The sequence below is a fragment of the Emys orbicularis genome, chromosome 14 (assembly GCF_028017835.1).
Source record: "Emys orbicularis isolate rEmyOrb1 chromosome 14, rEmyOrb1.hap1, whole genome shotgun sequence".
Taxonomy (NCBI): Eukaryota; Metazoa; Chordata; order Testudines; family Emydidae; genus Emys; species Emys orbicularis.
The window spans coordinates 37,978,778-38,049,030 of NC_088696.1; the positions used below are offsets into that span (position 1 = coordinate 37,978,778).

At 54.4% G+C, this 70,253-nt stretch overlaps 1 protein-coding gene across 1 annotated transcript; it reads left to right on the forward strand.

Annotated features, from left to right (window-relative positions):
• Nucleotides 1-18,898: 18,898 nt before the first annotated feature.
• Nucleotides 18,899-57,571, forward strand: ADGRG1 (adhesion G protein-coupled receptor G1). Its single transcript, XM_065416368.1, has 14 exons — nt 18,899-18,941; nt 40,908-40,997; nt 41,868-42,299; nt 44,351-44,444; nt 44,714-44,861; nt 46,738-46,866; nt 51,572-51,688; nt 52,121-52,166; nt 52,981-53,081; nt 53,212-53,333; nt 54,070-54,344; nt 54,992-55,100; nt 55,457-55,725; nt 56,261-57,571. Exons 2-14 carry the CDS (start codon nt 40,958-40,960, stop codon nt 56,386-56,388), a joined length of 2,010 nt encoding a protein of 669 aa, XP_065272440.1. The 5' UTR covers nt 18,899-18,941; nt 40,908-40,957; the 3' UTR covers nt 56,389-57,571.
• Nucleotides 57,572-70,253: the final 12,682 nt, after the last annotated feature.

Below are 70,253 nucleotides of genomic sequence, written 5' to 3' on the forward strand. Positions count from 1 at the left end.
TTTAAAAAATAAAAAAAAAGGACATTCCACGGGCCCTGGCCCCGCCCCTTTCCCACCTCAACTCCGCCCCTTCCACGCCCGAACTCCGCCCCTTCCCCACCCCTTCCCCAAAGTCCCCGCCCTAACTGCCCCTCCTCCCTCCCAGCCACGCGAAAAGGGCTGCCCGAGCGCTACCGGCTACACAGTTTGCCGGGCAGCCTCCAGACCCTGCGCCCCCGGCCGGTGCTTCCCCAGCGCAGCTGGAGCCCGGGAGGGGAAGCGCCCCCGGCCGGGCATTTCCCCTCCCAGGCTCCGGCGGCTGTGCTCCTCCCGTGACTCTTCAGCTCTGTTTAAGAGCCGAGCTGCCCGAGCGCTACCGGCTTCAGGCAGCCCCCATGCCTCCGGACCCTGCGCCCCCGGAGCCCGGGAGGGGAAGCGCCCCCGGCCGGGCATTTCCCCTCCCGGGCTCCGGCGGCTGTGCTCCTCCCCTGACTCTTCGGCTCTGTTTAAGAGCCGAGCTGCCCGAGTGCTACCGGCTTCAGGCAGCCCCCTTGCCTCTGGACCCTGCGCCCCCGGAGCCCGGGAGGGGAAGTGCCCGGCCGGCGGCGCAGGGTCCGGAGGCATGGGGGCTGCCCGAAGCCGGTAGCGCTCGGGCAGCTCGGCTCTTAAACAGAGCCGGAGAGTCAGGGGAGGAGCACAGCAGCCGTGGGAGGGGAAGTGCCTGGCTGGTATTTTTCCCAGACATGTTCGGCTTTTTGGCAATTCCCCCCGGATGGGGGTTTGATTACCAAAAAGCCGGACATGTCCGGGAAAAACCGGACGTATGGTAACCCTAGGTTAGATCCCCTGGCAGAGGCTGGTACTTCTGACCAGATCCTCCCCGGCTGTGAGTCAGGGTAGCCCCACTGGCTTTAATAGGGGTATGCAAATTTATACCAGCTGAGCATCCAACCCTCGGAGAAGGCCAGCGAGTGCCTGTGGGCAGACAGGCTGACACCTTTCAGCTGCTTTCCTCCCTGCCAACCACAAGCTGCTTTCAAATGCTGATTAGTCAGACAGGGATTGAACCAAGTATACCCTGTGCCCTTGCACTCCCCTGGGAGTACGGGGGGGCTCAGCCCCTCTCAGGGTTAGGTCCTTATTGCCCCCTATCCTCAGTACTGACCATCATGGGGTTGTTTCTGGCTCTCCCCCAGCAGCGCAGTCTCAGGAGGCCTCTGTCTTGACTGGCTACCCATCCAAAAAGGGAACCACACGATTTTGCAGCGGCCGGTTGTGAGCAGTTGGGAGAGTTCCTCGTCCCTGCAAAAGCAGCCCAACAACCACCATGCTTAGCTCTTATAGGCAATAAGTAACTGAGCCTCCCACCCCCCCACGGGGCAACGTAGACAGGGCTCCGAGCAGATTCTTTTGAAGTGGTACAGCTTCTGTAGATTCTCCCCCCCCCCCCGAGTTCTGCTGCCATCTCATGCAGCAAAGAGACCAAAGCAATTTCAGGTTGCACACACAGTAGTGCCCCATCTCTCGAGACAGCCTAGAGCCATTCCTACACGGAGCCCCTCCTGGACCACCCAAAGCACAGTAGTGTCCACTCGCTCTTCCCTCCGATGTGACTCTGTGTCCCACCTCAGGACTTGGGCTTTGTGCTCAGCTCGCTGCTGCCACATTAGTCTGTGTGCAGTGTCTGTCATGCTGTCTGGAGTGGCTCACCCCCCTGGGTGCCAACCTCAGGGCAGACTGTCAAGAAACACAGCACCAACCCCAAACTGGGTCTGTGTTCTGTACTTAGATTTCACCAACCAAGTAACATGCATGAACTTCTCAGGCACTATAACTGTCTTAATAAGGGACCACAGACAGTTCCTTTGGGTACTCTGATCTATCTTGCCACCCAGGCAAGCCTGCCTCTGTGATAGATGGTCCTTTACAACAACAACAACAAAATCACAACAATATTCAGGTTACACCCAGTCCCAAAGGACCAGTCACTCACCCCGGGTCAATAGACAATGCTAGTAGCCAATACTATAATGAACTAACTAAAGGGTTATTAACTAAGAAAAGAAACTTATCTACAAGGCTAAATCAGGTAAACACACACACACACGACACAGTCTTGGGTTTCAAAAGATGATAGTAGCTGCTATAATATTCAAGCTTTATGTGTCCTTTGGGGTTAACCCACACAGAGCAGCTGGGGATCCGTTGCTTATGCTCAGAAAGCTTTGCCCCTCAGAGTGCAAGCAGCATCGAGATAACAATTTCTCTTAACGGGCATTTTTATTCCCTACTCGCAGCATTCAAGCTGCGATGGGATGAGGGAAAGTGCACCTACCTCTTCAGGGGTGTGGGAGAAGCAATCAACAACAAGTCTTTGATGTCTCTAGACTTTCTTTTGTTGGGGAGGAAATAACACCTCTGCTGGTGAAGTAGCATTTCACACTTAGAATCATAGAATCATAGAATATCAGGGTTGGATCCTAGCAACAACCAAAAGGGCACCATTGATCCCATTGATCCCAGCAGTGGGTATCAGGGAACCAGTGAGATCAAGATTGGACCATCCAGACCAATGATAAGAACATAAAAATGGCCCTACTTGGGCAGGCCAATGGTCCATCAAGCCCAGCATCCTGTCTTCCGACAGCGGCCAGTGCCAGGTGCTTCAGAGAGAACAGATAATCATCAAGTGACCCATCCTGTGTTGCCCATTCCCAGCTTCTGGCAATCACAGGCTAGGGACATCCAGGGCATGGAGTTGCTTCCCTGACCATCTTGGCTAACAGCCTCCATGAACTTATCTAATTCTTTTTTAGCAGATCCTTGGTGAGACATCCTACCTCCCCATTGGCCATAGCTCTCTGGTCATGAGTCCGGCTCATTCTGTCATCCTCATGGTCTTCCATCTCTAAGTTTGCTGTGGCCCCCATTGGTGCCCAGCCTACCAAGTCGGGGTGCTAGCATGGGAGCCAAAGATCCTTTCCTCAAATGTCCAAGGCCTCCCCTTACCACATACCACACTTACCAGCTCTGCCAGGCTCTTCTGCCTCAATTCCCCATTCTCCCTCGGCCTGGCCTGTCTCAGTTTCCAAATCTGAAACTAGTAATTAAACAGGCCATGGTCTGTTGCAGGAAACATCTTGCCCCACGGCCCTCATGGGATTTGGAGTCTTTTGCTTCCAGATAGAAGGGAAGCTGTTCGAAGAGTGCCTGGAACCACATGCCACAGATGCTAGTCATGTCACTTAATACGCTTCGATACCATGGTGATAACACAATACAAGAACCTAAGACACAGTCCAGTCCAACCCCACAGTTATCCAAGCAGCACTTGGGAGAAAAGCTTTCTGTTAAACTTTCAGTATCTCCACCACTTCAGTTAGAGAACAGAAGGCTCCCGCTTGTGTTGGATCTTTAACAATCGAGAGAAACCCCCCAATCAAGTTAACGTAACCCACATGAAATCAGTGTTGGTCATTATCCCCCTCTTTAGGGGAGAGCAGATACAGCGTTTTTTGAGTCAGCTGCTGCCTCCAGTCTTGCAGACACCCAGGAGCGAGGTCATATTTCACAAAGATTTTTCTTCCGACTGTTTGTCAGGTGTTAACACATAGCAAGAAAATGTTTAAACAGGCTGAAAAATAATCTGTTCCCTTCCCAACAAATCTGGTTCCTCTGACAACATAGATGCTACCAGCTTCCTAGTAGCCCATAGAGTCTTCCCAGATAGACAAGAGAAACGAAATAGAAGCATTTCAGGCTCTCTTTAGCCATGATAAAGAAGCAATAAAGGTACAAACATAGTTAGTGTCTCCTGCAGGTCATCTTACAAAGGATAAAGGGGAAAATACCCTAAATTGCAAGGATATCACCCAAAAGCCACTGGGCTTCAAAAATCTTACAGTTCTAAGTCATCAGAGCCCCAGTCCTCTGCTGGTCAGACTTAAGGCTCCCAAGCTGAGCTAAGGCCATTAGTTTCCCTCTAAAAGTTCATGACTGGAAGGCAAAGAACCCTCAGGGAAGTCACCTTCATGGCCCAGAGAAGAGGCAGGGTCCTCAGCTCCATCACATCACCCACTGGCAAGAGAATGCTTTCATCCGGGAGGGGCCAGTTCTAAGAGAAACATTTTTAACAGGTAACGACACAAAGTGAACAGATTTGAGGGGTGGCTCTAGGTCCCTTAAATTTAACACACTCTGAGGTGCAGCCACTCTCATAAGGTCCAGTCACTGTGGACTCACAACCAGATCCGCCAAGTTATTTAGGGGCATAACACTCATTGATTTCAATGGGAGTTGGTTATCTCAGTCAGGGCCGGCCAACAACATTTTGGCACCTGAGGCGGGGAGCTCAAATGATGCCCCCATGCCCAGGGCCGGCTCCAGGCACCAGCTTAACAAGCAGGTGCTTGGGGCGGCCAAGGGAGAGGGGCGGCACCTGCGGCAATTCGGGGGCGGCAGGTCCCTCACTCCCTCTAGGAGCGAAGGACCTGCCGCTGAACTGCCGCCGCCGATCGCGGCTTTTTTTTTTCCCCCCAATTGCCGCCGTCGATCACGATCGCGGCTTTTTTTGTTTGTTTGTTTGTTTGTTTGTTTGGGGCGACAGAAATGCTGGAGCCAGCCCTGCCCATGCCCCCTCGCTTGGGCCAAAACTTTGAAAGGTCTCAATTCTTCACTTCTGCCTTCTTCCTGTTCTACTCTTCTCATGGTACTGCTCTGCTACCTACCCCAATAAAGGAGAACCAACAACGTAAAATGACTTGTTCAAAAATTTTAAGTAACATTTAACTTTCAAATGCCTGAACAGCAAATGTAACTTTTCTTGTCTGCATAGTAAACACTGGCATTTTTATCTGTTTGAAAAATCAAAGTGGTGCTTTCCGTGCCTTCTTGGTTGCAAAGATTTGAACTGCTTCCTGAAGGTCCAGAGTCTGGGCCAGCTCATGCTCTATTGAGATGGTTGCAAGGCCGAACAGCCTCTCCTGTGTCATTGTGGAGCATAGATGTGTTTTTATTGACTTCAGCTTGGGGAAGCTGCATTCTCCACTGGCAACTGTTGCAGGAAGTGCTAGAAGTATGCGCAGAGCAACAAAAGCATTTGGAAAGAGGGTGGTCATCTTATTTGTGCACATATATTCCAGAACAGCCTTTGGAGTTGATCCTGCTGAAATGTATCTTGAAAGGGCTTTCAGTTTCATCACCTAAATCACTCGCATCAATATCGCGTATGTCATCATGTGTCAACACTATCTCTAGTGCCCTGCATTGCTGGTGTAGGTCTTCTTCAGGTATAGTGAGGAGTTTTGGAATATCATACAACATCCCAAATATACTGCTGTGTTCCTTGAGCTGCATAAAACGTTCTTCAACTGACTGTATTGCACAATCTAGCACCTGGTTAAAGAATTCAACTTTGAATTGTTGTTTGGGGTCTCTTATGGGATTATCCCGTGCCTTGTAATCAAAATGTCTTCTTCTTCAGTGACTCTTGTATTCTTGAATGGGTGGAAAAATAGCTTCAGTGTGAAGTTCCTCTGCCAACTTCTGTGCATTCTTCAGAATGTTTTGAAATCCCTCATCTGACCAGTAAGACTGTAGGTATGACTTTGCTTTGGCAGCTGTTCCATTGATCCAGATATATCAAGGTCAACACCTTGGAGTCTCTTGCTTACAACATTTATTTCAGACAGTATGTCATGCCATAACACTAGGCCACACAGAAATTTGAAGTTATGTATGTTTCTTGGTGATTCCATTTCCCTCTGCCACTGTTGTCCCACGAACAGTTCCTGCCATAGCATTATCCTACATAATGGCAACTATGGCGTCATCTATCTTCCCAATTTGGTGTTTGATAGGCTTTATCGCCTCCACTTGACTTTCCCATCGTGTGGCACTCAGTGGTTTCAGTGTCAGAGAGGATGTTCCCAGATGTTGCTTCAAAATTGGCCATTGATGAGTTGATGCAGAGAAAAATACCTAGATGCTTTGAATTACATTAAAAAATTCAGCAGCCTCACTAGAAGCTGATACTGCATCACTGACCACCAAGTTCAATGAATGAGAACTGCATGGGACAAAAAAAGCTCGAGGGTTTAACTCTCAGATCCGTGTCTGCACTCCTCTGTTCTTTCCTCTCAGGTTGGCACCATTATCGTAGCCCTGACCTCTCATGTCAGCTATTGCAATTCCCGTATCTTCCAGCTTTTTAAGAAGCACATTTGTCATACCAGCTCCTGTAATATCATCAATGTCAATAAATTCTAGAAAATGCTCTCGGACAGTCACCATTGCAGGGACATTTTCACTAGGTTCTGTTGTTGTTACAAAATGCACCATTAAAGTCATTTGTTCCGTATGGCTGATGTCATATCTTGCTGACTTCAGATCTGCCACAATCTTCTGTTTGACTTTTGTTGCCAGTAACTGTATGAGCTCATTTTGAATTGTTTTTCCAAGGTAGTGATGTGTGTACATTTCTTGGGTGGTGACTCTTCTTAGATGCTCCTGGAGTACAGCATCAAACTCAGCCATCAGCTCCACAATTTTAAGGAAGTTTCCATTGTTTGGCACATACAGCTGATCTGAAGTGCCACACAGTGCTAGGGTTTGGGTAGCAAGCATTCTTACAATGGTAATGAGCCTTTTCAGAACATTTTGCCAGTAAAGAGACTCTGACGCAATCTTCTCTTGATGCTGATCATCTATGGTGGCCTTTAACCTTAGTCTCATCTCAAGCTCTTTCCACCTATGGAATGCTCTCTGGTGATTTGCTGCCTTCTCATGGCATGCCAGATTTCTAACCAGATTTTTCCAGTCCTTTGTTCCTGTAGAACCCAATGTGGCTGGAACATTAGACTGGAAGAGTTTGCAACAAAAACAGTATGCAGCATTCTGGGTTTTTGAGTACATAAGCCATGGCCTCTCCACTTTGTCACCATTGGGGATTTCACACCAGTAATGTGTTGGATGGAAACTTCTATTTTCATTGTCTTTGGGGAACATAAAGTTTTTCACTTGCTGTGGCCCATGCAGTACAAGGAAGTCGCTCAGGCTACTGCTCAAGTGGGTCCACAGTCCTGGATCATCTAGACTTAAGGAATTAAACTCAGCAGCAGCTGCTTCTTGCGCCTGAACCACACTCTTCTCTGAGCTACACTTTTCTTCAGGAATGTGCATGGTTACATCCATTTGAGATGGAGATATGGATGCTGCAGTAGCTGCCAGGTCACCTGCAGTCTGACTAACTGGAAAATCAGGCATCTTCTCACCACTCACATCCTCACTGGGGCCAGAAGGCTCACCGTGAACATTTGTGTCTATGTATCTCAGGAGAGCTCCTTCCTGCTTAGATAGAAAAGCTTCCTTTGCTTTCTTTCTTTTTCTGAATGCTGCCCCAGAGGGGCGTTTTCTTCTTTCACTCATGACTGCTGTTCTGTGCCAGCTATAGTGGCTCTCAACACACCTTTGAAGAGGACAAATAAGGAGGCTGGTAGCAGGGCCTGAGTGAGGGAAGATATCAGCATCTCAAGGGCCTAACTGGCTCCTACTACTTCAGTTGACTGCCTGTTCTCCTCAAGTGGGTTCAGGGAAGCAGCAGGAAACAGGAAGCTCCCTGAGAAGCTGGTGTGAATCAGTCCAGGCTCCTGGGGGTGCTAGAGAGGTACATAATTAGCTCCTCCTCCTCTCTCTCCCTGCAGCTCCAGCTGCTTTCTGTTATTCCCTCTCACCTTTTCTCCTGCCTGCCTGTTCTGTCTCTTGTGCCCTCCTTCCTCCAGCACAGCACTCCACCATCTCCGGGCATCTAGAGCAGAGAGAATACATATGCACCTGCAGCAGACACAATTTTCTACACTTTGGGTCCTAGTGGCGCCCCTCACAGTCTGGCACCTGAGGCGGCCACCTCAGTTCGCCTCATGGTAAGGCCAGCCCTGGTCTCGGTGCTCCCGAGCATCTGTAATCAGTGGCAGATATACCTTGACTTCAGATGAAGCAGGGTCATCCTCAGTCTATGGTTTCCTTTTGAGACAGCAGCCAACCCTACATGAGTGTTGTAAGACCTGATCGGATCTATTACAAATAACTCACTCAACCTCAAGACGGTAACATCAGATAGGGATCTGAAAGTCATTCTGTTCTTGAAAGTGCCACAGGACACACTTCATCCCCATTCTTTCATACCCCTGAAACCTCTCAGACTCTGTCCATTAAGTGGCAACTCCAGAAATTCATTTATATTCCCCACACCAATACGGTCTCATGCAGCAAGGTATTTACAGTGTCTCTTGCCCTTTCCCACAAGGCCAGTGAAGAACAATGCTCACCTTTCCCACACATACTAGACTCAGTTAGACCAGATCCTCCCTCCTCATTACCTTCCGGTGTCCTCTTTTATACCCCTCAGCTATGGCTAATTGGTTCATTAGCCCTCCTAGCCTGATCAGCTAATCAGTTGCACAGTCCCAATCAGCCTTCTCTAGGGAAACTGATTGGCGCCTAAGAGATCAGAGCCGGTTCCCCTGCTAGTTTCCAGCCCTCTGTCACAAACAGCAACAAAAACAAGTGATTTGAAATGTTCTTTTCTCCTAGGCTGATTCTTACTCATACACACAATGGACGGAGCTGATTGCCTATTACATAGAATACAGGCCTTATCTTTGATCGGGGGACTGTATCCTGTACTAGCAAGGATGGAATCCGTGATTTCATAGGTCCTTTCCAACTCTGAGGACTACGGAGCTATTTGAAGGCAGACAAGGGGAGACAAGGGGTGTTATGATTTGTTTGGTAGATTTTTTCATTGCTGTTGTTTTTGTAAATCTGCAGTGCATTAAAAGAACAACAAGGAGTCCGGTGGCACCGTAAAGACTAACAGATTTATTTGGGCATAAGCTTTCGTGGGTAAAAAACCTCACTTCTTCAGATGCATGGAGTGAAAATTACCGATAATATAATGCCTGCATTTGTAATTTTCACTCCATACATCTGAAGAAGTGAGGTTTTTTACCCACGAAAGCTTATGCCCAAATAAATCTGTTAGTCTTTACGGTGCCACCAGACTCCCTGTTGTTTTTGTGGCTACAGACTAACAGGGCTACCCCCTGATACTTGACACCATGCAGATTTACAGCGTTCCCTAACTAAGGGCAGCAAGGTCAGTCATGGTGACCTGAAGATAAAGACTCAGTTAGAGGCTGTGACATTAAAAGGTAAATGCTGCATGGTGGAGCCCACGCTGCAGGTCTCAGAGCCTTGTATCCATTCACCTTTAAGCACACACCAGTACCTGCTTATATGTGGAATGAAGCTTACAGGAAACAAGCGCTTGGAGCAGGAAGAACCCCCCTGGGGCACCTGCAGAAGGCGAAGCGGAGCTATGACAGTATAAAATCCCTACGGAGTGAATGCCCAGGACCTTTGCTAGCAGCCTCTAGCCACCAGAAAGAACAAAAAGGATTACATTTATGACAATGTACACCAAGACTAACCAATCGGAAGGGAGAGGAGGGGCTTATTGCTTAACAACATTCTTACCAAGAGCCAAGCAGGGGACATTTTAATAAGGGGGAGCAAGTCAGGATGGCTGAATCGCTGGGATGCATTTAGGGGGGCAAGGGTATCTTCTTGCCCTTCGGGCAATCGCTCTCTCTTGCATACACACCAAGCTTTAATGTAGCTACGGTGGAGGCACTTGACCATCTCCATGTCAACAGAGAACAAGAAAAGCTTTTCTGTGATAACTAAAGAACAGGTGATGCTGGTGACTTAACAGGAGCAGGTGCACCAGAGATTATCAACAACTGCAAAGATTACAAACATCTGTTGCTATATAATTTCTCCTGCGAGTGGGTGCTTGGTACCTTGGGGACAGGTTCCCCACAGATAAAGCCAAGCAGGACTCATCCTGACAGCATAACCAGCTTTTGGATTTTACCACTGCCCTACAGTCTCTGATTCCCAAATTCATCCCCTTAGTCCTTCCCCCCACCATCCCAATCCCTTTCCCAGGTCTCCACAGTCTTTCTTTGGCCTCCTGCTCTCTTCAGGATTCTCAGACAGCAGTAGACTCCGTAGCCCCACATGGGATTCAGGGCCATCCCACAAATTCACGAGGTGTTGGGTCTACCCCTCTAGGTTTGTAGTTTTGCACTGCAGAACAGGAGCAAACAAGTCCCCAAACCTTCTCTCTGAGTCAATACGCTTCCCCTCAACCCCATTCTCCTTCCTGTTATCTCCAAGGCTGGCTTCTTGATTCCCTGCACTTTGGTTGCATTGGCTTGTCTTGTGCCAGTGGATCAGGTTTATTTAAAGGTCGAGGATGTCGAGCTGGATGGGCCTGAATCAAGTCCTTGGATCTGAATGCTCCTCAGCTTGGGGCAATCTGGATCCGGAGCCACCCTCTGTGGCTCAGGCTCAAGTCGAGCTAAATGCAGGGCCAGGGCAAGGATATTTTGCGCCCTAGGCAAAACTTCCACCTTGCGCCCCACCTCCTCCTCCCCTCCCCCCAGAGCATCGCTTATTATAAACTTTCAGAAATGAATTCTGCATAATATGGCATTGTTCATTAGAATTAATACAAGGGGATCAGAGGAGATGGTCACAACGTCCCTTCTGGCCCGGGGGAACGTATGAGCAAGGAGGAGGCTGAGAATGCCCCCAGCTCACAGGGTCTCTAAACGTTCCCAGGCTCTGAGTACTTCGCCCTCCAGGGGGGACCCAGGGGCAAGGAGGGCAGAGCCGGGCTCTCCCAGGGAGCAGGTGAGGATCTCCCTGGGGATCAGGGCCGGCTCCCTGCATTGGCACAGTGCCACTGCGGGGGGGAGGGGTTGGTGTTTGGAAGCAGCACCTGCGCCAGCCCTTTCCCCTCCGCCGTGCTGCGGGCTTTAGTTTCACTTTTCCTCACCCCAGGAGGCGGCTGCACCCGGCCCCAGGTGCGGTGCGTTGGAGGGCGAAGCTCACCTGAGCTCAGGACCGCGTCCTTCCTCCCCCAACGACTCCGTCCCTTGGCCGCGCTAGTCGCTGTGCCCGGTCGGCTGTCTCCTCCTTGCTCTATCACAGGCTCCCACTGACTGTCCTGTGCGGCGCCCCTCACTGCAGGGCAGGTTTGTTATGGAGGCCTCGCTCCCCGCCCTGCCCTGTTCAGCTGACTTCCATGACGCCGGACACCGCTTTTTGGTGCCCCCAAATCTTGGCGCTCTAGGCAGCCGCCTAGTTCGCCTAGTGGTTACACCGGCCCTAGCTAAATGCCTGGTCCAGCTGAATCATCCTATTTCCATCCGCCATCCTCCTATCCACCTCCCCCGTCACAGCTGGCTTTGATCTCTGCCCACATGAATTTGCTCCAGGGCCACGTGCTGAGGCACAGAGAGACAACTGTGTGACTGACCGTGATGAAAAACCATCTTGTTGCATCTGCTGCTCCCTCTCTCTGCAAGAATGGCTGCTCTTCAAAGGAGGATGTGTTAGCCATGGTCACGCATGGGCTGTGCGTTACTAGTCACACTGCAGGGACACTGGCAGCCAGTGTGTTCGGAATCCCCTTGGGAGATCTCGGTGGGCACAGTCTGAGGCAAGAAGTTCCTCTTTCCCGTGGGAATGAAAATGTTTGTGTAATTAGAACAACACAAGCAGCTCCGCCATTGAGCAGCTCAGCTGTCTCCTTCCACACAACGATGTAGCAACACCACCAGGGTAATGCACAGCAACACAGGAAAGACCAGTTAGAAGAAGATGTGGTTACTTTTACCTGTATGGCAACTTCTTCAAGATGCATTGTGCACATCTATGTTCCACTGTCGGTGCGTGCATGCCCAGTGCTCTTGACCAGGAGGCTTTTGGGCCAGCAGTACTTGTTGGCATGGTGCATGCATCCTTCCTGAGTGTCCTAATGCTTCCAACTGAGGGCGTGAGGTTCCTTCGCCACTGAAATTGTGATATTAATAGACTGGATGGAGGGTGAGTCATGTAGTATAGATGTGCACAACGCATCTCGATGAACCACAGTCACTGTACAGGTAAGTAACTATTTCTTCTTTTTCGAGTAATCGTGCACATATGTATTCCACTATTAGTGATTTCCAAGCACAGCGTAGAACTACCTTTCCAAAGTTTGCATCAGCTCTGGATGCTTCAATGAGAACATAATGAGTGAACATTTGTACCAAAGACCAGTCTTCTGCTTGCCAAGTGTTTAGGACTGGAACATTGCTGAGAAAAGCCACTGAGGTACTTGAGCCCTGGAAGAATGATGCTGTCCCCTTTGCCAAGTCATTACATGTCCTGATGCAGGCAGATATCCAGTTGGAAATTCTTTGTGCTGATACTACCTGACCTCTCATTCTCTCTGAGTAAGCTACAAAGAGCCTTGCTGATGATCTAAATTGTGTCATCCTGTCTATGTAAAATGAGATTGCCCTGGGGACATCCAGAAAATAAACCTCTCCTCATCCCCAGGAGCATGCAGTTTCAGAATCATAGAATATCAGGGTTGGAAGAGACCTCAGGAGGTATCTAGTCCAATCCCCTGCTCAAAGCAGGACCAATCCCCAACTAAATCATCCCAGCCAAGGCTTTGTCAAGCCGGGTCTTAAAAACCTCTAAGGATGGAGATTCCGCCACCTTCCTAGGTAACCCATTCCAGTACTTCACCACCCTCCTAACGAAAGGATATTGGCATATATATGACCTGATTCAGGTGAAATTCTGAGACCGCTTTCAATAAAAACAATGGGTGAGGCCTTAATGAGACCTGGTCCTTACAAAATACAGCATATAAGGGCCTTGCCATTAAAACTTGAAGCTCTCCTACTCTCCTTGATGATGTTATTGCCATTAGAAAGACTGTCTTAGCTGACAAATGGAAGAAAGAACATGAAAGCCAATGGCTCAAATGGTAGTCGCATAAGTCTTGCCAGTCGGGGAAGGCACTAGTTCCCTTACTGGAGGTTAATCCCTTTAGGCATTTTAGAAGTCTTCTCACCATAGAATGGGAAAAAACAGAACGCCTATAGAACAGAAGGTCATTGGAGAATTGGCTGCAAAGTGGACTTTTATTGAACTCTTAGAGAGACCTGTTTGTTTTAAGTCTAGCAAAATCCCCCTCCCCCCCCCCTTTAACTAGGTGAGTTGCTCTGGTTGAGCTTCTCCTGCTGTTAAACAAGATGTTCTGGACACCATGTAGGCAGAACCTCTGATGATGTTAGCCAGTCAAAATCCACGAGGAGCTGGGTGAGGACTTTGCCGAGATCTTAGGTGATTCAGTCTGGGAGAAGTGGCAGGCTCATGGGAGGCTGTACTGGCGGAGTCTGAAGATCTGAAAAACAAAATTTCCTCAGCCATGCCAGAGCTATTGGAATCATTCTGACCATTCTGATGACTTTGGGAACCCGGGGGATGGAGGGTATGAATGCATAAGATCTGGGCCCCAAGGAAGCCCCACATCTGTTATCAATCCTGGGCTGTGACTGCCCCAGCACAGAAGTGGTGACATTTTCTATTCTCCTTGGTAGGGTATAGTTCAAAAGCAGGGATATCCCCTTTATTGAAAATCATCTTAACTATTTTGTACGTCAGAGTCTGTTCATGGGCATGGATGGACTTCTGGCACAGGTGACCTCCTAGAACACTCTGCACTCTGAGAAGATGAGATGCCGTGAGGGTAATGTCATTCCAGATGCAGAAGTGCCAGAGGATAATGGGCTGGAACTCAGCCCGCCTTGTTTATTGAGGTAAAACATAGCAGTCGTATGGTCTGTCATTACTTGGATTGAGAAGGCCTTTGATAGGTGGTAGGAAAACTTCACAGGCATAAAGAACGGCCCTCAGCTCCAAAATGTTTTTTTGGAGAGCTGATTCTTGGCTGGACCAGAGACCCTGAGTCTGTATGCTATCTAGATGAGCTCCCAAGCCCAGAGTGGATGTGTCCATCACTCACATCTTTGATGGAAGAGAAGGGGAACCGCAGACCCCACTGTGCAGATGTTTTCCAGACTCCTCCACCAATGTAGCAATGATATGATTGGAGCAGGTAAGGAGATCAGCATGTCCAGAAATGCTTGTTTGGCTGATATGCAGACATCACCCAGCTTTGCATGCACCTCAGGTGACATATGACACACTGAGTCACATACATGCCGGATGCCATGGGTAGCAGCAACCTCAGACAAGCGCTCCCTGTGGTTCTCGGTTGAACTTATAGATTGGTGAAATCTTTCCAGTGGCTGCAGTTGTAGAATCGAGAATGGCCCCAATGAACTCAATTCTTCGCACAGGGAATAGTATCCGTTTGTCCTTGTTTATTTTCAGACCCACCCGTGCAAACAGGGGCTGGCTCTGATAGATGCTGTTCGTCACTTGATGCGACCACAAATCAACCAATCGTTGGTTGGGAATACCTGAGTCATTTGACATGTGCTGCTACCTCTACCAGGCACTTTGTAAGGCTTTGTGGGGCTGATGAGAGGCAGTGGTGGTCCCACACATACTTTTCTGTGGCTTGGGTGGATAACCGCATCAAAATAGGAATCCTGTTGGTCAATGTACCAATCGTTGGGATCTAAGGATGGGAAAATGGAGGCAGGGGACACCATCCTGAAGTTTTGCTTATTGGTGAAGATGTTCAATTTCCTTAAGTCTAGGATAGCCTCAACCCCCTCTCATTTGGGGTGAAAATATCAGGAGTAGAACTCACTTCCCTATGGTATAAAGGGACCCCCCCTCCTGTTACTCCAAGAGCTAGAAGAAACTGCAGCTCCTGAAGCAGTACAATTCTGTGAGAAGGTCCCTGAATAGGAACAGGGGAGGATGCTGTGGGTAGGGCAAGAACTGGAATTGAATGGTGTATCCCTGTTCCATAGTCTCTAGAACCCACTGATCAGTGGTTATGGAGTTCCAGGCAGCAGGGAAGTGGTACGACAAGTTCCCAAAGGGAGGGGATGGGTTGGGAAGATCCAGAATAACTGGTGTGGAGCAGTCAAATTGGCTGCCTTGAGACTGATGGGTCGAACATGTTCATGCCAAAGCGGAAGGCTTTCTTCATGGAAATTTGGGCCACTTTCTGGAGGAGTCAGGTTGAATGGAGGGCTAACTATGGTGCTGTTGAGGCTTACCTTGCCTCCTCTTGGGGGCTAGCTACTCTCGTACGTAGCCAGGTCCCGGGCAGGGTTATACAGCCCGTGCTGCTGCCCAACTTGCTGTGGCTTTACTCCTGCTATTCTTCAACTAATTAGATCAATGCTCCATCTGCTGCACTCCCACCTCTGATTGCAGTGGAGACATACCCTTGAGAAGGACTCGCCGATACTGCATTTGTCCCTATCATGCCCTTCACCTAAACAGATGAGTAAGGCTACTCTTTTTATTCACAGAAAATTGTAATACATTTAATGGCAGAGGTGTGAAAAAAGGAGGAAGGGTTGGCTAGTGAGCCCACGCTGCAGCGGCTGCCCCATCCCACGGGGCTGGGCCTGGGTCCCCACTCCAGGTGTTGCAAGCTGGCCCTCGTGGTTGCAGTGCCACTCCACGTTGGCAAATCCACCCCTCCATGGACAGAAATGGGGGTGGAGGGCCAGATTTGTTTGGCATTGAGACCTAGCATGCTGGGTTTGACACATCCACCCCTCCATTTACAGCAGGGCGGATGCACAAAACTTGAGTGGTGCTGTGACCACGTGGGCCAGGTCGCAATGCCCGGAGGGAGAGGCGTCGCCACTGTGGGGGTCATGGGTTCTATTCAAATTCACGATTACCATGAGCACCACACCAAACTCACAGCCTGACAGAGGAGGCATCTCGTCCGCCTGCCTGGCAAGAGGGGCAGTTTTTAAAACCTGGGGACTTATGCTGGTACCAGAGTATCCACAAGGACTTCCTATAGAGGAGAACAAAGGAAACATTATACAACACAGACTAACGACTATGCTAACTACTGTTTACACAAGGAGAAACTGCTGATAAGCAAGGAAAAGCAAGCTTTGCTGCCAGCTCCGACAGAGCGGGTGGGTACAAAGACATTTAGGGTGCATGCACCAGCCCAACAGGTGCTGCTGGTGAAGGGTGTCTGGCCAAGTGCACTAGGCGTGCACACACCAACGGTGGAATGTGCATTTGCACAAGCACTTGCGGAAGAAAGAGCTACTCAGCCAGCAGCCCCATACAGCTATTATAGCAAAACCACCACATTAGATAAGGGTTGGCTGGGGCCATGGTTAACTCAGACAGTTAAATAGCTCATCAGACCTCTCTCTCTATCTCCCTGGCCCAATAAAAGATATGACCTCACCCACCCTGTCTACCCACACACCTGACTTTTTTCTCTTCTCTCTCTTTCCAAGAGAGCAGGTGAACGTACAGTAACCACTAAAGTCGGTGGCTACTGCCGTCTGCTCTGTGACAGGAAATGAAGTTAAGTCTCTTCCCACGGCTCCTCTGCATCACACCTGTATTATGTGGTGCCAGAAGAAAACAGAATCTTGGACAAAAATGGGGCAGATGAAGCCTGAATAGCTCAGTCTGGACAGGAACCCAGCAGAGAACTGGAGCTGGCAGCTGACATACTCCCAGATGGAGTCAAGTGGCCTGGCACTAGTAGAGAAAGCGGGCAATCCTCCATGGTGCTCCATGTGGCAGGCCCAAAGGTGCTGGAGAGCTACAATACAGTCCCTTCCCCAGGATGTACAAGCCCAGGCTACAGCCGGGGGCAGGGGGAAGGGGGAGTGTCTTTTAACTGGGTTATAAGACAGTTTACACAGGACCAAACTCTCGGTTTGAACTCAGGCTCAAGCCTCACCTCCCTTCACTCTACACACAAATCACGCTACCCCAGTGCTTGGACCCAGGAGCTGCAGGCCCCATGCGGGTGGAGGGTCTGAGTCTGAGTGAAGCTGGGACCAAGGGTCAAGCCCTATCGCTTTGCAATGTAGACACATCCCCACTGGACTGGGAGTCTGCCAAAAGTATCCCATGATCCCACAGGCCGACTTTCTTTGCCCTCTGGACAGTTGAAGTTTTCCCTCACTGCACCACGAACAAAGGGCCACGTCTGGGGAGGGCACGAGGAAGCCTGGCATATGGGTGACTGGACTTGGGCCTGCATACGTAGACACTGGAGTCCCAGGTGGTGACCCAAGATTCAACAGTTCCTAACCTGTGGTTACAAATGAGCATAGACGCTCAAGCCCTAGGTTAACAAACCCAGGGTCTATTAATTCAAGTTCTACTAGCCCTGGGCTGACACTGCAGTGCAGACATACACCAAATAGCCTTAAAAATGGATGATCCCCAGCCAGAGCAGCTATGGTTTAACACCAGCAGGACCTTGGTGTGGACAAGGCCAATAAGGATGCTGTGGATTTTCGATTTTGTTCTAGCTGTTGCTTATCTGAGGCAGGTGGGAAGCTAGACAAGAGCCAATCAATCTGTAATAATATCAGTAATTTGCATATTAATTCCCATCCTTTCTATACTTCTCACTGACTTGTTAACAGAGCCGTCCTCTCCTTCCCCTCCTGCCTGGGCCTCACACCAGGGTGCAGTTATCAAGCCATCCATTTCAGTAATGATAAGCAGTGCATTAAACCTCAGGGGATGGTGAATATTGGGGAGGGAGAGATATGAGGTACCATCAGTGTCTCTCTGGCATGTGTGTAGGGGTCTGAGGGTGCCTGTGTGTGTAGGGGGGTGTAAGGTGTGTGCATGTATAGGGGTGCCTCTGTGTGCGTGTAGGGGTCTGAGGATGGCTCTGTGTGTGTGTGTATAGGGATGTAAGGGTGCCAGTTGTGTGTCTGTGTGTAGGGGTGTGATGAAGTGGGGGTGCATGCAGGACCCTCTGGCTTCCCCAGAACCCCACCTGGGCGGACTCGCTATGGGAAGCGCACGGAGGGGCATATGCTGAATGCTCCAAGGTCAGACCCAGGAAGGTGAAGCTGTGTGAGCTTCTTGCCCTGAAGACAGTCGGCTCCAAGGGAGAGCAGGCTCCCCGAAGTCCTGACTGGCTTTGTGGGGAGCAGTTCCAGAGCATCGCCCGGGGACTCTGTGACAAGGGATCACCTGAGGGTGCCTGTGTGTGTGTAGGGTGTTTGGGTATGAGGGTGCCTGTGTGTGTGTGTGTAGGGTGTTTGGGTATGAGGGTGCCTGTGTGTGTGTGTGTAGGGTGTTTGGGTAGGAGAGTGCCCGTGTGTGTGTAGGGTGTTTGGGTAGGAGGGTGCCTGTGTGTGTGTGTCTGTGTGTGTATAGGAGATGTGATAGTGCCTGGGTGTGTGACAGTCTCTCCGTGTGGTGGGAGCTGCTGAGGGCTCAGGGGGGCAGGCAACCAGCCAGCTCCAAGTCCCGCCTGTCCTTCAGACATGCCAACCCCCTGAAGAAAAAAACACAGACATGGGGCTTGTTTTTGGCTGGTGAGCTGCTTGTTGGCTAGGTTTTGGCTTGTCGCTTGTTGCAAGGGGCGGAGAGAGTCGGGTGCGCAGCGCCCCAGCCCGGGATCCGGTCACACACCGTGTTGGGGTTCCCAGGCCCGGCTTGTTTGGCAATGGGGGGAGCGGGATTTCTGATCTCTGGGGACAGTCGGGGCGGTTAGTTCCCCGGTGAGTTGGGCTTTCCAAGCCCCGCCCGGCCGCCCGCGCTGCGGCGGGGGGGGGGGGGGGGGGGGGGAAGGACTCGCACTCCCGGGCGGCTCCCGGGACAGCGCAGGTGAAGCCGAGACGCTCCGAGCTGCCTCAGGGCGGGAAGCGGGAGTGCGCGGCGCAGAGCCGGGCGCGGAGCCCCCAGCCCGCTGCGGAGGCGTCGGTGCAGCCCCAGCGCCCGAAGCCGCCGCCCCGCGCGCCCGACTCCCCGCGGGGGCTGCAGGCTGCTTCCTCCCCCTGCCGGGCGCGGGACCTCAGTGGCAGCCCTCGCTCGCCTCCGCCGGAGACTCCCCGCCGCGCTGCTCCCACCGCCCGCCGGCCGCAGCGCCCCTCGTCCGAGCACAGGTACCGGGCCAGGGGGCGGGGGCGCCAGCGATCGGGGGTTGGGGGGCGGTTAGCGGGGGGTGCAGCGATCAAGACGCTAAATAAGGCGGCGCCAATCCCCCGGGACTCTTCCCTTGTGCCCGTGTGGACGCACTGGGCAGGGCTGGGCTCTCGCATTGCGCCCCCGGAGCCGTGTGGGGGGCTGCACCGCTCACCTGGGCCGAGGCGGGGCTGGTGAATCCCTTAGGGAGAGGCAGGTGTGGGTGTCAGGAGCGTGTTTGCCTGGCAGAGGTGGGCAGCGCTTGGCACGGGGCGAGGGAATTGCCCTTTAAATCCCCAGGTGCCCGCCTGGGGAACCGCTGGCCCGCCCTTGATTGCAGCCAAAGGACGCTGCACCCAGTGGCCAGGGGACTCAGCCGCCTGCAGGACTCTCTCATGAGGGGGCCGGACGGGAAGGGGGCTAAAGTCCCCCTTATTTGAGCTGCGCTGCTGCGAAACTAGGAAAGAGGGGAATTTCCTTCCCCTGTAGGGCTGAGTGCAGGTCACTGGATTTCAACTCTGAACAGAGCCCACTGGACTCAGCTGGTCTCTGTTCTCACCAGAGCAGCTCCTGACACCCCCAGTAACAAATGAACAGCATCAGCTGAGGTTGGGCCAAATCTTGGTACCTTACGCATGGGTACTCATGTAAAACGAACAGGCTGGGGCCAGGTGTGTCTTTGATCCCTCAGGAAGGACGTGAGATTTAAGGCGCACCTGGCTATGTGGTTGTATGGGTATTTTTCAGCCTGGAGTGGGATTTTGGTCAGAAATGTTTTGATGGCTCTGGGACTGGCAGGCTGTTGATGAGCAACTCCAGAGATCACAGAGGAGTCTTCACTGGGTATGTCTACACTGCCCTTGGGAGCGCGCCTGGCTTGGGCTAGCTGCCGGCGTCCAAGCTCCCCCATCTCACTTTGTCTGAGCTAGCCTGAGTTTCTCCTGGAGCTGCAATGTCCACACCCTTATCTTTAGCACACTAGCTAGAGTAAAGACTGCCTGCTCTGCTTTTCCAGTCAGCAGGAGCTAGAGGATAAGGGGTTCAAGCTGGGGGGGGGGGTAACTTCCTTTGGGGGTTTGTATTAAAAAATCCAGAAATTTGCCAGCCCCAGGGTGTATTACAATGTGCTGCGAGTTGCTCAGGTTAGGATGCAAGGACAGTTTGGTGTGAGAGTGATTGAGTGTGTTTTTCCCATTTAAATCTGTTTGTTCCCCATGCCTGCTGGAGCTGTCTGGCCAGCCCCAGGGAGCCCCCCAACTAAGGGTGGGATGAATTCCATTGCCCTTAAACAGCAAATCCTCCAACTGCCCCCCACACCTACAGCTGCTCAACACAGCTGAGCTAAAGGAGCCTCGAAAAACTTCCCGCAGCAGCAGGGTAGGGCTCAGCTGTGTGAGCAACTGTTGGTCTGCCGACAAGGCAGGCAGGTATGGATAAGCCCGGCCTGGGGGCTGTGAAGGAGCATTAGGCAGTAGCTTCATTCCAGCTAGGGCTGAGCAATCACTTTATCCACTGATCCAGCCGTACAAGGTCTGACTACAGAGCCTCGTTCAGTGTTTTTCAGCCTTTTTTCATTTGCAGCCCCCTAAAAAGTTTTGAGCGGAGGTGCGGACTCCTGTGGAAATCTTAAACCACTGGCCTAGTCCCAGCAAGTCAGTCTTTTCCCCTGCCAGGGGCCCTTCCATCGCTTGTCCCTATGACCCTGTAGCCGGTTCACCTCAGCAGACCTAGTCTGGTGGTGTTGGACCCTGTTGAACTGCCTGGCGGTGCCAGCCCTGAAGAGATCTGCACTCTGAGGATTCACTGAACTTCTGGGCTCACCCACCCCTGCATTTTAACAAGGAGAACTGCATCTGCCCCTCCTAGTACCACCTCAAGTGAGGTCTACTCAGCCTTCCCTGGCAGAACCACGGACACCCCAGAGAACCCTTGTTCTCCCAAGGGATGCCTAGTGTGGATTTCAGATCATGTCAGCTGGCTCCTGCTGGTTCCTGCTAGCAGTTAGGATTTGTCCAGAGCAACAAGTGCTTTGATCTGCTGGTTGCTGATCTTCCAGCAGAAGCCACAAGAAACCAGTTAGAATCCTCGGAGAGGTTCCTGCAATGACCGCTCCAAATCTCTGCCTTTAAGGGACATAGCTGGAGTTTGCACTGTTGTATCTGTGCTGATGACAGGATATTAGAGACACAAGGTGGGTGAGGTAATATCTTTTATTGGACCAACTTCTGTTGGTGAGAGAGACCTGAAGAAGAGCTCTGTGTAAGCTCGAAAGCCTGTCTCTTTCACCACCAGAAGATGGTCCAATAAAAGATATCACCTCGCCCACCTTGTCTCTCTAATGTCTGGAATTTGTGTATTTCCTGTCCTGTAAACCACAGTGCCCTGCTAGACACATCTGTAATGCACTCAGAGCCACTTGCGTTTCTGTAGCCCCACAGACCGGGGAGGGGACAGAACACTCTGAGATGGGAGCTGGAACGCCTGAGGCAGCGTGCTGGGTGGGAATTTTGCGCTGACACTTTCTGGCCCTGCACTGTCTATGCGGCTCTGATCTGTAGCACTCGCACAAATCAGGCTGTGATGATAAATGTTACATATTTGATTGCTGTCCAAATCTTAATCCAGCGATTTGGAGAGAGGGGAGTGGGCAAAGGGTGGGGAGGGAGGAAATCGGAAAGTGACAGGTTTGTAAACAGCAGCAGTAGTGGTGGGAAAGGGGATCTCTGCTGGTGCTTTAAAGCCGTAGTGGTGTAAGGGTGAGCGCAGTTCCCAAACCTTGCAGCAGCACGGATGTGTTTTTGATGGAGGTGGTTTTCCTAGCTGTGTGATAGCAGCCGTCCCTCTCAGTGAAACAGCCCAGGGGGCTGCTACAGGACTACTGAGTCCAACCTAAGGGTGGGATGGGAGCTCGGACTCCGTGGCTGTTCTGTTGAGACCACCAAGGGAACTAATTGGTGCCGGTATGGGTGGTGGTTTCATCATATGGACACCTGCTCCCGCGTAACCAGACCGAGACCCACCAACTCATTTCCCAGCAGCTCCAAAGCAGCTGTTACACAGCACAAACGTAGATGAAAGGCTCTGCCATCCCCTTTTTCAGGCTGGCATCTTAAAACCATGGTTTGGTGGAGGGAAAGAGTGCAAAAGGCATAACAATGAGAACGGGAAAGTCATGACACACAGTGCTGGAATGAATGCTAGGTTGTGTGTCATGGGAAATGATGGGGAAAGCCAAATACAAACCCTTTATTTTAGAAAGGCTTACGGCTGTTTATTAACAATTAACGAATAGGTCATGACCATTCACCACCCCCCTGCTGTACTGCCCAGAACCCGGGCTGAGCCCAAGTACAAGACATTTGTAGAGGAGGCTGGTGAAGTGTGCGGGTGACAAAGCACTAACACAGCCCAAGAAGTCATTCCCCTGGCACAAGGCAGCCGTAAAGCCGGCCAGAGGAAGATCACCCCATTGGATGGGGATCCCACAGAGCCAGTATAGCAACTCCTCTGCCACACCCATTCCTGGCTGTTGGTTTAGGGAGTGTGGCTGGGGCGTGGACAGAGCTTCCCAGGACCCTGCCTATCCCCAGCTTCCATAACAGGCCCTTGGAGTCACTGGCAGCCAGTGTAAGCGACAGCAGGCATAAGACTGCTCTGATTGATGCTGGGGACTGGACCGGCACACAGGCAAGGCAGCCCAGGATCAGGGGCTATCTCAAAGCCATCTTTGCCCCCACCCCATCCCAATGTGCACACCAGGGTTGAGATTGTGTGCACAGAAGGTGAAGCCCCATGGAGCTTGGGGATGAAGCTGGCTTTAAGACACTTCGGTGACCTCAGGATTTGGGGCTACTTCAGGGACTTAAATTACCTTCCAGGATAAACTAGAATACCACTGCGGGTGCTCCAATCCACAGCAGCCTCCTGCTGGCGGCTCTGTAGTCCTAAATAGCCCAGAGCCTTCACATGGGATGTGCTAAGGACACGTTCCCTCCTGCCTCCACCACTCCGCCCCAGGTCAGGGTGGGGGTGCACTGGTCTGTGAGGGGGGCACTCTGGGGTGCACTGGGTGCAGGTCACAACGGGGTGCAGTGGTCTGTGTGAGTGGGGCGCTCTAGGGTGGAATAGCAGGGGGTGCAGGTCAGGGTGAATTTTCTCCATGCCCCTTGTAGCATAGTTCCTACCTCTATACATTGCTGGGAATCTGTCCCTGGGTCCCAGGCTGAGGATCAGGGCCCATGACTCATTGGAAAAAATCCCTAAGTGGCCTAGGTTTGGTCACTGAAGCCATAGTGTAGCAGACACCCAGCCTCACCTGTTATGGATCCCAAGGGACAACCAATCCCCCACCCCTCAACAAAATCCCAAGAATGTATGCCAAGCACTGCCTTTCCCTTTCCAGGGGAGAGCACAAAGGCTCTTGTGAGGTCTGATGCATGGCCCCAGGTTGTGTGACTCACTCCATGCTCTGCTGGACTTGGCAGGTTGCCGATTGCACTTGGGTGTCACATGAGTTTATGCCATCCCCTAGGAATTCTGCATTCATTGAAATGCCACAAACATTCAGGCAGCCGTGATCAGACTACAAAGGAGTCTATAAAGCACAGTGAGGCTGCTTTACCCAGCCCAGGAACATTTCCAAGGTCTGTCTTTGCACACAATGCTGCCAGCTTTCTCAAGACTTCCAAAGTCACAGACACAAATCTTTGGGTCTGATTCTGCGTTCCCGTGCCCTGCTTTTACCCCTCTATTGCGCCATGGACTTCCACTGCATTTTTCTTGATTGACATGCATTCAACTGAGAGCAGGATCAGACCCTTTTTATGAGGAGGAGGCAGAGACTCAGATGACATTGCCCTGTGTTTGCCACACCTGTGACTCCTAGGATCAGAATGATGTGTCTTATGCCTCGCAGGAGGGGAGTGAGGAGAGAGGCCCAGCCAGGAGTCAGCAGGGACAAAGAGGACAGTGGGGCTTGTTCCATAATGAGTTTCACACTTCTAAATTGTTGACCTATTCAGGCACTTAGAGGGATTGTCTGCAGGGATCTGTGGGCATGATGCTAATACTTAACATCTCTCCTCCCAAGAGCTCAAAGCCCTTTATGTTATCCCTGTCTTATACAGGACTGTATCTGAGGCACAGAGAGCTTAATGTGTTTTGCTGAACACCACCCAACAAGTCAATGACCAAGCTGGGAATAGATCCCAGATCTCCGGGCTCCCAGCACTAGCCACTGTACCATCCAGAACCTCTGTCTCTTTTGCTTTTTCCCGCCTGTTCACTGGCACCCATAGGTGAATGTCACTCCACAGCTGTCGTAACACTCAGGGACTGGCATTTATCTTGCACCTTGTATCTGGAGATCCCAAAGCAGCCAACAAAGTGATTACAGTCCGTGTGTGTGTGTGTGTGTAGGAAAACATTGTGTGCGTGTCTGGATCACTTTACCCCATCCTGCCGTCCCACCGCATCCCCCTACGGAAATGCGCCACTAGAGAGGAGGGCAGCAGCAGCAGCAGTTTAAAAGCATGCTGTCACGCTGTCTGGAGCGGTTCATGCCGTGAGTGCCAACCTCAGGGCTGACACCACAAACTGGTGGTATGTTTTATAGTTAGATATCACCAAACCAGTAACCAATATGACCACCTGAATCACTGTAACAGTCTGGCCATGGAATCAGACACAGTCCCCTTGGGCACTGCAGTCTGTCTTTGCCACCCAGGCAAGCTGGACTGCATGATAAACGGTCACTTACTCAAAAGTCACAAAATATTCACATTGCTCCCAGTCCCAAGAGACCAGTCATCTTACCCCAGGTCAGTTTGTACCTTACAGCTCACACTAAAGACAATGCTGGTAGCCAAGTCTATAGTACACTAACTAGGAAAAAGAAATGAGTTATTTACAGGTTAGAGCAGGCAGCATATGAGCACAGGTGAGCTACACTCTGTGGTTCCAAAAGATGACAGAGATGTAGTCATCTGTCCACTGAATGCCTTTTAGGGCTAACCCAGGTCGACCCTGGGGATCTCTGCTTTTATTTCCTAGCTTCAGCCCGATAAGAGTACAAACCTCAAAGAGATAAGTTTCTTCTTCTCTATATTTCTTTCCCCCAGAGCTCAAACCAATGGGATGAGAGCTCCTGCACGTAACTTCTTCATGGGTGGATGGGGCAATCAAAGTTTTTGTCCTACAATGGAACCATTTAGTCTTGATGGTCCTTCTTGAGGGGCAGGGGGAACCACTCTTCTTGCCTAGGTTCATGAGTTCAGACCAGGCACTTGTACAATTATAAAGCAAAAACTACATATTACCTTGTAGCACAGGACACACATTACAGGTAAGATTAATGCATGCCACAACTTATCGTGTTTATTGTTTAGACTCATCTTTACAAATCTAACGCCTACCTTGAACAATACTAACATACAGGTGAGCTGGTCTGGTTTCCAGCTATGAATTTGTAAGGGCTCAGCTGAAACCTACAGCCTTGCAAGAGCTGGCACCTGGTTTACCAGCATCATGCATGCATCAGCACTTCACACCTGTCTAGGATAGGTGGAAGAGTACTGTAACCCGTTGACACCACAGGAGAATTTTAGGTAGAGAGAAGACATGAGCTGGAACGTGGACAGTCCACCAAGGCAAAGCATCATGGTATCTTTCACAACCATGAGTGACCCAGATGAAGACAGCATCTGCCCTCAATGCTATATTATGGTCTCATTTCAACTCTGACTGTGAGTGTAAGGTGCCCTCTCAGCACTGCTGCCCACAGCACCTGGGTTTTCCATGGAAGTCTCCTACTGAGGTGGGTAGCTGGACCCTCTTGTCTTTTAGGAGACCTCTTGACAGCAGCACCCAAGTCTCAAAGCACAGTGAGGACTGGTCACCTTCTAGTCCCTTTAATACTACCGTGTTTTATGTCACAGGCATGCCTCTTGGTTCTTTCTCTGCCCTGCTGGTCAGACCATGGACAGTCTAATCCTGTTGTTCAATTCTGAAAAGATAGCAGGAGAGTAGATGTCAGGCTGAGTGCTATGGTACGTTGGAGCAAGCTGTACTCAGCAGGACAGCTCTGCGTTTGGTGTGTAGGAAGCCAAATGCGAGGGACATTGAGGCACTGACGATGCTTGCGCAGCCTCTAACCTCAGTGGATGGTTCTCAGAAATAGGATTGCAAAAGGCAACCAGGACAGTGTGGTGAGCATTGCAAGGCACTGACTGGCCGGCCTTGTGACGTTATTTCCAGCTACCCAACTTCAGAGCCATGGGTAAGGCAGTGTCCAGTGGGGAGATGTACCAGTGGGTCAGCTCCCCAGGCCCAGTAGAAATATGCACCAATTTGATTGATACCTCCTCTTTAGTATCTTAGCAACATCTTGGCCATGGTCACTGCTGAATCCAACATTCAACTCCTGACCCTGCAGTGCTGAAAATGTTTCTATTGCTGCCTGTTAAACTCTTATCTGTTCATGTGGCCACAGCATCACAGACACGCAGCTTGCGTGTGTACTAAGCATATGGGCTGAGGTGCTATTATTGTTTGTTTTGCAACTCTGAGAAGAAGATACAAATGTGCTTCCAAACCACACAGCAAGCCCTGCGTATCTGCAGGGAGCAACTCCCTGCTCTGGCTCAGAGAAAACACACTTCATGAATGAGAAGATGGAAGAGTCAAAGACGGAATAAGTAGGTTGTCCAGGCTTTCCCCAACTACTGTACTGCCTATTGAGTATTTAGTGAGGCAACATCAGCACAGGATGATGTCAAACCCTGACAGTTAATTAGCGATATTATATTATTTATATTGTGGGAGAGTTTAGAGACCAGCACCCCAGGGTGCCAGGTCCTGTACATACACACAGTAGGAGGCAGCTCCAGCCCAAAGTGCATACAATCTGAGACCGACAGAGGGCGGCCGTACGATCATCCCCATTTTACAGATCTTGAAGCTCAGAGAAATCAAGGGACTTGCCCACGGTTACATAGGGAGCTTGTGACAGAGCCAGGAACTAGACCCTAGTCTACTGCCTTAACCTAACCTCCGGCAAGCCACAGGATCACTCATCTGAAATAGCAATCGGTCCGGAAAGCTTGAGGGGTCGTGGCCATGAACCCATCTCCTTTACAGTCCATTTATAGCCCTTGCAGAAGCTACAGCCTTTCCGGTTCATTGAGCAAAATGCTGCAAAGACCTATATGCAAAGCAGGCGCAACCAGTGTCGCATTTTTAGCCAACCCAGCTAGAACATTTTAGGAAATGAGCAGTCTAAACCTTCAGCACCCAGACAATGGCTCTTACCAAATAGTCTTCCTGAAAAGCCACAAATGCCGATAACTGTCTGCGTCTATACTTCCCTCTTCCACTGGCCACAGCTCACAAGGTGAGGTTAGCGATCCGTTATTTCCTCACCCTGCTTTCTCATTCCGAGTCAGCGAATTTAGTGGCCTGAGCCAGCTCCCAGCAAAGTCAGAGGGGGTCTTTGCATTGACTATAATGAGAGTTCAGCCCCCTGTGCAGTCATGTCTATTCTTTTCCTTTTTCAGTAAAAATCAGACTGTAGGACTGATAGGTTCAGTTTGTATACCATTACCCATAATGCATCATGCGTGATGTTTCTTTGAAGCCAGTATTAGCGATATTGGGTATTTAATAAAAGCTAGAGCTGGCTGAAGACTGGAAAAATGTTTGGCAAATCTTAGAGTTTCCATTCAGCTCAGCTGTATTCAAATCCTTTAGTGATGGCAAATATACAATGCTTCGAAACCATTCTGCATGATTCAGACGAATGATTGTGTATTCAGCCCACTTGCAACTCGAATGCCAACATTATGAATAATGCGCGAACTGCCATTTGTTCATCAGGGATGTTTTTGGGTTGTTTGCACATTGGCAAAAACACTTTGCAAAGGCAAAAATTCAGTAAGCAAAATCAGCAAAGAGACTCTGACCAGCTCTACTAGCGTGTTTTATCTCAGACAAGAGGAAGCAATAGCGGTACTTGCCTCTCCCTTATTTACAGGGTAAGCCAGGCTCTCAGAGGGCTTCAAACTCGAGTGAAAGTAGCTGCCCAGCCCCATTATGGGGCAGGTCAACAGATATCTCCATTTTACAGATAGGGAAATTGAGGCAAAGAACATTGACATATTTTTCAAAAGGTTACGGAGCAGGCAAAGCAGGGAACAGAACCTAGGTCTTCTCACTACCAGTCATGTACTTAAGATATAAGACCATCCTTCTCCTCCATAAGGAGAAAAAAAATCAAATAGGAAGTGAAACACACCTTCCAACAGCATCGCTAACCCCACATTTAAACAGCATGAGCTTTTGAAAAATGCTGCGTTCTTTTTATAAGCCTCCTGGTTTTTGAGCCTTTTGCATTCATGTTTCTGAGCTTTTCTCCATCACCACCAGGGCGCAACACTTACATTCTGAGTAGTCTCATGTAGTCAGCCTTACTTCAGGAACTGCGGCTTTAAGAAAATTAGGGTACATCTATACTTACCTCCAGGTCCGGCGGTAAGCAATCGATCTTCTGGGATCGATTTATCGCGTCTTGTCTAGACGCCGGTACTCCTGCTCCGCGAGAGGAGTACGCGGAGTCGACGGGGGAGCCTGCCTGCCGCGTGTGGACCCGCGGTAAGTTCGAACTAAGATACTTCCACTTCAGCTACGTTATTCACGTAGCTGAAGTTGCGTATCTTAATTTGAAGTGGGGGGTTAGTGTGGACCAGCCCTGAGTATCACAGGACTTGCGATAAAAATCACAAGAGCTGGTAACATGGTGCCAACATCCTGCTAACCGTTGTGTGCCCTCTTGGGTGTAAGTCCAATTTCACTGACACCAGTTTTATACCCGTGAGACTCTGTTGACTCCTATTCTTACTCCTGATTTATACTGGTGTTAGTGAGGTCAGAATCAGGCCCACTTTGTTTCTGGTAGCTGGCATCCTGCATTTGCTGCAGCTAGCTCTAGGCTGGAGCTTTACAAAGTACCAGCCATCTAGGACCCTTCCGCATGCTGAGTAGTCCCGTACTCCATACCGATTTCCGGTACCCCTATGCAAAAGGCTGTATATTGAGGGCCAAAGTGGGCTCAGGGTGGTGCAGACCCTGGGCTGGATGTCTCTTGGTGTGAGTTAGGGGGCAGACTCATGAGCTTTGCACAAGTGACATCTGCTGCCGCCTGACCCCAGGATCCCAGCCCGTTACAGGGCTGCTTTTGCAGCGCAGGGCTTCTGCCATCAGGGGCAGGAAGGCAGGGAGGGAGGTGCTCCATCCGAGCCTGCATCCCCTTTGGTTACTTAATGCCCCTGAGACCCATCTGTACTCTGTTTGTGACTAAGCAGGAACTTTTATGCGCTATTGTTCTCAATCCAGCCCATTGAAGTAACTGAATAGCAGGCCTTGAGGTGGGTTCTAAATATACCACAAGGCCCATTCCTAACTGCAGCCTGGGGGAGATAAGGCTGTTTGTGCTGCCAGGGAGGAGGAAGGGGCTGCGGGTTGGCGTCTCAGGATACAAGGATACAGAAAACGACCCAGTTTGGCCTTGCGGATCCTGTGGGGAGGAAGGATCTGCCTGGCCCCAGGAGATAGTGGCAGGCTCATGCGGGTTGTCAGATCTCAGGCTGATTAGACACTGGGCGTCTGCGATGAATTTCTAAGAACAGGAAAGCTCCGAGGAGAGGGGAGTGACAACGGTCTGGTGTTCCCATGCGAGACCGCACAGCCCACCATCTGACTAATCTCTGTCTAGCTAATGCCAGCCTGTGCAGCTGGTGCATCGGGGCCTTGTGACTACACTGATCCAAAGGGAGAGCCCAGCCCAGTCCGAGGGAGAGGCCAGGCTCTGGGGCAGCAGCAGCCAGACAACCTTAAACCTTGTCTCCACTAGCAAAACTCAGGCCTGCGGTAAAGCTCCCCCACGTCTCACCAGGCTCAGATGCCGGAGCCTTGGCCAGACACCTGAGCTCTGTCTCTAGCAGCGCTTTGCACCACTGCCGCTGTGGTGTGTGGGGCGCAATGCTGGGCCTGATTTTTGCTAGCACGGATGCCTCATCCGAGAGCAGCAGTGAGAGGAGAGCAGCAACCACCAGACAACTCTAGGGCACAGCAAGGGGCGAGCAGCGAGCTGGGGCCAGCCCTGTCCTAGGACAGCAGCCAGGCCTATTATTAATTTGTATTCCCATAGCGCCTAGGAGTCATGGACCAGGACCTGTAGCGCAGCGAGGGGAGAGCCCAGCCCTAGAGAGCAGCGGGGGCGGGGGGAGGAGAGCCCAGCGCCAGCCAGCTGTGGACAGCAGCAGCAATATGAGAAGAGCACAGCATCGAGGTAGCAGCTGCCCGACAGCCCGAGAGAGCTGCTGGGGGATGACTCACAAACCACCCCGTGGGGCAGTTTTCAGTTTTAGTTGGTGTCCCCTGGGTTCTGGGCTGAGGGCTGTCACCACCCTGTGATGCTCCGCACCTCTCCTCTGCTGTTCCACATGCCTGCCCTGGTCCCCTATTGCCCTGCACACCATGTCCCCATTTACACCTTTGCAAAGGGGGTGTGAATCGCTTCCATTCTGACCTGGGAGCCTTTTTGCAGCCCTGGTGTGTTGGCATGAGCGACTGCACGAGGTGCAGGGTGATGCCGAAGAGCCTGCTGAGCTGTACGGCTGCACAGTCTGGTCAGAGGGATCCCAGCTGTGTTTCAGAGGCCTACGCTCCAGCCAAGCAAGCAAAATCTTGGCGCCTCTGGGCTCTCCCTGGTGCGGAAGCCCAGAGCCACCCCACCAAAGCCCAGCACTATCTGTTCTTGGGGAGCCCTGCAGGTCAGCATCCAGGTGGCCTGAGAGGTGCTGCTGGGTGAGCAGCACCCTGTGGACCTGATTCGTCATTGTCCCAGGGCCCCTTTGTGCCAAGCGGCTGCTGGGCAGGCCCAAGGACCCCCCTTGCACAGAGCCCCTCAAGGTTCACAGAGTTGTGGGCAGGGAGAGGGATGGCCAGCCAGGTCATTGCCATGCCGAGCATGTCTGCACCCAGCCGAAGCCCCATGGAGCAGGGCCAAACCAGCCCCTGAACAGAGGAGGTGCAAGCGCAGCAATGGCTCTGCCCCAGGTGAGGAACAGCCCCTGCAGAGAAACTGGGCTAGGAGAGAACATATGACACAGAGGGCAAGAGAGCGGAAGCAGAGGAGAGCCAGCCAGTCCATTTCTTTGGTAAGCGGAGCTGGGGTTTGCAAACAGCCATGAGCCAGGCATTCGGGGGGCTGCCAATCCAGAGCTGTTCCCACAACGCCCGAGCCTTTGCTTTGTGTCACAGGGCAGCCTTGGCACCCCTACACGCTGGTGTCAGCAACCATTCGATTTCAGTGATGCCCAGCAGGGTGAATTTAGTCCCTAGAGCCCCAGCACAGCACGCATGGTAGAGAGTGCACTGCCCCTTCCGTGCAGAGATGTCACTCCCCCATCTCCAGTAGGTACGGGGGGAACAAAGTGCAGCCCCCTGCATTGGCTCAATGGGCCAAGACCCCTGCTGGGAGCTGGCACCAAGCAGCTGCTGCCGTGACGAATGGCCCTGTGCAGAAGCAGGGAGTCTCCTTACTCCTTTGACAGTGCGTTACAGGGGCCTGTATCTGCCTCTCCCGGGGGCTTTACATCTCAGCCATTGTTCAGAGCAAGAAACTCCGTTCTGAGTGTTGCGCTCCTTCTGGGCAGGGGGGGCAGCCCTCACAGAGGGAAATACCAGCTACCCCAGGGGGAATTTTGCTTTCAGTCAGATTTTCTGTAATTAACATTTGTAGATAAGAGTCGATAAAACCTAAACCGACGTTTCCTAGGAGGTGGCAGCAGGGCCAGGTGAACCCCCCCGACACCCCCATCCAAAGTTGGGATCCTGCTGCATGGTGTCCTGCTACAACATAACTACATCAATACAGGCCAGTCCTGGACACACACACCGGCAATGCACCATCGGCCTGTCCCAGCGCAACCGTCTGCTGGTCTCCAATCCAAAATGCAGAGTTGGGCTTGACTGACCCACACGCTAGAGCTTGGTTTATCCTGCTGCTAGTCATCTGGCTTTAGTGTGAAGCAGGGGGAAGTCAGGCTCTGCCTGCGTGGGGACTGGAGGTCTCCTTGTGAAGAAAAGGCCCTGAGGAACCAGAGAGAAGCTGCCAATCTAGGGAGTGGAACACAGGGTGAGAGCCCCAGAGGTCTGGCTGCCCCTCCCTGCAGCTCCTCTATTTCAGGATGACCAGTGCTGGCAGGATGTAGGCTGCCTCTGAAAACACCATGGCGTATTCTTCCCCATCTGTCTTGTGACTCTATGGGCCTGTGTGGGAAAAGCTCCCCAGGAGAAGCAAAGCTGCCCAAATCCACCGCTGTCTTGCCAGTGCCCTGGAACAAGATCCATTTCCGACCCATTCCCATGTGGTGGTTTTTCAGTTGTCCGGCAGAGGTGAGCAGAGCCCAGGTGGCAGGAGAGAAGGGTTTGGAGATGGCATGAAGGAGTCAGTCTGTGCGCACAGGGCGAAGAGTGCAAACCTGGAGCACCCCTGTAAGTAGTTGCTTAAATAAGGAGTGAACTTAATTTAAAAAGAAAGGAGCCCACTCCTGATATGACCTAGCATGCAGTACATGAAACAAGGAAAAGCTAAAGGTAAACGCCTGTGTCCCCGGTGAATCAGATTTGATTGGTGCCTCAAAAAAGGAGTGGGGATTGGGGTGGCGAAGGCACACACTCAGGGGAAAATGCACCCCTTCCCGGGGACTAAACGCTACCTGTGCTTCCCACTGAGAATCTCCACTTGAGGCAGCAGCAGCAGAGCTCAGCATGCAAATTCTCAAGGTTTTATGTATTATACAGAGCTGAGGGCAGCCCTTCACTCTTCAACCTGGCACCACCTGTAGGGGTGGCACCACCTGGCAGGGGAGCCCAGCACCGCCCGTTGCTCATCGTTCTGGCAGGGAGTGACGGCAAGGAGCTGCCGTGCATGGGCTAATGTCCTGCCTTCAAGTGGCTTTGTCCTGGAGCCCAGCCTGGCAGTGCCTTGTGTGTACACACACCGCAAACAACCCCATCCTGACCATTCTGGAGTCAGCCCAGTGGGCTTCGGAGGGGTTCACCCGTAGCTCTGCTGAAAGACGGGGCCTCGGAGGGAGGGAGGGGAAGAGAAGCTCTGAGCTGGACGGGTCTCTGAGGCACAGCTCATTTTCTGGGCGTTGCACTGCAGAACATCTCGCCCACCACAGGGTGTGCTTCAACACCAGCCTCCCCACACTTCACACCCAGGCCCCGATGCCAGCAGGGACCAGAAGTCACAGGATCGCTGAGGTCTGGGATGTGGCTACAAACTACAACACTCACAGCCCTGTTGCAGCGCTCGAGCAGCTTGAGTCCAAACCACATTTACATATCAAGCACCAAGGGCCACTTGGTGGTTTCCTCCCCTCAGCTGGGGCCCTGCCCATCCTTATTTACACCTCACAGCCCTCACTAATTAGCATCTGTAGCAAACTGTGTGATCTGCACCCTCAAGAGGAGGAAAGAGAGGCCAATGAGTCCCAAAACCATAACTGCTCTGTGTCGTCACCAACCACCCCTTCACAAAGCCAAGCGCCGGAGCCTGGAAGTCCTGGATCACCCAGGAAACCAAGTCTCCTGGATATCACTGCCAGGGGGTCAGGACTGAGCATATCATGACAGAGCTCCTGTAACATGGCGTGCCCTCACCGCCACGGCACCTCCTGCTGGTTACCTCGGGAATTAGCTCATCCCAGCCTCAGAGCGCCTCCTGCTGGCTGGTGTCTCCCTACCGGTACCTGCTTCCTTTCCTCCTCCACCACTGTAGTTCAGGCCCTGCATCCCTTCCAGCCTGTGGTGCCCCTTCTCTTGGGTACTCCCCCGCAGCAGTGCCCCCACACTCGTGGTCCTCCCCTACCTGGGGAACCCCAGTCCCCTAAAACCACCTCAGTGACCCACTGCCAGTCTTCATCTATCCCCTTTCCCCAGGGGCAAACTGCAGTCTGAAGTGCCCACTCATCATCAGCCAGGGGGTTGGACCTGCTGCCTCTTCCTCCCCTGGCTGCTTCCCCACAGCCCTAGAACCTCTTCCGGCCCTGACAGCAAGGCCTCTGCCTGGGGGCTGGAGCTTCCCCAGCACTGCGCTGTCTAAAGTACCTTTTTCTCTTTCAGGCAGCCCAGATCCATCTCTCTCCGCAACTGGAGAGAGACTACCTGCCTTCTGGCCCTGCAGCCCTTTTATAGAGCCCAGCCTGGCCCTGATTGGCTGCCTCCCAGCCTTTTCTGATTGGCTCTCTGCCCCAGCCATCTCCAAGGGCTGGCTTTTAACCCTTTCAGGGCCGGAGCAGGGTGACCGCCCCGCTACAGCTCCCCACTCCTGGATAACATCATGCATCTCTGGCTATAGCTGATTCCCTTGCAAAGAATCATAGATATGAAGGGCAGGCAGGGACCTTGAGTGGTTCTCAAGTGCAGCTCCCTGCACTGAGGCAGAACCAAGTCATGAGGTCTTGCAACAAACAGCTTTATGGGAAAGCAGTGTCAGCACAGCCCGGGTTCGAGAGAGGGTGAGAAACCGCAGCCACCACCCTGGCTCCCTTTCCCAACATGGTTTCACTTGTGAGGAGCACAAGTGCGTCAGAAACAGGCCAGGATGAAGCTGACGCAGGGCGCGCCAGTGTGTGGAGAAAGGGGAAATGGTGACCGTGCTCCCAAGCCATCTCCCTCCCCAGCTTCAGGGTATGATGCCTGATACATCGACGCTGCAGTGACCCCCAAGAGGGCAGCGTGTGAGGACTCCTGGCTCGATGCATTTCCTGAGAGCAGAAACAGCAGTGAGGAAAGTATCTGGGGCGGGGAATGGCTCACTGGGGAAACCTGCAGTCAGGTCTAGAACTCACCAGGCTCCTAGCAAGAAAGCAGCTGTGCGGCTGGAGAACAGAGAAGAGGCTGGGGGCCTGAGAGCAAGCTGTGCCAAGCGAGGGGCCATGGAAGGGGCGGTTTTCAAAAGCCCGCAGAACTGGCCTAATTCTGCTCCCACTGAAGCCAATTGCAAGACTCCCATTGACTCCATAAACAACTCTCAGGGAAAGGGTGAGCGTGGTGTTGAATCTTTAGCAAAATCTTCCTTTCTCCCAAATGTTAATTAGTCATTAGAATTAAATAGGCCTCAACAAATACTAAGCATTTTAAACTGCCTAACTAAAACTTCTGGCCCCTTAACTTTCAGCCTCTTGTGTCATCATTTCACTAATTTTCCAGCCACCATACATAGGCCACGTCTACACCGGGGGAAATTGTGCACGTTCCCCACGTTGCTCGAACCAGTCTGTCTGCACTAGATGTTAGCAATTTGGGGAGTCCTAGTGTAAACGACCACCCACGGGGACAGGATGAAAGACTGTGGGTTTGTCTACACAGCAAAGAAAGATCCGCGGCTGGCTCCGGCTGAAGGGCTGCTTCATTGCTGTGCCGATTTCTAGGCTCGGGCTGGAGCCTGAGCTCTGTGATCCTCCCATCCTGCAGGGCCCTGGAGCCGGGGCTCCAGCAATGAAACAGCCCCACAGCCTGAGCCCGCGTCTGCTGGCCCAGCCCAGCTGGGGGGTTTTCTGTGCTGTGTAGGCATACCCGGCCAGGCAAACGTATATCACCCAGGGAGGGAGAGGGAAATGGAGAGAAAGGAGACAGAGGGCTGGGCTGATTATTAGGTGAGAGAGCAAAGATGAAAGAGGAGAGCGGGCTGGATAGGGTCCGGAGATGTAGAGTCGATGGAAAGGAGTGAAGATTGGGAGTAGGCTGGAAGGGAGGATGGGAGAGGAGAGGAGGACCGAGAAGATTGACAAAGGGGGACACAGAAAGAAGGAGGGAATGTGAGAGGAATGGAGAGAAGGAAATGGGCTTAATTCAGAGTGGAGCAGATCAGCTCTTGCCTCCCCCACAGCCCCTTCTACTCCCCCAGGAGGCGTGCAGGCCAGCATTCCCTCCTCAGCCGCTACTTCAGAGCAGCTGTCGGGCAGCCCTGTTGTCTCATTCCCTGGCGTGTCTGCCAGCTCCTTGGCCCACCCGGTGCCAGACAGCATTGGGCAAAGCGAAACTCGCGCTGCGAGCCAGAGTTTCTGAGCAGCAGCTGCACAGGGGCTCCAGTCACTTTGCTCTGCCGTGCTGATCAATATCCTACTTTCTGGTGTGGTTAGACAATGAAACTGCTCTAAAAATGAACACGCAGGGCCGTGCAGCCTGGAGGTGGAGGTAGCATACAGGCAGTAAGCACCCACTCTGGCTTTCAAGCTAAGAGTGCTGGCCCATGGGTGTAGCTGGGCTGGTGAAAAGGAGGCATGTGGCACTGTTAGCATCTTCTGCTCGCATCTGAAGCTGTGAAGACCACTCCTTCTAGCACTGCATACTATCAGCCCCTGGCGCATTGTTTGCAGAGCAGCTGCGACAGATAGGGCTCCTAAACTAAGCTTGCATTGGAAACCTCCAGCCTCAGTTCCCGCAGCAGCCCGGTGCTTCAGATCTTATTCAAATTGGGAACAGAACCACAAGAGCTGTGCAGTTGACCACACAAGCAAAAACAGGAGCTGCTGAGCTGTCTGTCCCTGAAGCTGAAGTCACTAAGGGATGGCCAAGAGCATGTCTCATGACTTCCCTACTCTGAGTTTTCTCTCTGGCCTAACCAGCCTCTGTTCCTCTTCCCTTTATTCCCCCTTATCTTTATGCTGGATCCATGTTAACACACTGCAGCCACACCCAATCGACTCAGACAGAAACCAGCACTTGAGTGCTGGGGTTAAAACCCAAAGACTTGGTTCCCAGGAGCGCAGGCAGCTCTCATGCTTGGAGGAGTAACAGCAGGTCCATGGTGCCTGCCAGAGGGCTGACGGGAGCACGTAGGGGCTGGCGATCGGGCTTTGGAAAGCTAGCGCCTGCATCCCAACAGCAGGGAATCCTCAGGGGTTTAAAATCCTGACTCAAGGGAGGTTTTTCCGTTAGTGTCACTGACGCCAGGATTTCACCCAGAGAGTCTGATTCTAATTTCATTGTCAGTGGCTTTCCCCCAGTTTAACTCAGCTGATTCCAAGGGAGTTTTTACTGATTTACACCTGCGTATGCGAGATCAGAATCACCCCCAGACATTCATAACGGCAGTAAAGAAAAATACAGATATGGTCTTGCCCCAGAGTTTTATACTAGTTCTGCAGCAGCACCTGTAAAGGTGTAACCATGGAAACGCGGCCTGGTCTCCTGGGGAAGGAGCAGGTAACAAGGACCCCCCAGCTTGCCCATGCAGGCAGGAGTGGGGGAAGGAATGAACTGACATTTGAGGGGTGGGGAGAGTTTTGACCAGACTGTTCAATTCTAGAGGCAGGAAATGGAATGTGGCAAGAGAGATTGTGCAGACAAGCTAGTATTGTGGGCAGGGCCCGTCTCTGTACCTGGCACAGCGTGGCCCGGATTCCTGACTGGGGCTGTTAGGACGACTGCAATATAAATAATGAACAAGAGCTGTCACTTCCTTTGCGGGGACCACGAACCCCGGCCCGCACACTCAGCTGAGTTGGTGTGTTCTATGTTTCTCCTCTGGCGTCCTGCTTCTCACTGTTCTTTCTCTCCCCTCCGCACTCACCCCCTTGTGGGTGACACACACAGAGCGTTGCATATTTCAGTGTGTTAGAACGTAAATGAGCCTGTGGTGGCTGGTTTTATTATCTGAGAGCAGTAGTGTGGGAAAGGCTGATCTACAAGTGCAAAGAACTCGCTGCGAAATCCTCCAGCCTCAGAGAAACAGTAGAACCCCGAAAGGGCAAACAGACTCCCCCTGCGCTCACAAGTGATTGGTCAGCTAGTCCTGCTGGAAAGTTTGGTTAGTTGCTTTAGTGCTGTGAAGGTGCTGGGTTAACACCCCTTGAGACTGGAGTCATCCCTTGTAGCCACAGAACAGGTACAACAGGGGCAGTAGCAAGCTTCCCTAACGCTCTCCCGCCAGTCTCCATGGCTTCCCTGCTGAGAGACCCTCCAAGGAAACATCACTTATGGGAAAACAGGAATCACCATCCTGGATCGGATCAGTGATTCAACAAGGAACCTACGAGCAGACCAGTGGAGAAGGCCACATCCGGCCCAAGGGACCCTCCTGCCCAGCCCCTGAGCTCCTGGCCCGGGAGGCTACCCCCAGCTGTTCCCCCTCCCCCGCAGCCAGGGCCGGCTCCAGGAACCAGCATTCCAAGCAGGTGCTTGGGGCGGCAATCTGCAAGGGGCAGCAGTCTGTGTGTTTTTGCCGCCCCAAGCAGCGTGCCGAATTGCTGCCACAGACGGCGGGGGCCGTCCGTGTGCCGTTAGGGCGGCACGCGCGTTTCCGCGGCGGCAGCAATTCGGTGGCAGCTTCTATGTTCAGCTGCCCGCGGCGGCAATTCCGCGGCTTCAGTCTTCCAGCTGAAGACAGAAGCTGCCGCCGAATTGCCGCCGCCGCGGAAACGGGCGTGCCACCCTAACGTCACACGGACTGCCTCCACGGTGGCAATTCGGCGCGCTGCTTGGGGTGGCAAAAATGGTAGAGCCGGCCCTGCCCACAGCCTCAGCTCACTCCACCGCCCATGCAAGGCTCTGGGCGGCGGGGCTGTGAGCTTCTGGGGCAGCACAGCTGCAGAGCCCGGCCTGACCCGGTCTCTGTGCTGCGTGGTGGCAGTATAGCCCAGCTCCAGCTAGGCAGCGTGGCTGTAGCACCGCCAGCCACCGGTGCTCCAGGCAGTGCAGTAAGGGGGCAGGGAGCAGGGGGGGTTAGATAGAGGACAGGGGAGTTCGGGGTGGTGGTCAGGGGGCGGGGGTGTGGATAGGGGTCGGGGCGGTCAGAGGGCGGGGAACAGGAGGGGTTGGATGGGGCAGAGGTCCCGGGGCGGGGCAGTCAGGAATGAGAGAGGGGTTGGATGGGGCAGCGGGGGGCAGTAAGGGGCAGGGGTTCCGGGGGCGGTCAGGGAGAAGGGGTGGTTGGATGGGGCAGGGGTCCCAGAGCGGGGCAGTCAGGAATGAGAGGGGGAGTTGGATGGGCCCGCGGGGGGCAGTCAGGGGCAGGGGTTCCCAGGGCAGTCAGGGAACAGGGAGAAGGTGTGGTTGGATGGGGCAGGTGTCCCAGGGGGGTGGCGTCAGGGTGGCAGGAGTCCTGGGGGGGGCAAGTGGATGGGGGGGGGGGGAAAACCAGACCCCTTCCCCTAACCGGCCCTCCATACAATTTCTGAAATCCGATGTGGCCCTCAGGCCAAAAAGTTTGCCCATCCCAGTCCTATAGGCAAACTCCCATATGCTCACTAGCCTGGCTAAAAATAGCAATGGAGATACAGCAGCGTGGGCTGTACAAGCACACCGGGGACCCTGGTTTCCTACTCACATTGCTGAAACCCACGCTTCTATTGTTAGCCACGATAGCGCAGGTATATCTGCTGGAGCAGCCTCTCTGCTTTGATTTCATGATAGACTTATCCTCTGGCAATGGCCAGTCCCGCTTGCTTCAGAGGAAGGAGCCGAAAACCCGGTATTGGAATATTGTGGACTGACCTGCGCAGAGGGGCAGTTACTGTCAGTTGCAGCGATGGGTTTTGCGATGTGGACACCTGTCGTTTAGGAGCTGGATCCAGACCAGTAGCTCTTTCCGCACATGCCACTGAACAGCTGTCAGAACATTCTGTTCTTTCCTTGTGCTGGATTTCACCTCGTTATAATTTCAGCAGCGCCGCGAATGAAAATGGGAGGAAGGAAAGATAGGAGCGAGCCAGGAATCAGATGTAATGCAGTGAAATGGTTATAGAAAAACAGCTGGGGCAGATCTGCTGGCTGTAGAAGTAGGGGTTGAACTAGAGCAGGGTTTCTCACTCTGTGAGGCGCGACCCAAAATGGGATCGCTAGAATGTATCAAAAGTTTGTGGGGCAGGCTGGGCTCAGTTCCCCACTCTGGACATTGTGACCTGGTGCATGGGCAGGGCCAGCTCCAGGCACCAGCCTGGCAAGCAGGTGTTTGGGGCGGCCGCTCCGGAGAGGGGCGGCAGGTCCAGCAATTCGGCGGACAGTCCCTCACTCCCGCTCGGAGCGAAGGACCTCCCACCGAATTGCAGCCACAGATCGCGATCGCAGCTTTTTTTTTTTTTTTTTTTTTTTTGGCTGCTTGGGGCGGCCAAAACCCTGGAGCCGGCCCTATGCATGAGGTCTCGGTGCCACTCCGGTTTGCCCCAGCCACCCCTCCATCATGACAGCATGGGGACAGCTGGGCCAAATTGGAGTGAGTGGTGCTGCAACCCCAAGCACCAGGTCACAACTCCACTTCCACAAATTTGGCCCGGCCAGGCCAAACCTGAGCAGCGCTGCGACCCCAGAGGTTGCAACACCCAGAGCGGGGAGCTGAGCCCAGCCAGCCCTAGGGACTAAGAGCTGGGAGGGAGCAGCTGGGGTCACATTCTCTGATAAATGCTTGCACTCCAGTGTACCCCCAGCCTGCAGGACCTTCCAATGTACCACTCCCTGTGTCCCGCACTGCTTCCCGCAGCTCCCATTGCCCGGGAACGGCGAACCGCAGCCACTGGGAGCTGTGGGCGGCCGTGTCGGCGGACGGTCAATGTAAACAAACTGTCTTGCAGCCCACCAGCGGATTACTCTGACGGGCCACAGGTTGTCCACCACTGCCCTAGTGGCAGATGACACTAGAACAGTTGTGTCCAGCCTTCTTGCACGGATAGAGCTACCATTCTGTCTTCTCTCTGGTACTCACAGGAACACAATTCCTGGCATTTGCAGGTGTCCCACACCTTGCGTGGTAGCTCAACTCAGCCCATGCCGACGCAGAAAGAACTGCAGGCTTTTCTGTCTGTTCCAGGCCCTGAGCTGTGAAAAATTCCTGCAGTTCTCTAGACAAACTCACTCTGCTGTTGTGTGCTTCTCTCTCTCAGGGTCAAAGTCTCTCACTGAGGAACGTCAAGAGCTGGGAAAGCCACCCACGATGGATCGCCTCCTTCTGGCTCTGCTTTTCCTTTTGCAAGGTAATATTCTCCCTGGTTATTTCCTCACCTCTACGCTGGTCTATATGGCTTACAACAGCCGAGGTGGCAAGGATGTAGCATAATCAACCTTCTGCCCCACCTCCAGTGCCAGGATAGTACCTGTTAGGAGGAAACAGTGGTCCCAGTATGGGTGGAGTGAGGTGGGGGGCAGGAGGTATAGAGGGACTTTCCCTCTAATTAAGTTTTCTGAAAGACAGAGAGACCGTCATTGTGTTCCGAGATGGAATTCCCCTCTCCTTCCAGGACAGGCTGGAGGCATGTAGATGAATCAGGGCAGGAACAAGACTGGATGAACATGGAGAACGCATTATTGTTATCTGTGTTCCTCATGTCCTACAGCACACCTGGGAGCGATCAGCCACCTGGGTGAGGTTAGAGTCCATTTAGAGGAAGGATGGGCCTGGCCTGAGCCTCAGGAGAGCTGGGTTCCCGTCTTGTTCTGAAAACACCTCCCTGGGTGACCGTGGGCAGTCACTTAGTCTCTCTGGGCCTCACTTCCCCATCCATACCATGGGGATAACAGGCCTGCCCTGCCTCACCGGGGAGTGTGTGGCTGAAGGCATAAAAGACTGGGAGGCACTCAGACACTATAGTAGTGGGTTCTTCCATGACTCCCAAGATTTTCAGAGCAGGAGCGCTCTCTCTCTCTCTCTCTCTCTCTCTCTCTCTCTCGTATATGGGCAGAACCTACCACATTGGGGGCCCCGATGCTTCCTGTGATCCATGTAATAAGTAGTAGACAGCTGTGTCATGTGGGGTCACCGAGGAGGTGAATAACCTGGGGAACTCCTGGCGTATGGAGCCCCTCAGGCTGAGCTACACCTTACAGTGCGGTTTTGTGTAACGCAGGGGTCGCAGGAAGCAGCCGCCACGCAGAAGACTTTCGATTTTGTGGCGAAAGAAGCCAAACGAATAAAAGCCATATCACTTATCAGATGCGGCCAGAGAACATCATCATCACCATCGAGAACAGTGCTGACATGCTGAAGATAAGTGCGCCATTCCCACCAAACCTTGTAAACTTCTCTTTACCCGACAAGTTGGGGAACTACCGCTTCTGCCTCTACTGGTACCAAAGGGATAGGATTTTCAACCTCACGTACGGCAGAAACAACTACACGCTGAGTACCGAGGCAGAGCCTTCCTTCCACTTTTCAAACCCAAGCGCACCGCAGAATAGAAGTGGGGTTCCTGTGCTTTCCAGCGTGTCCTACGCCTACGGCAAAGGCCTGCAGAACACCTCCCTCAGCAGCGCTGCTGTTTACTCCTTCTCCATCCGTGGTACAGTTGAATCAATACGTTAAATGGGTTAGAGAACTTGCAGCGGTACCACCGCAGCCTCTGAGCGTGTTCAGTCTCAGAAGCTAAGCAGGGCTGGCTCTGTCTGCCCATGGATGGGAAGGTTCTGGGAAAACCCCCGAGGCAGCTGATGCTCCATTAGGAGATAGAGAAGGGCATTTGGCTTCTCCACTGGTCACTAATTCCATCATTTTTCAAAAATGGCCACTAGTTTTGGGTTCCTCATTTTTGGGGCACCCACATGCAGCGCTCTGTGGCCGATTTCCCCACGGTGTCGAAATCCCACCTCTCCCAGTGACAAGAACTGGAGTTGTGGGTTCTCAACACCTCTGGAAATCCAACCCAAAGTTTCTCTGTGTAAGCACACAAAGTAAGTGGCCACTTTTGAAGACGTGGCTGCAAAGGTCCTGCATTTCACCGGATAACCCCTCATCTAGTCACAATGTCCCACCTTTAATGGCCAGTTGGGCTGCCTTCAGCAGTGCAGGGGTCCTCAGGTCACAGCTGTATGGGGGCCTTATAGGGATCCATCAGGACTCCATCCTTTAGAACAGAGGTGGGCAAACTACAGCCCGTGGGCCACATCTGGCCCACGGGACCGTCCTGCCCAGCCTCCGAGCTCCTGGCCCGGGAGGCTAGCCCCAGGCCCCTCCCCTGCTGTTCCCCCTCCCCCGCAGCCTCAGCTCGCTCACTCTGCCTCCGGTGCAAGGCTCTGGGTGGCGAGGCTGTGAGCTCCTGGCTCCAGCAGGGGGGGTTGGATAGATGGCAAGGGAGTTTGGGGTGGTGGTCAGGGGGCGGGGGTGTGGATAGGGGTTGGGATGGGAACAGGGTTGAATGGGGGCAGTGGTCCTGGGGGCGGCCATCAGGAATGAGAGGAGGGGTTGGATGGGGCGGCGGGGGCCCGGGGGCGGTCAGGGGACCGGGAGCAGGGGTGTGTGGATGGGGCAGGGGTCCCAGAGGGGCCGTCAGGGAACAGGGGGGTTGGATGGGGCAGGAGTCCCGGGGGAGCAAATAGGAGGAGGGGGCCGGGCCATGACCCCTTCCCCTAACCGGCCCTCCATACAGTTTACGAAACCCAATGCGGCCCTCAGGCCAAAAAGTTTGCCCGCCTCTGCTTTAGAACATCTGCCAGTTGGAGAGCGCTGAGATCAGATGAAGCTCTGGGTGCTAGGACCTGCAGTCTCCATGGCTGCACATGGGTACTGGAGTGGCCTCGGCTGCATTCTGGTTAGAGACACGCAGAGTAAGAGACGGGCGAGCAGGAGCATGCATACCGGAGATTGCACCTTGAGGTTCTCGGCCTGTGCAGATAGGAACGACATGAGTTTGCACCTATGCTAGAGCTGCCAGACAGTGTGGCAAAGCGATTGTCAAAGTATCCATTACTGGCTATTCCCCTCAGCTAGCCCATTCCTTACAGTTTGGTGCAGCCAGTTGGCTGTTCAGAAGCCCTCTGCAAACTTCAGCAAGCCCATCTCCTGGGCAACTGAAGCCCAGAGAGGAATGAGACAGGCAAGAAACTCACCACCATGGGCTGTCTCCCCTCTCCTGCATCCCGGTGGATGCAAGAGGCTCAGGGCTCACCTCATGCGAATACTTCCTTTTGCATGGCCAGCCCCAGCGGCTCGGCTCCAAAGGGCAGGTTTGTGAAGGTATTTAGGCACCAGAAGATGCCTAGAGGGGCTTTGGAGAATCCCCTTAGGTGCTGAATAACTTTGAAAGTCTGGCCCCAAATGCCTTAAGCCGTACCCATGCTTTGCTTGGCCATTCCGACCTACCCAAGCATAACCATTGCAAACAGCCGGCGACTGGCTCGCCACTCACTCATGCTGATGTAAATCAGGAGTGGCTCCATTGAATTCAGACCAGTCCTCATCACACCCATGATTGCCAAACAATTAATAACGCAGTCGCCTGAGAACACAGTATAAAGCACTTGCTGCCTGGGGGAGGGATGCTACAGAAACCAGCGTTGTCCCCTCTTCACAGAACTAATCCAGCATTCTCTTTTCTTTCCACATCGACTGCTGAAGACATCAGCAGGGTGCATGCGATTGAAGAAGAATTAAGGACTTTAGCAAACTACATGAAGACACCCACTGGAAGAAAGACCATTGCACCATATGAGTGAGTACAGTATACAAACTATGTCCAGCTCCTCCTCCCCAGATCAGGCACTTGCCATCACTGTCTGTACAGCCTCACATGCCCGAGGAGTGTGTCTGTGGGGAGCTCTGGTTTTCAGGAGAGGTAGGTCAGATATACAGCCTCCCAACCCCAGCAGCGGGTCCTCAAAACTCTCCTCCTGTCACTTGGTGGTGGTACAGCCCCTGCTTTGAGGCTCTCTTCCCTCCTACCCTCTCTAGACCCATGCTCTGTTCCTTCTTCCCCAAAAGGAGACTTCGGTGTTTGGAATCGGACCTGGAACAGGTGGTGTTTGAAGGGGAGAACAAGACTTTTGGGACGAGTACAGTGCGTGCGACTGTTTTGAAGATAGGGCCCAGTAAAGCCTCTCAGGATCTGCCCTTCATGTCTGAACTGGAGGTGAGTGCAGGTGTGCCAGGGGTCACAGAGCCATGACCATAGAGTTCAAGGCCAGAAGGCACCACCAGATCATCTAGTCTGACTTCCTGTACAGTACAGGCCACCAACACCCGCACACTAACCCAACAACTGAAACGAGACCCAAGTATTGCAGCCTAAAGGAGACTAGCCTATTGTGTGCCACAGGCAGAGAACAGCAGGGACCAAGGTGCCCGAATGCCTGTGGACAGCAGGGAAATGATGAAGTCAGATACACTCAAATGATCCTGGCAAGCGACCCGCGCCCCATACTGCAGAGACGGGCGAAAAGCTCTCCAGGTCACTGCCCATCTGAGCTGGGGGACAGTTCCTTCTCAACCCCCATACGGCAGTGATCAGTTAGACCCTGAGCATGTGAGCAAAGAACCAGCCAGCCAAGCACCCGAGAGAGAGAACACTCAGGATCACCTCAGCACACCAGCCACCCCCATTCAATGTCCCACCTCCATCTCTGAGGCTTCAGAGGAAGGAGACAAAAAAATTACCTGGGGGCAAGGGGAAACCCTCCCTTCCTGATGCCTGCCAGTGACCAGTTGAAGCCCTGAAGCATGAGGGATTCAGCTTTATTTTACATAAGAACAGACAGCACAGATTCCATCTCAGCCATTCCTTCCCCCAAATCCAGGGGGTATCTGTTCCCTACAGGTCTCTTACCTGAGAGTCATGCCCTCCTCCAGGGCTTCCCACAGGAGTCGATCTGCTTCTTGTAGCTCTTCCTGATGGCTCCATACCCAGCTGGCCTGCCTGCTGGCTTCTAGAATCGCCTCATCCCTAGCTGATCAGTCACAGGCTGGGTCCTGCTCCCCTTAATGGCCCAGCCATCCAGGGACAGACTGAAATTACCTGCAGGGCCTAAAGCAGAGTCTGTGCTAGGTGCCTCGAGCAGGGATCCCAGACCAACCGGAGCGTTTGCAGAACCTCTTGATGCACTTGGCATGTTTCCAGGTTGTGCCTTGTTCTCTGTGGAACCTTTCCAGGTCGTGGTCCTGGGTTGGTCTTCGCAGCATTACAGTTTGCAATGTAGAGGGGACCTGACTCGTTCCCATAACCAGGGTAACCTGGGAGATGTCTGGTTACAGCGTGTAGTTAAAGGGATGCCCTCACCCCGAAAAATCAGACTTCTGTTCTTTGTACCGATTGCCAGGGAAATCTCCTCTTCACTCTGGTTTCACTTTCTTCCCTTGCCGCCTTGGGCAGCACTTGGTGGGGGCCCATGCTCTGACTAGTCACACTTCCTGTCTCATGAGGGTGATCAGAGGAGCCCCCTGCCCTCACTCCCGAGGAGAGGTCGCTGGCAGGCTGTGCCATGGGCCCTGCCAGAGGGCTGCGCACCCCTGTGAGGGCAGCCAGGAGGGAACCTCCTTTCCTTGAGACTCCTGCATGGGGAGCCCGGCTCCGCCCTTCTGGCATGAGGCTGGGGAACAGCGGGAGGCAGGGGAGGCAGAGGACCTGCCTTTAGAGCCCAGGGAGGAGCGTCGAAGTTGTGAGGCTTCATCTCAGTGCTGCTGCCGAAAGGAGGGAGCAGCAGGGAGCCGCCAACCCGGCTAAACGACTGGAATAGAAACGTTCTTACCTCAAGTTGCTGGCGTCCCTTTAACACCCAGTCGGGTGCCGTCCACACTACAAACCAGAGCAGTGATGCGTGTGGGTCCCTGGCCTGGGCATTAGCTCCTCAGCTGGGGTAAATCAGCGTAGCTCTGGTGATGCCGATTTACCCCAGCAGGTGTTGTGGTGCGTGTGTAGCCAGAGCCCAAGGCTTTCCCTAGCGTCCTGTGCCTGGGCAGCCTCACCGCGTGCGCCGGGCACTCTGAGGGCTCTGCTGGGCTTTGTTTTGCAGGTGGGCAGAGAGGTCCATGGGTTTGAGGTGAATCTGCCGAGGATCCTCTTTGCACAGGTGAAGGGCAGGGTGAGGAATGCTGAGAAGCGAGTGGTCCTGATGGATATCAACAACAAGGCCCTTTTCCGGGTAAGGGCTGGGCCCTGGGATGGGAATGAATGTGGTGCTCGTGTGCAGTAAGCGAGGGGCTAATAGTGCTGGGCAGCGCTGGGCCAGGTTTGGTTGGGAGCAGCTGCTGCGAATGCCGATGACGCAGGCTGTGCACAGCTCTGCCAGGGCAGCTCGAGAGCATCCCCGCTGCTGGTCCTGCCCTGCTCCCTCGGTCTGCCGGTCCGTGGGAAATCTAACCTGCCGCGCAACCTCCTGCTCAGCCAGGTTTGGGCTGGCTCCCAGCTCTGACCCCCGACTACAGCACCCCCTCCTGTGCCAGCCCTGCCAATGCCCCTCCCCCCCGACTACAGCACCCCCTGCTGTGCCAGCCCTGCCAATGCCCCTCCCCAACTCACAGCACCCCCTGCTGTGCCAGCCCTGCCAATGCCCCTCCCCCGACTCACAGCACCCCCTGCTGTGCCAGCCCTGCCAATGCCGCTCCTCCAACTCACAGCACCCCCTGCTATGCCAGCCCTGCCAATGCCCCTCCCCGACTCACAGCACCCCCTGCTATGCCAGCCCTGCCAATGCCGCTCCTCCGACTCACAGCACCCCCTGCTGTGCCAGCCCTGCCAATGCCCCTCCCCCGACTACAGCACCCCCTGCTATGCCAGCCCTGCCAATGCCCCTCCCCGACTCACAGCACCCCCTGCTGTGCCAGCCCTGCCAATGCCGCTCCTCCAACTCACAGCACCCCCTGCTGTGCCAGTCCTGCCAATGCCCCTCCCCGACTCACAGCACCCCCTGCTGTGCCAGCCCTGCCAATGCCGCTCCTCCAACTCACAGCACCCCCTGCTATGCCAGCCCTGCCAATGCCGCTCCTCCGACTCACAGCACCCCCTGCTGTGCCAGCCCTGCCAATGCCCCTCCCCCGACTACAGCACCCCCTGCTGTGCCAGCCCTGCCAATGCTGCTCCTCCGACTCACAGCACCCCCTGCTGTGCCAGCCCTGCCAATGCCCCTCCCCGACTCACAGCACCCCCTGCTGTGCCAGCCCTGCCAATGCCGCTCCTCCAACTCACAGCACCCCCTGCTGTGCCAGTCCTGCCAATGCCGCTCCCCCGACTCACAGCACCCCCTGCTGTGCCAGCCCTGCCAATGCCCCTCCCCCAACTCACAGCACCCCCTGCTGTGCCAGCCCTGCCAATGCCGCTCCTCCGACTCACAGCACCCCCTGCCAAGCCAGCCCTGCCAATGCCCCTCCCCCAACTCACAGCACCCCCTGCTGTGCCAGCCCTGCCAATGCCGCTCCTCCGACTCACAGCACCCCCTGCTATGCCAGTCCTGCCAATGCCCCTCCCCGACTCACAGCACCCCCTGCTGTGCCAGCCCTGCCAATGCCCCTCCCCCGACTCACAGCACCCCCTGCCAAGCCAGCCCTGCCAATGCCGCTCCCCCGACTCACAGCACCCCCTGCTGTGCCAGCCCTGCCAATGCCCCTCCCCCAACTCACAGCACCCCCTGCTCTGCCAGCCCTGCCAATGCCGCTCCTCCGACTCACAGCACCCCCTGCTATGCCAGTCCTGCCAATGCCCCTCCCCGACTCACAGCACCCCCTGCTGTGCCAGCCCTGCCAATGCCCCTCCCCCGACTCACAGCACCCCCTGCTGTGCCAGCCCTGCCAATGCCGCTCCTCCAACTCACAGCACCCCCTGCTATGCCAGTCCTGCCAATGCCCCTCCCCGACTCACAGCACCCCCTGCTGTGCCAGCCCTGCCAATGCCGCTCCTCCAACTCACAGCACCCCCTGCTGTGCCAGTCCTGCCAATGCCCCTCCCCGACTCACAGCACCCCCTGCTGTGCCAGCCCTGCCAATGCCGCTCCTCCAACTCACAGCACCCCCTGCTATGCCAGCCCTGCCAATGCCGCTCCTCCGACTCACAGCACCCCCTGCTGTGCCAGCCCTGCCAATGCCCCTCCCCCGACTACAGCACCCCCTGCTGTGCCAGCCCTGCCAATGCTGCTCCTCCGACTCACAGCACCCCCTGCTGTGCCAGCCCTGCCAATGCCCCTCCCCGACTCACAGCACCCCCTGCTGTGCCAGCCCTGCCAATGCCGCTCCTCCGACTCACAGCACCCCCTGCTGTGCCAGCCCTGCCAATGCCCCTCCCCCGACTCACAGCACCCCCTGCTATGCCAGCCCTGCCAATGCCCCTCCCCCCGACTCTCAGCACCCCCTGCTGTGCCAGCCCTGGCCCCTGCCCAGCCCTGCCAATGCCCCTCCCCCAACTCACAGCACCCCTGCTATGCCAGCCCTGCCAATGCCCCTTCCCCCGACTCTCAGCACCCCCTGCTGTGCCAGCCCTGGCCCCTCCCCAGCCCTGCCAATGCCCTTCCCCCGACTCACAGCACCTTCTGCTATGCCAGCCCTGCCAATGCCCCTCCCCCCGACTCACAGCACCCCCTGCTATGCCAGCCCTGGCAATGCCCCTCCCCCGACTCACAGCACCCCCTCCTATGCCAGCCCCGCCAATGCCCCTCCCCCCGACTCACAGCACCCCCTGCTATGTCAGCCCTGCCAATGCCCCTCCCCCTGACTCACAGCACCCTCTGCTATGCCAGTCCTGCCAATGCCGCTCCTCCGACTCACAGCACCCCCTGCTATGCCAGTCCTGCCAATGCCGCTCCTCCGACTCACAGCACCCCCTGCTATGCCAGCCCTGCCAATGCCCCTCCCCCGACTCACAGCACCCCCTGGTATGCCAGCCCTGGCCCTCAGCCCTGCCAATGCCCATCCCCCGACTCACAGCACCCCCTGCTATGCCAGCCCTGCCAATGCCCCTCCCCCCCGACTCACAGCACCCCCTGCCAAGCCAGCCCTGGCCCCCAGCCCTGCCAATGCCCCTCCCCCGACTCACCGCACCCCCTGCTATGTCAGCCCTGCCAATGCCCCTCCCCCCGACTCACAGCACCCCCTGCTATGCCAGCCCTGCCAATGCCCATCCCCCAACTCACAGCACCCCCTGCTATGCCAGCCCTGGCCCTCAGCCCTGCCAATGCCCATCCCCCGACTCACAGCACCCCCTGCTATGCCAGCCCTGCCAATGCCCCTCCCCCCCGACTCACAGCACCCCCTGCCAAGCCAGCCCTGGCCCCCAGCCCTGCCAATGCCCCTCCCCCGACTCACCGCACCCCCTGCTATGTCAGCCCTGCCAATGCCCCTCCCCCAACTCACCGCACCCCCTGCTATGCCAGCCCTGCCAATGCCCCTCCCCCGGCTCACCACACCCCCTGCTATGCCAGCCCTGGCCCCCAGCCCTGCCAATGCCCATCCCCCGACTCACCGCACCCCCTGCTATGCCAGTCCTGGCCCCCAGCCCTGCCAATGCCCCTCCCCCGACTCACAGCACCCCCTGCTATCCAGCCCTGGCCCCCAGCTCTGCCAATGCCCATCCCCCGACTCACAGCACCCCCTGCTATGCCAGCTCTGGCCCCTGCCCAGCCCTGCCAATGCCCCTCCCCCAACTCACCGCACCCCCTGCTATGCCAGCTCTGGCCCCTGCCCAGCCCTGCCAATGCCCCTCCCCCGACTCACAGCACCCCCTGCTATGCCAGTCCTGGCCCCCAACCCTGCCAGTGCCCATCCCCCGACTCACAGCACCCCCTGCTATGCCAGCCCTGCCAATTCCCCTCCCCCCCAACTCACAGCACCCCCTGCTATGCCAGCCCTGCCAATGCCCCTCCCCCGACTCACAGCACCCCCTGTTATGCCAGCCCTGGCCCCTGCCAATGCCCTTCCCCCGACTCACAGCACCCCCTGCTATGCCAGCCCTGGCCCCTGCCCAGCCCTGCCAATGCCCTTCCCCCCGACTCAGCACCCCCTGCTATGTCAGCCCTGCCAATGCCCCTCCCCCCCGACTCACAGCACCCCCTGCCAAGCCAGCCCTGGCCCCCAGCCCTGCCAATGCCCTTCTCCCGACTCACAGCACCCCCTGCTATGCCAGCCCAGAGACTCCCCCGAGCTGTTGCTGCCGATCTGAACTGTCCCCAGCGGCACAGTGTCCTGTGTGACCAGGTTGAGTAGGATGAGACCCAACAGCTTCTTTTTGCTGAGTGTCTTTAGCCAGGCTCTGAGCTCCCTTTTCCAGAGGAGCCAGGCCAGCGTACTCACGGTGCCTCCCCGCTGGAAAACGCTGTGGGCCCATCATAGCCACACACCGGGACAGTGCTAGGAGGGTCCCCAAATTCAGGTTCCGGCCAAAGCTCTGCCGGTTGCGATCTCCCTTTGTGCCTAGCGACTGCAGCTCAAACCGGTCCCTGGCTGGGCTCCGGAAGAAATGCCTCCAGCCCAGGCCCTGGCAGGGTATTGTACAGCTAGGGGCAGTATGGAAGGTGGCACCTTACCCTGCAGCTCCTCTCAGCGTCAGGATCCCGGAGCAGCTGGACCATTGGGGGTTGTGATCTGGCCTTTGTCCCAGTAAATACGAGGCCACCTGGTGTCCTGATGCCCTCCCCCAGATGCCTGTGCTACATCAGCTGTGACAGCGGCGAGGCACAGCCTGAGGAGAGACTGCGCCGGCTCCCGTAGCCTGGGTGCGCAGACCCTCCTTGGGCCTGTGTTGTCTGCTGAGGAAGGTGACAAGAAGCTCTCTGGGTCTGAGATCTCCGGGGGGTTTATAGCAGCTTGGTGCCCAGGAGCTGTCACTCTCCCACGCTGGCATCACGGGCTTTCCATCTCTTTCAGGACCAGAACAGCAGCAGGGTGCTCGGTGAAAAGGTGATTGGCATCACCGTGGGGAACACCTCCGTATCAGGCCTCCCACAGGACGTGGTCCTCAAATTCTTTCATGTCCAGCTACCGGTAGGTGTGAGAAACGGCCCCATTCCAATCAGTCTGCCCAGGGTGGGGGGAGGGGGCGGGGGCTGAGACCCTGCCAACTCAGTTTCTGCCTCGGCTCTGTCGCCCCATCTTCTCTAGGGGATGCCCTTCCAAAACACGTAGCTCAGGACAACTAGCCACTTCCAGAGAGACGGCACAGCCGGTGTCTGATCTTTCCCTGCCCCGATAGGCTGTTGCTGGGAGCAGCCTCCCTGTTGAAAAAGGAGGTGACAGACTGGACTGCTGGGGAGAGAATGATCTTTGTTTCCTGGCCCCAGTCACATGACAAGGGCCAGAGTTTCTTTTCTCCTCCTGCCCCATCTGCCCCTTGATCTGCCCCTCAGCCAAACTCGCCTGCCCCATGAATAACCCAGAGAGGCTCATGCATCACCATCCATGTTCTTGTCCTTTCAGAGGAACGTGACTCCACAGTGCGTGTTCTGGGACATGAACTCCAGCCGTGAGTATCTGAGAGAGAGCAGGCTGTGACTGACACCTGTGCAGTGGGGGAGTCCAGTGCTACCCTCCCGATTTGACAGCACCATATGCTGGCTTTGCACAGGTGTGAGGACTCAAGGTGCGGGGCAGGTGAGAACCAGACCCCTAGCCTAGCTACCCAAGGAAGGGAGTGAGCATCAGTCACTTTACAACCTGAAGCATGGGACTGGACTGTCCTTGGTATTTTAACTCTTGTAGAAACAAACTCTGGGGCAAGTCCAACTCCCATTGGAGTGAATGGAAAGACTCCCGTTTACTTCAGTAGGAGTGGGATTGGCCCAGCACATGGTCAGTGGCTGGATACATCCATCCCTTTTCCATCAGGAGATGCTGATTGGTTTTCACTCTGTCCTTCTCCAATCTGTGTCACTCACTCCAGCTCTCTGTGACTTCTCCTTTTCAGCCTCAACGGGGCTTGATTTGACAGCCTCCCCTTATCTGTGAATCCTGCCATTCCTCTAATGCCGGGGGACAGCCCATAGATCTCCATGGATGGCTAGATCTCAGGCGGTTCCCTCATGGATATCCCAAAGAATCTGTCCCAGGCCCTGCTCTCCACGCAGAGATGGGTGGGAGTGATTTTGGGTTCGAAGAGTCCCCAGTATAGCAGTGCTGCCATGTGGTCTGTATGAGAGTCACTGGGCCCCATTGCAAAGCACTCTCTCATTCTCACCTGCTTGCAGACACCGTGGGTCAAAGACTTTCTGTAAACATTGACTTGGGCTGAGTGTGTGAAACCTCCCACCTTCAACAGGAAACTGCTTTTCTCTTTGCAGATAGCCAAGGCAGCTGGAAAAATGATGGCTGTGAAACAGAGACGGGTAATAACCAGACAGTCTGCCGTTGCAACCACCTCACCTATTTTGCTGTGCTGATGGTGGGTACTGGGTACCAGCTCCCATTCGAGCTCTCTGCATCCTCACTGCATGGTCTCCGCAGTGATGGGTGAAGCTCTCAGCTCTTGCCCAGCATGGCTCTAACACCTCCCCTGTCCTCTCCATTCTCAGATGTCCTCTCCAGAGATAGATTACATCCACAAGGAGTACCTGACGATTATCACCTACATTGGCTGCATTGTCTCAGCTGTGGCTTCCCTCTTCACCATCATCTTCTTCTGCTGCTGCTCCAGGTACAGTACTATGGTTCGGGGCCGGGGATTAGCTAGCAGCCTGTAACTCGTGCTCATGCTGACCAGTTCGCTACCCCATGCAGGCAGCATCCCCCTCGGCTGCCATTACACACAGATTGGCCAAGATTTTCTAAAGGGACTGGTGATTCTGGGGGCCCAACGTGAGATGCCTGAAAGGGGCCGGATATTCAGGAAGTGCTGAGCACCCACCCCTAGAAACCAGACCCCTTTATGGGGTCTCCAGATGGGCCCCCAGAACCACCTATCATGTTTAATAATCTTAACCGCCATCTTGGTCTTTAGCACTAATGCAGCGAGCGTGGGCACGCACAGATCTTTAGCAGTGCGTTAACAAGGGGCTGACGCAGGCTAAAAGAGGCTTCCTTTGAGAAATTAGGCTGTATGCAATGGCCAAACCCGTCGCCTGCACACATGGTTCAAAGGCCAGAAGAGATGTAGCTTCCCAGTGGAACAAGGGGACCAGGATCGCTCACCTGTTGCAGTTACCAGTGGCTCAGCGTGTTCACCCATCACAGCCATCAGCTGGCCATCACATTTGGAATAGGCACTGGGCTCACAATCTCCTGTTGTTAAGACACAGATCTCTTGTGAGTCTCTGGTTAGGGTGAGCTGCTTGAATCAAAGCCCTGGGACCCCATCGTGGGGTTTTGTGGGTGCTGGGTCTGGGACTCCCAGACAGGAGCAGGAATGAAATCTCTTCCTCTCCCTTTCCCAGGAGGAAGCACAGAGACGGCACCGTAAACATCTACATTCACATGAACCTGCTGGGGGCCATCTTCCTGCTGGACGTGAGCTTCCTCATCACTGAGCACTTGGCCTCCATCGGCAGCGAGGCAGCCTGCAAAGCCAGCGGCATGTTCCTGCACCTCTCTCTGCTGTGCTGCCTGACCTGGATGGGCATTGAGGGCTACAATCTCTACAGGCTGGTGGTGGAGGTCTTCAACACCTACGTGGAGCACTTCATTCTCAAGCTCTGCCTGGTGGGCTGGGGTGAGTACGAAAGGAGGCCGAGATGGCCCTGAGAACGCCAGGCCTCTTCCCCCCACCAGAAGACTTTCCTCTCGTAAGGATAAGAGAATGATTTGCTCACCGTCCATAAGTACCTACCCGTGGAAGCGATTTCTGAGGGCAGAGGCTGTTTCATCTAGCAGGCAAAGGCATAAGACAAACCAATGTCTGGAAACTAAAGCTAGAGAAATTCAGGCTAGAGATCAGTCCCCTCACTAAAGCATTGGCGGCAGTGGTTTCTCCATCACTAAGGCTTTAAGTCAAGACTGGCTGTGTCTGTAAAAAAAAAAAAAAATACACTGTCGCTCAAACACAAGCTATGGGCAGGAGGCTCTGGGGGAACTTCTCTGGCCTGTGCTGTGCAGCAGGTCACACTAGAAGATCACAGAGGTCCCTTCTGGCCTTAACACCCACGAACCTATGAGCAGTGTGGACATGAGGACCCAAAGCTGTACCCAACCATCCCTGTTCAATGCACTGTCCTCAGTCCACCGCTAGGGTGCCAAAGGGTATGGGAGAACAACACGGTCAATTCCTTAGGAGTAGAAAGGATGGGCTCCTTTTTCAGGGACCTGCAAAGACAGGAATTGGGGTTAGGGGAACTACCTAATGCTGTTCTCTGCATCCAGGGCTTCCCATCTTTATCGTGGGTGTGATCTTCCTGGCGGGTCCGAGAAATTATGGACCATTCCCCATTGCAGTAGTTGACTCCCTTGAGAAATCCACCAATGCAACCATGTGAGTAATTGGAATGGCATCACCATGTTCCTGGTTATACCATCGCTAGCAGTGCCCCCTCCCGTGAGTCAGTTACACACGGTGTGCACCCTGGATCAGACCCACAGATTACATCCCCTCTGCTGGGGTTTGCCCTGAAACCTTTTCTTCCTCCCGCCTCTTCCTCCCGCCAGATCCCCAGCTGGAGTAAATCAGCAAAGCACTCGTGACTTCAGTGGAGCTGTACTGCCTTACATCAGCTGGGAGACCGGCCTCCATGTTTAACTCTGGGCTGGAGGCTGAATGTGCCGGGGGGTTCCCCCGAGCTCTAGCAGAGGATTACAGACCTGAACTATCTGCCTTTCTCTTCCCTCCAGATGCTGGATCACAGCCCCCCTGATCCATAACATAGTCAACCTGGGCTTCTTCAGCCTGGTGTTCCTCTTCAACACGGCCATGCTGGGAGCCATGGTGCGGGAGATCCTCAGGCAGAGAAACAGAGGCCACGAGCTTAAGCACGCCCTGGTTCTCCTGGGGCTGAGCCTGGTGCTGGGCATCCCCTGGGCACTGGCGTTCTTCTCCTTTTCCTCGGGATCGTTCCGGCTCGTCGTCATCTACCTCTTCACCATCATCAACACTTTGCAAGGTGAGCGCGCAGGGCCGGGCACGCTCTCCCCATCTCGCCCTCTCCCGGCGACGTGGGACCTGGCGTACATGCCGTCACCCCGGGGCGAGTTTCGGGGTAAATGGCGAAGGAGTCTGGAGTCTCTCTGAGGAGCAGCTGATGAGGCTGCCACAACCCTGTGCCCTATTCCTCACCGTGGGGGAGAGGCTCCCCTCCGTACTAGAGCGTGCCTCGTTGTACCTAGCCATCTCGCCTGCGGGGCCCTGGGATTTTCTGTGCGACAGCACCCAATGGCCACACGAGGGTGCCACCAGCTAAGGCACAAGACAGTGCTCTGCTACGTTAGTACAGTGATGGATCCGAGACCCTGTTAGCTCAGTTCATCTGACGTATAGTTTGTTCCTTTACAGTGGCAGTAGTGATGGGCTGAGCTGGCAGGGTGCCCCCATGCTCAGGCAGGGTGCCAGCCTCCCCCTGCCACCAGGTGACCCATTGTCCTGCTCTCTGCATTACCCCTGCCCAGTGAGCGCTCTCCCATTTCTCCCTTCTCTCGCAGGCTTCCTCATCTTCCTCTGGTACTGGTCAATGGTGCTGCAGGTCAGAAAGTCAAAGTCCTACCCCTCACTGAACAACTCCGACAGCGCCAGGTTGCCGATCAGCACCAGCCGCACGAGCGCAGACTGAATCACCCGCTTTCTCCGGTCACAGCTGGGACTGTCTCTGCCCCGTGAGTCAAGAACCAGGGATCGCACTCCCGGAGGGGAGGTGGAGGCATCACGTTTGTCTGATGCTCCTGCTTTGCTACACGCGGCCACGTATAATCACAAGGAATGTAGAGAAATTCACACACTCTGAACGGCCAGCATGGAGTCTGTTATACGCTAAGAGCACGGCAGCAGCTCGGTTTCTCTCTGCACATTCCCTTCTGGATCTCTCCGGTCCAGCCCTGCCTGGTTCCCATTGCATTAAACACCATTCTTGTATCACACGCACACACCTGGGCTCCCAGGTAGATCACCACTTCAGTATAAAGTCACGGGGAAAGACAGAGGGTGTTATAAGCCAGCAAGGGCTGCAGCCTTCTGACAGGGGATCGGGGACCTAGTCTGTTTCATGCTCCTTTTACAGCTCTTTCCACATCACAGCCTAGAGGGAGGGCAGGGGAGAGCCTGGAATCCACCTTTCCCAGGGCTCCAGTCACATCAGGCAGCTGCCAAGTGAATCCACAGTGCAGAGGAGAGATTGGGCAGCTGTAAAGGTTTCATTTTCTTCAGAATGCAGCACAGGCCCATGAGCGGCTGTGGCAGGTCCAGACTGGACCAGGCACGTGGGGGCTATGTGCCCCTTAGGTAACAAGGCCTGGGGGGTGCTGTCACCCCTCCTGCCCAAGGTATGTGGGGTGCTTCTGGGGGAGCTTGAGGCCATGGGGCTGTAGCAGACAGCCCTCGGTGTACAGGTGCAACTCAGCGCTGTGTCTCCCATTCATCAGACCTGCATGCTGTTCTGCCAGTGCTTCCCCAACAGCTACCCAGCCCTGGGCCTGAAAGATCAGGCCAGCCAGGACGGAGTTGATGCTAGAGAGTTGGAGGGATGCTCCAGAGGCCATGGCAGAGCTGGAGATTGCTGATCCCATTCCTGAAGGGGGGTGGTCCTCCTGTTGCATTGTAATGTGGTGATGTCCTTGGGTTCTTCACGTGGGCCTAGAATCCCAGCTTGCTTCAATGATTGTGAAAGCCTCTTTTCATCTGCAGCTGGCCAGGATCTTTCACCCTTCTCTTGCACATCTGGCTTTCACTTATCCTAGGGTTACCATATTTGAACTTTCAAAAAAGAGGACACTCCGGGGGGGTAGCCCTGCCCCCTAGCCACTCCCTCCCACTTCCCGCCCCCTACAGAACCCCCAACCCATCCAACCCCCCCTGCTCCTTGCCCCCTGATCGCTCCCTCCCGGGACCCCTTCCCCTAACCACCCTCAGGACCCCACCCCCTATCTAAGCCTCCCTTGTCCTTGTCCCCGACTGCCCCACTCTAACTGCCCCCCTAGGACCTCACTCCCTACCTGTCCCCTGACTGTTCTGACTCCTATCCAGACCCCCGCCCCCCGCCAGATCCCCAGGACTCCCACGCCTATCCAACCGCTGACTGTCCCCTGACTGTCCCCCCGAACCCCCAACCCATCTAACCCTCTCTGTCCCGACTGCCCCAATCCCTCTCCACACCCCCGCCCCCTGACAGCCCCCCCACAGAACCCCCGACCCATCCAACCCCCCCTGCTCCCTGTCCCCTGACTGCTCCGATCCCTCTCCACACCCCCGCCCCCTGACAGCCCCCCCACAGAACCCCCGACCCATCCAACCCCTCCTGCTCCCGTCCCCTGACTGCTCCGATCCCTCTCCACACCCACACCCCCTGACAGCCCCCCCATAACTCCCGACTCATCGAAAACTCTCCCTGCTCCCTGACTGCCCCCCGGGACTCCCCTTACCACCATGCCGCTCGAGCTACTGGCTCCACGTGGAGCAGGCTGCCGTGTGCATAGCCCCCACAGAGTGCTGAGGCGGGGGGGGGGCAGCGGGGGAGGGGCTCTGGCTGCTGGAGGCCAATGGGAGCGGCTCAATCGGGCCCAGCCACCGTATCAGCCCCGCCGCACTCTGCATGGAGGGCGGGGGGGAATCCCGGACCTTTCTATCTTATTACCAATTCCTCCCGGACGGCTATTTAAAGACGAAAAAGCCGGACATGTCCGGGGAAATACGGACGGATGGTAACCCTAACTTATCCAGGCTTGGGTCACTTTATTTTTTATTTTTTAATGGTTTGGTCTAATATAATGTGGTCTGTTTGGGCCTATACTTGTGGTCCACTCAGAAGCTACAGCCGGTGGAAGATGTTTTGATAGATCAGTAAATATTAAAGCAGTACTTACATAGATTCAGTGACTGCTTCTTTGCTTCTGGGTGCAATTCAAGGTGTTCACTTTAAATCCCATAAGGTAAGGGTCCCAGCTAACTGAGTGGGACCCCCATGATCCAGTATGTGGCTGTTGAGATCATCTGGGGCACTGGATCTAGCCGTCCTAAAGAGAGATAATCCCGGAACTGGTTACAGTCCATCACTGACTTAGGAGCTTCTGCTCTGGAGTTAACTCTCCACAAGGGGTCCAAGAGACAGGGCCGGTTCCAGGCACCAGCTTGGCAAGCAGGTGCTTGGGGCGGCCACTCCGGAGAGGGGCGGCACGTCCAGCTATTCGGCGGCAATTCGGCGGACGGACCCTCACTCCCGCTGGGAGCGAAGGACCTTCCGCCGAATTGCCGCCGCAGATCGCGATCGCAGCTTTTTTTTTTTTTTGGCTGCTTGGGGCGGCCAAAACCCTGGAGCCGGCCCTGCCAAGAGAGCCCAGGTTGGCTAGGGCTCACTTCTCCTCTCACACTGATGTAATTCATGGCCTTCAGTGGCATTCAAACAAGGGTAAGGCGCCCAACTCTGATTGCAAGTCAACGGGGGTTGGGCATCTCAGCCCAGCTGTGTTGTAGGAAATCTCCCTCATTGTGTGTAGGTCGCACTGCAGGGTCACTTCCCCGAGAGGGGGTGTCAAATCTGATTTCTGCTTATTAAAGTGTTCCCACTCCCATGCAGTCTGTCCCTGGGACTTTATTCTCTACTCGATCCCTGTTGTATTTTTAGGGAGAGATTTTCAAAGGTACATATGGCAAGTAGACACTGAAAGGCAATGGGAATTAGGACCCAAGTTGTCAAAGAGATTTAGGCACCTAACTCCCAAAGATTTCCATGGGGCACCTCTATACCTTTGAGGATCAAGGCCTAGGTGCCTGACAGCCGTATGTGCCTTTAGCGATTTCCCCCGTATGTGCGGTGTAATCCCATCATGCACAAGAGAACTGCCACGAACTCTTACAGTTCCCACAGCGTGGCATGGTACCCGTGGGCTCCTTCTTCCTGGCTTTACAGCCCTTGAACTAAGCTTCACAACACTCCGGGGAGACATGCTCGCACAAGAAGCTGGGGAAACTCAGGGGTTAAGCAACTTGTCTGTGTGGTAACAGAGCTTCTACCTTCCCAGCCCACGTCTTGGCCACAAGGCCGGTCTTCCTCTGAAGTGTCAGAGCAGCCTCTCAATCAGCTTTACGCAACACTTCGAGAGACATTACTTGCCCGACTGTAAATGCCAGGTATAAAGTACTGAGATCATCACAACGAACATGCTTCAGCATGGAAAAGGCCAAGGGGTTCTCATTGAAAAAGGGTGGAATGAAATCCCACTCCGGGGTGGCGGGATGCATTATAAACATTCGTATTGCCACTTCTTTGGAGAGAGTTGCTCAAGAGCCATCCCCATGAGTGGTCCTAGCTACGTAGCAATAAAGACATCTGCCCTCCCTGCCAGCACCGACGTGTGTAGGAGGAAGGATGCATAATGGGTGTATCTGGCCTATGCTTGGGCTCTTTTCATTCAATTCAATAAATTATGCAGGTGACCCCAGACGAGGGCCAATAGGACCCTTAGGCCCCAGTCTGCGGCATCACAAACGGCAGCAAAAAGTCACGTCCAAAAAGGTTTGTACATGATTTTCCATCTGCCTCCCACTGGAGAGCCTTATTGTGCACATTCCCACGCACAGGCCTCTGTGCAGACAAAAGACACACGTGCATGTGTGTGTTAATAGCCAGGGACTATTGGGAACATGCAGAAGGCTGCCATCCCATAAGAAATGAAACATTAAATTACAGAGAGGCAGTGTGGCCGAGCGTCTAGTGTGCTGGGACTCAGAGGAGCTAGATTTGAGTCACCCCTGTGCCTCCGTTTCCCCAGCTGTAACATGGGGACAATTATGCTGACCTCCTTTGTGATCCATGGATGAAAAGTGCGAGGTAAAATTATTGTGTTAGTGTGTGAGAAATTGAGAGCGATCATGTCCTTATGCACATACGCACAGGGGCAGAGTTAAGGTGGTCCCTGCAGGTCTGCCACTGCCATTTCCCAGCATCTGGGTGCTGAACCCTGAAACTGTCGTGTTTTCTTAATATTATTTCTGGTGAGCATTTAGCAAAGGCTCCATTGCGAACACTAGCCCAGAAACACGGGGGGGAGGAGTGGTCCGTCGTTGTTACAATCATTTCCTTCTTGTGCCAGTCTCCCAGGTACCACCTCAGCTCATGCCCGAGGCTCATTAGTAGGATTCCCACCGGATCTCATGCCCGTCCCAGTACCAAGTGATTGTTAATTAATTTATTAGCTTCACACAGAACTGGCTTTGGAGGCTGAATTACAGCCCTGTGATTAAATGTGGAAAAACTGAACTCGGTGAAAGGGCATGGATCACACACAAGCCAATTATTAGTCTATATTGGTATTACTGGAGTGCCTAGGAGCCCTCGTTATGGGCCCGGACCACGCTGTACAGCACTAGATGCTGTACAAACACCAAACAGGAGATCCTGCCCCACAGAGCTGACACACTACGCCCAGCTGCCTTTACTGTGTTGCTTTGGCTGGCATGAAATGAGCCCCAGTAGGTTCCAACACATTGTCCCATAGCTGCCCGGGCTCTACCAGGGCTCACCGGAGCTTCTCCAGTACAGCGAGGCACCATCGCTGAGACGACACCCAGGGAGCAGGGCTGTTGTGCAGGTGTTATTTTTTTCCATTGCCACGTTTGTTTAGGGTTCTGGGTGCCAAAAACCGTTGCGCTTACTCACACAAGGGGGCATTTGTACAGGTGCACTCATGGGGTCATGGCACGTGCAAAAGAACGGTAAGAGGAGCAGCTCCTACATCTGATTCACATTGGCCGGCGTTCAGCCCTATGGTGCATTACGCAATACAGAACCCTGGAGAGCCGCGATACAAAAGGAGGAAGTCGCACATTTGCGTGGGTGTCTGCCCTGCATGTTCAGAACATGCCACTAACAACCAACAGCACTGAGGGGAAAAGAGTTCCCAACCCTCAGGGTGGGGAGAGCTGCAGTGCAAAGTGTGCACGTGTACACACACACACACACACCCCTCCCTTCAATTTCATTAAGAGCAAACGGGAAGAACGGTCTATGCCAACCTGGCTCTGGGTACTAGCTAGAGCTCTGTTGCTCTATCATCCTTGAGCAGTGAGGCCCAACTACGACTGCTGACAATGTTGTTATGAAGGCCTTGACTGTCAAATACATATGGAGGGGCTTTCCCCGGCGGGAAACGTATGTCTCCGAGCAACACGCAGAAGCGACAACGCAGCAAGTTTCAAACTAGGTGGGAAAAATTCTTTTAGCCTAAAAAGGGTTGTCTCGTTCATGGGGGTGGGTCAAATTATTTGCATGCCAGTGTGTGTGTGGAATCTCTGATTGATCAATATGCCCCCCCCCCCGCTCCTGTAGAGAGCTGCACCCCCTCACCAGACCACCCCCTTCCAGCACTGTGCAGGGCAGCAGCCTCAGTTTCCTTATCTGCTGCTCCCTCCATTCTCCAACATTTTTCTGGGGTGCTGCGACTTAGGCTCCCAGCTCAGTCACCTACAGATCCACCTCGTCCAGGCCCTTGGTTCAAAACACGTCTTGAGCAACATCCCCATAAACTCTTCCCTTTCCTCCAGGGAGATCTGCTAGGGACCCACCCCTGGACTTACCATCTTGATCTTTCACAGGGAGCCCTCTACACCCCTGCTCTCTTTGCCTGGCCCCTTGCAACTGAGAAGGGCTCTAAGCCTCTCCCTGAAAGCCTGTTTCCAGCTCCAGGTGTCTGCCTTTGGGCTAATTGGTCCTTCAGTGTAGCCTATTAACCCCTTCCTGGCTTGCACAGAGGCTTGTAGGCCCCATTATGCTAGGTCCCTTGAATCTTGTTAGCAGCCTAAGAACTGAGCCATATTTCTAGGGTTACCATCCGGCCGGATTTCCCCGGACATGTCCGGGTTTTTCAGTGTTAAATGGCCGTCCGGGGGGGATTTCTAATCCAGAAGAAATGTCCGGGATTTCCCCTCCTGCGGAGTGCGGCGCGGCTGATTGGACGCCTGGCCTGATTGAAAGCCGCTCGTAGCCACTAGGGCCTCTAGCAGCCAGAGTCCCTCCCCCTCCCCCGCTCCCTCCTCCCCCACAGAGCAGCCGGCAGTGTTAGGGTATGTCTACACTACGAGAGTACTTCGATTTTAGTTAATTCGAATATGTGGAATCGATATTACAAAGTCGAACGTGTGTGTCCACACTAAGGACAGTAATTCGACTTTGTGAGACTTTGTGAGTCCACACTAACGGGGCAAGCGTCGACATTGGAAGCGGTGCACTGTGGGCAGCTATCCCACAGTTCCCGTAGTCCCCGCTGCCCATTGGAATTCTGGGTCGAGCCGCCAATGCCTTCTGGGTAAAAAAAAAAGGGTAGAGGGTGCTTTTGGGTACTTGTCGTCATCCGTCCGTCACTACCGCCCTCCCTCCCTCCCTGAAAGCGCCGGCGGGAAATCAGTTCGCGCACTTTTCTGATTACTGACAGCACGGACGCCACAGCAGTGCGAGCATGGATCCCACTGCGACCATCGCTGCAGTTGTGGCAGTTCTCAACGCCTCGCAGCTTCTCATCCACCTTTACCAGAGGCAGCTGCAGATAAATCAGGAGAGGAGGCTACGGCACCACCGTGAGGGCATGAAGTCGGAGAGTAGCTCCGACCTCTCAGAAAACAGGAGACCCAGCGCCCAGGACATCTCGGTGTCACTGGGTCTTGTGGATACTGTGGAACGGCGATTCTGGGCCCTGGAAACAAGCACGGACTGGTGGGACCGCATAGTGCTGCAGGTCTGGGATGAATCCCAGTGGCTGCGCAACTTTCGCATGCGGAAGGGGACTTTCCTCGAACTGTGTGACTTGCTGTCCCCTGCCCTGAAGCGCAATGACACCCGGATGCGAGCAGCCCTGACTGTCCAGAAGCGAGTGGCCATAGCCCTCTGGAAGCTTGCAACGCCAGACAGCTACCGGTCAGTCGCGAACCACTTTGGTGTGGGCAAGTCTACCGTGGGGGTTGCTGTCATGCAAGTAGCCAAGGCAATCGTCAAGGTACTGCTATCAAAGGTAGTGACCCTGGGAAACGTGGAGCTCATCATAGATGGCTTTGCCGAGATGGGATTCCCAAACTGCGGTGGGGCTATAGATGGAACTCACATCCCTATCCTGGGACCGGACCACCAGGCCAGCCAGTACATAAACAGAAAGGGATACTTTTCTATGGTGCTGCAAGCACTGGTGGACCACAGGGGACGTTTTACAAATATCAACGTTGGATGGCCTGGCAAGGTTCATGACGCTCGGGTTTTCAGGAACTCTGGTCTGTTTAGACGGCTGCAGGAAGGTCTTTACTTCCCGGACCACAAAATAAGTCTGGGGGATGTGGAGATGCCTACTGTGATCCTCGGGGACCCTGCATACCCGCTAATGCCCTGGCTCATGAAGCCCTACACTGGCGCACTGGACTCAGGGAAAGAACTCTTCAACTACCGGCTGAGCAAGTGCAGAATGGTGGTGGAGTGTGCTTTTGGCCGTCTCAAGGGGAGATGGAGAAGCTTACTCACTCGCTGTGATCTCAGCGAAACCAATATCCCCATTGTGATAGCTGCTTGCTGTGTGCTCCACAATCTGTGTGAGAGCAAGGGGGAGACCTTTATGGCGGGGTGGGAGGTTGAGGCAAATAGCCTGGCTTCTGATTACGCCCAGCCAGACAGCCGGGCGATTAGAAGATCCCAGCGGGACGCGCTGTGCATCAGGGAGGCTTTGAAAGCCAGGTTCCTGACTGAGCAGGGTCTCCAGTGACTGTTTAGTTTGTGGACACAGATGCTGAACCTGCCCCCGTTTCTTTACCCAGTTACTGTTGACTATCCTTCCAAGTTACATACCCTCTTCACCACCTTCCCAACAAATAAAATCTGTTCCGTTTTGTTAATGAACAAGGTTCTCTTTCTTACTGTTTTCGCGGGAATGTTTTAAACCAGGGACGCAGACTGTGGCGGGGGGCGGGGTTAGTGTTTTGATGCAAATGATGCTTCTAAACTCCGGGAATGACAGGCTCCGCAGTGCTGGATTGGTTGTTTCAACGGAGCCTGCCAGCAGTCCTGGGCGGGACTGCGTGTATGTGTCGGCCAAGTGACTTTCTGGCAGGGGGCGGAGGGTTACAGACCCCCGTGCTGCGTGGCTCTGTGATCCAGGATAAGGGCCGCGTCATAAGATCTCTAACTGCCCTCCCCCGCCACAAAGTCACAGATCAACCCCCCCGCCCCCCAGAACATGAAAACCACCTCCCAGACTGACCAGGGTAACTGGTGACTGCACTGTGTATGTGTCCTGATGCTGGACCTGCCCCCACCTCTGTAGCCTGCTAAAGGTGACTGTCCTGTCCAAGTAACAAACCCCTTCCCCCCCTTCAGACAGAATCCCCTCTAAAAGACACGCTCGGAAACAGTACTTAACAGAAACAGATGTTTTATTATGAACCGCACATGAAAAAGGGGGGGAGGAAACTTGGACGGTGGCTTGTGTGAGATGGGTAGGAAAGGACTTTTCAAACTTTGTGGAACGAGAGCCTCCTATTGCTGCAGCAGTCTGCAGGGGCTGACTGAAAGTTTTAACGGCCCTTGCCGCCCCTCCTTCTTTGGACTTTTGGTGAGGGGGGTGTGGGACTTGGTGGTGGGGGAGGGCGGTTAGAGATAGACAGCAGCAGGGCTCTGTCCTCCTGCCTCCGGTCTTGCAGAACATCCACTAGGCGCCGGAGCGTCTCCGTTTGCTCCCTCATTAGTCCAAGCAGGGTTTGAGTAGCCTGCTGGTCTTCCTGGCGCCACCTCTCCTCCCGTTCCATGACTGCTCTGTGCATTTGTGACAAGTTCTCCCTCCACTGTGTCGTCTGGGCTGCCTGCTCTCGTGAGCAGTCCATAAGTTCATAGAACATGTCCTCACGCGTCTTCTTCTTCCTCCTCCTAATCTGCGCTAGCCTCTGGGAGTGTGATGCCAGGCTGGGTTGGGAGACAGTCGCAGATGTGTCTGTGGGAATGGGAAAAAGGGAGTGAATTCCTGAGACAGATAAATGAAGTTGCTAACAAAGAACATAGTCTTTCTCTGTGAACAACACCATGCACTGCACCTTTCACATGCGCACTCAGGACAAGGTCGAATTTTCGGCCCTCGCCTTCAGTGCCTGGGGTCTTGCAGTTGCGATCAGAGAAGCGTGGCAGGACACCTCTACTTTTGTTGCAGGAAAACATGGTAAGCCGTAGACTTGTGGCAGCTTAAAAATTTAATAGTAGCACTGGGCTCCTTTCGCACTGAAAGCAAGGCCACTCTCTGCTGGCAGCAATCAGGGAAGCATGAGCTCTGCCCCTGTCCCACCACCTCGCGGCTGTCCCAGGGAAAGATCCCTGTATGCTGCCCCTCTGCCGCCTCCACCGCGTGGCTGTAAAGCAGTCCCAATACTAACATTCCCCTCCCTAATTTAAAGCAGGGCGTAATGTGCGACATAACGCTGATGAGGATCTCGGAGAGCGAGAGGGGACGGATGCTTCGGGAGAGCATGCAGAAGCCAGGGCCGTATGCCGCCATGCTCTGCCGTGCGATGATCCCGGACTACTTAATAGAGTCATGGCGTGGGAACGTGTCTTACCACGGTGGACCGAACAAGATCGCCCTGCCACGGAACCTGATGCGCATGCTTGAGTGGTACCTCCAGGAGAGCTATGCTGAGCTCTCCCAGGAGGACTCTCTGTCAATTCCCGGACATATTGACCGTCTTTTCGTGTAACTGTACTGGAAGGGACTACAGAGTGGAGCGTCCTGTGGTTGCCTAATCATGAAAATCCGGACATTAATTGATTTTTTATACATAGTTGGGACTAAATAGTTGCCTAAGGCAAAGAAATCATGAACACCCAATTGCTGATATAGTTAATATTCCTGTTTTGTTATAAATAAAAGTTTCTATGTTTAAATGAGTGAATGAAAAGCCCATTCTTAACAATATAAATATTCCAGTTATGTTAAAATTAAATGTTTAGATGTTTAAAGCACTCACTGCTTGATCTTTCCCCTGATTCGGTGTCCGGGGTAACGGCTGGGGACGGTTGGTAGGGGATCTCAGTAAGGGTGATGAAGAGCTCCTGGCTGTCGTTGAAATCAGCGGTGCAAGCGCTGTCGACTGCCTCGTCCTCCTCATCTCCTTCCTCATCTTCCCCGTCCGCTAACATTTCCGACGAGGAACCGGCCGTGGACAATATCCCATCCTCAGAGTCCACGGTCAGTGGTGGGGTAGTGGTGGCGGCCGCACCTAGGATGGAATGCAGTGCCTCGTAGAAACGGGATGTGTGGGGCTGGGATCCGGAGCGTCCGTTTGCCTCTTTGGTTTTTTGGTAGCCTTGTCTCAGCTCCTTGATTTTCACGCGGCACTGCGTTGCATCCCGGCTGTATCCTCTCTCTGCCATGGCTTTAGAGATCTTCTCGTAGATCTTTGCGTTCCGTCTTTTGGAGCGCAGCTCTGAAAGCACGGACTCATCGCCCCACACAGAGATCAGATCCAAGACTTCCCGATCAGTCCATGCTGGGGCCCTCTTTCTATTCTGGGATTGCACGGCCATCTCTGCTGGAGAGCTCTGCATCGTTGCCAGTGCTGCTGAGCTCGCCACGCTGTCCAAACAGGAAATGAGATTCAAACTGCCCAGACAGGAAAAGGAATTCAAATTTTCCCGGGGCTTTTCCTGTGTGGCTGGTCAGAGCATCCGAGCTCGAACTGCTGTCCAGAGCGTCAACAGAGTGGTGCACTGTGGGATAGCTCCTGGAACTATTAGCGTCGATTTCCATCCACACCTAGCCTAATTCGATATTGCCATTTCGAATTTAGCGCTACTCCTCTCGTTTTCTAGGAGTACAGAAGTCGAATTTAAGAGAGCTCTATGTCGAACTAAATAGCTTCCTGGTGTGGACGGGTGCAGGGTTAATTCGATGTAACGGCGCTAAATTCGACATAAACTCCTAGTGTAGACCAGGCCATAGAGTCCCCGTGGAGCCTGCAGCTCTCCCTCGGCCGGGTGAGCAGAGGCTGCAGGGGGGGGTGTGTGTAGAGGCTGCAGGGGCAGGGCAGGCGGGGGGTGCAGAGGCTGCAGGGCGAGTGGGGAGTAGGGGGCGCAGAGGCTGCAGGGGCGGGGGGGTGCAGAGGCTGCAGGGGCAGGGCAGGCAGGGGGCACAGAGGCTGCAGGGCGAGGAGGAGCAGGGCAGGCGGGGGGTGCAGAGGCTGCAGGGCGAGTGGGGAGCAGGGGGCACAGAGGCTGCAGGGGCAGGGCAGGCAGGGGGCGCAGAGGCTGCAGGGCGAGTGGGGAGCAGGGGGCACAGAGGCTGCAGGGGCAGGGCAGGCAGGGGGCACAGAGGCTGCAGGGGCAGGGGGGCGCAGAGGCTGCAAGGGCAGGCAGGGGGCGCAGAGGTTGCAGGGTGAGGAGGAGCAGGGCAGGCGGGGGGTGCAGAGGCTGCAGGGGCAGGGCAGGCAGGGGGTGCAGAGGCTGCAGGGGCGGGGGGCGCAGAGGCTGCAAGGGCAGGCAGGGGGCACAGAGGCTGCAGGGCGAGGAGGAGCAGGGCAGGCAGGGGGTGCAGAGGCTGCAGGGTGAGTGGGGAGCAGGGGGCACAGAGGCTCAAGGGGCAGGGCAGGCAGGGGGCACAGAGGCTGCAGGGCGAGGAGGAGCAGGGCAGGCGGGGGGCACAGAGGCTGCAGGGCGAGGAGGAGCAGGGCAGGCAGGGGGCGCAGAGGCTGCAGGGCGAGTAGGGAGCAGGGGGCACAGAGGCTGCAGGGGCAGGGCAGGCAGGGGGCGCAGAGGCTGCAGGGCGAGTGGGGAGCAGGGGGCGCAGAGGCTGCAGGGGCAGGGGGGCGCAGAGGCTGCAAGGGCAGGCAGGGGGCGCAGAGGTTGCAGGGTGAGGAGGAGCAGGGCAGGCGGGGGGTGCAGAGGCTGCAGGGGCAGGGCAGGCAGGGGGTGCAGAGGCTGCAGGGGCGGGGGGCGCAGAGGCTGCAAGGGCAGGCAGGGGGCACAGAGGCTGCAGGGCGAGGAGGAGCAGGGCAGGCAGGGGGTGCAGAGGCTGCAGGGTGAGTGGGGAGCAGGGGGCACAGAGGCTCAAGGGGCAGGGCAGGCAGGGGGCACAGAGGCTGCAGGGCGAGGAGGAGCAGGGCAGGCGGGGGGCACAGAGGCTGCAGGGCGAGGAGGAGCAGGGCAGGCAGGGGGCGCAGAGGCTGCAGGGCGAGTAGGGAGCAGGGGGCACAGAGGCTGCAGGGGCAGGGCAGGCAGGGGGCGCAGAGGCTGCAGGGCGAGTGGGGAGCAGGGGGCGCAGAGGCTGCAGGGGTGGGGGGGGCGAGTGGGGAGCAGGGAAGCACTTAGCAATCCCCAACCAAGATCAGAGCGGGAGGGAGGAGGGGGAATGCGGGGTGCTCAGAGGAGGGGGCAGAGTTGGGCAGGGACTTTGGGGAAGGGGTTGGAATGGGGGCGGAGAAGGGGTGGGGTTGGGGCGGGGAAGGGGCGGAGTTGGGGCAGGGCCGGGGGCGGGACCGGTGCCCCGTGGAGTGTCCTCTTTTTTAAATGTTTGAATATGGTAACCCTAATATTTCCTCTCTAAAATCTGGCCTCATGTTTATTCCTAACCCCTCCCTGACGCTCCAGGGATGGGAAAGGGAGAATAGACTCCAGTCCCCAGAGTTCATTTGCCCATGCTGCTCAAGGAATGGAAACCCACTGAGCGCTTCCCCTGCTTCTAATTCGGAATCCACGTCCAGTGGCCCATGAGCGGTCAGCTAGGCCAGTGGCTTCGCTCAGCTGACAAGGGGTTCTGGATCTGACATCATTGCACTGTGGTGTGGAGGAGCTGGGAACTTGGGACTGACAGAACATGCAGTGTTGCCAACTCTCATGGTGTTATGGCAAGTCTCAAGCTATTTGAGATTTTTCTTAAAGCCCCAGCTCCTGGGGTCATGTGATGAGGTGAGACTCTCAGCTTTCAATTTTTATTTTTGTAAAAGTTCCTTTCTCGTGCTCGGGGTTGGGGGGAAGAGCTTGTAAACGTGCCCCCTGATGACTGGGACACCAAAACACACAGAAAAGGAACCCTGCATTTATTATTTTTCTTCGATTCTCATGAGTTTTAAGCCAACCTTATGATTTGGGGGAACTGACTCTTGATTTCTGACGGACTGGAGATGGTTATACTGCTTTGGCGAAGGGCTGTTGGAAAGGTACCTACATTCAGGGCTCACATATGGTCTTTCCTGCAAGAAGCCACGAGCGCTGGCAAGGAAACGTTGAACCTATCACTTTCCTGGGCCAGGGGACATAGGGGCATCATAGACGTGACAGCATCTGGGTGCTCGATGGGCTGGAATGCAAGGGGCACATCTTCCCCAGGCGCTTCTAGCCCTCTGACCCACTGAGCAGCATCGACCTTAGACCCGAGGCAGAGGGCACGTTTATTGCCAGACGCTTAGAAGAGAGGAGATTTAGGGGCTCAGATGGGATTGTGGCTCCACAACGACAGGAGAGGAACCCTCAGAACCACC

Bases quoted from the DNA above. Each gene is read 5' to 3' on its own strand.
- ADGRG1 (XM_065416368.1), top strand. From the start codon at position 40,958: ATGGATCGCCTCCTTCTGGCTCTGCTTTTCCTTTTGCAAG. The intron at 44,445-44,713 runs GTGAGTACAGTA...CTTCCCCAAAAG, and splicing joins AAGACCATTGCACCATATGA to GAGACTTCGGTGTTTGGAAT. The intron at 53,082-53,211 runs GTGGGTACTGGG...CTCCATTCTCAG, and splicing joins CCTATTTTGCTGTGCTGATG to ATGTCCTCTCCAGAGATAGA.